This window comes from Oncorhynchus clarkii, chromosome 20 (genome assembly GCF_045791955.1).
Source record: "Oncorhynchus clarkii lewisi isolate Uvic-CL-2024 chromosome 20, UVic_Ocla_1.0, whole genome shotgun sequence".
NCBI classification, from domain to species: Eukaryota; Metazoa; Chordata; class Actinopteri; order Salmoniformes; family Salmonidae; genus Oncorhynchus; species Oncorhynchus clarkii.
The window spans coordinates 32110676-32182437 of NC_092166.1; the positions used below are offsets into that span (position 1 = coordinate 32110676).

Below are 71762 nucleotides of genomic sequence, written 5' to 3' on the forward strand. Positions count from 1 at the left end.
AAGGTAGTAGTTTTGGAATTGTTAGGTTAGATTGCTCGTTGGTTATTTATTACTGCATTGTTGGAACTAGAAGCACAAGCATTTCGCTACACTCGCATTAACATCTGCTAACCATGTGTATGTGACAAATACATTTGATTTGAAATGTTTAGTTATAGATTTCCTAAATTAAAATCATTTTGAGGTGAATTCCTATTGATTTTAGTAATACATGTCCAAAAAGCTTTTTGGGGCTCAGAAACTTTTGGGAGGCCAAGTGCAGCCAGTTGATGATACCTGCACTATGTGAACAGTATTTAGAGCACTATTACCACTCTCTTTTAAGGTAACATTCTGTTTGTAACAGCTGAGAATGTTAGGCTGATAGATGTCAGAATGTGTAAAAATGTCAAGCTCAGGTTCAAAGTGTTTTGTTTATCATACTGCACTGTCCTGACACTCACACTTCTTCTCTGGTGTTTCCTCAGTCTGTCCCGCCGGCTGGAAACCAGGAAGTGACACCATCAAGCCCGACATCCAGAAGAGCAAAGACTTCTTCTCCAAGCAGCACTAAGACGATGAGTGTCTGCAGCCTGTTGTAGGACAACTAGAATTACAGTACATTTCAATAGAACAATAGGCTACTGCGCTTCACTATCGATGTGCCTGGGAACTGTAGAACAATGCCATCAGCATCCCATTATCTGTCATTATCATTATTATGTGTTTAGATAGAAATTATGACCAAAGAATCTAGATTAGATTGTGTTGGAGAGGTTTTAGTGTCATTAACCAGGTTCCATCCAACCTTTTTTATGCGAGTAAAGTACGTCGGTTGAAAAATGTCACGACAGATCTGATGGAAACTGTGAATTTGTCGGTAAACTTTCCAAATGACGACAAAACAATATACGCTAGACATGGTGGTATCGTTTTTGTCTGTAAAATGTATTTTGAGAGAAATGGCAGTGGAAAGGCTTTTATGCGCAAATTTCAATATAATATATGTATTTTAATTATTGTCACCATCCTATCAAAGTCAACTTGGGAGTCATGTGATGACATGTGTGGTCCTCCCACCACGACTCGGGGAAGCATGCAGTTTATTAGGCTACAGATGAAATAAGTTATGAACTTCACAGGGTGGTGAATATGCCAGTTGGTGAGCTTGATGATCCTTTCCAATAAATATTGAGGGTCTTATTCTGGTGACATGTTGATCGATGTTTGGCTGCCGTTTGACAAATTAAAATAATCTCGCTCTTTTGTCCATACTAACCTCATGTGTAGGCTATACCAGCACTGTATCTGCAAGCTGTTGGCTGTAGCGCACGTGCCAATACCAGAGTGGGCACATTCGCTACATAAGGCAACATTCTTTGTTACAAAACCATCAGTAGAGTTGGAAACACATTTAACTTGTATTTTTTATTTGGTACATGGGAATAGAATTGCTAAAGTATTTTATGTGCACTACGTCATCTTGCACAGATTTTTATCCGCGACAAGTCAATGTGATGGAAACACATCTCTGGTGAGAAAAGGTGCATATTTTATTCATGCAGATTTTAGAATATTCACATGAAAATCTGTCGCCAGTTAGATGGAAGCCTAGCTAATGATGTCACCCTATTGTTTTCTGTTGTATCATTTTGGTAACATAGTTTTTATCTTTAGGCCACAGTCTGAAATGAGGAAAAGCAGCTTTACTGGAAAAAAGTGGAGAAAACTTTTGTTTTTTTTACAGTGAAAAACAAACTACTCAAATGTCCTTTCATCTTCTAAATAAAAACTTACAGAGCAAACAGTTTTTTTTCCTTGACAGATTATCAGAAAAACAAACTTAACATGTTTGTTAATGACTTTTTGTATGACTTACAATGAAATTGAAATCTGGGTTAATTGACCAATTTAGTTTGCAATTCTGTTTTGTTTTATGGTGAATTTAGCTACAATGCAGCTAGACATGATACACTGCATTACCAAAAGTATGTGGACAACTGTTTATCAAACATCTCATTCCAAAATCATGGACATTAATATGTACTTGGTCCACCCTTTGCTTCTATAACAGCCTCCACTCCTATGGGAAGGGTTTCCACTAGATGTTGGAATATTGCTGTGGGGACTTGCTTCCATTCAGCCACGAGCATTAGTGAAGTCGGGCACTGATGTTGGGCGATTAGGCCTGGCTCACAGTCGGCGTTCCAATTCATCCCAAAGGTGATTGATGAGGTTGAGGTCAGGTCTCTTTGCAGTTCTTCCACACCAATCTCAACAAACCATTTCTGTACGGACCTCGCTTTGTCATGCTGAAACAGGCAAGGGCCTTCCCCAAACTGTTGCCACAGTTGGAAGCACAGAATCTTCTAGAATGCCATTGTATGCTGTAGCGTTAAAGATTTCTCTGCACTGGAACTAAGGGGCCTATCCTGAACCATGAATAACAGCCCAAGACCATTATTCCTCCTCCAAAGTGGAGGAGGTAGCGTTCTTCTGGCATCTGCCAAACCCAGTTTTGTTCGTTGGACTGCCAGATGGTGAAGCTTGATTCATCACTCCAGAGAATTTGTTCCACAGTCCAATGGCGGCGAGCTTTACACCACTCCAGCCGACGCTCGCGCTTTGCGGCTGAGCCGTTGTTGCTCCTAGACATTTCCACATCACAATAATAGCACTTACAGTTGACCGGGGCAGCAATTTGATACACTGACTTGTTGGAAAGGTGGCATCCTATGACGGTGCCACATTGAAAGTCACTGAGCTCTTCAGTAAGGCCATTCTACTGCCAATGTGTGTCTATGGAGACACATTTTCATTTTTATATACGCAGCAACGGGTGTGGCTGAAATAGACAAATCCACTAATTTGAAGAGGTGTCCACATACTTTTGTATATACTGGTTGACCAATAGAATAGCATCATCTTAGGCTCCCTCTTAAACCAGCTTAAATTAAATGAATGTGCCAAAACTTTGCAACTGCAAAAAAAGGCAGCAAAAGCAAAGGACAAGGTAGCATAACCAAAAATTGCAGGCAAAGATGGAAGCATTTCATCGCAATCACGCAATCATTGAAAACATGTTTCACCCCAAAAAATTGGGGGGCATTCATATATATATTTTTTGCATTAATTTACAATTAATTTGTTCTTGCCTTTCAATATTATTTATTCTGCTCTCAATACTATTGGGTTAATGTTTTGCTTTCAATATCATCATTTTTCGTGTAACACTAAGAAATTTGTTCTCGAATTCAAAAGGTTTGCTTGAAATTAAAGGCACAAAAGTAATTCCAAAGAACCCTCTCGCTTTGCCTCTTCCTCTTTGTTTTTTTTCAACAAAATCCATTGATGTGCATTTCTTAGAGTATCGCCAGCTACTGTTCAATTGATTGTTGATTAATGGGCGAGGTTAATTGACTGCAGATGGTTGTTATCATATAGTCTACCCCACAAGAGGTTGGTGGCACCTTATTTGGGGAGGACGGGCTTGTGGTAATGGCTGGAGCGGAATGGTGTCAAATAAAGCAAACACATGGTTTGATGCCATTCCATTTGCGCCGTTCCAGCCATTATTATGAGCCGTCCTCCCTCAGCAGCCTCCACTGGTCTACCCATATTGGACGCCAAGTCAATATATTCCTTGCAGAAGAGACCAAGTGCTACTGATCTAATTCCACGCACGCAGGTAAAGTCACAGCGTTCACGGTTTGCGCACGTGTAATCCTGGTGCAGCTCCTCCGTAATTGTCAGCAAATTGATTGACTGAATTAACAAGATAACAATCTGCTGGTGCACAAGCACATTTCTAAATTGCACCTGGTATATTTGACTATTCTTACTCTCAAAGTCTTACTCTAGTAACTAAGTTGAGACCACGACAGTGTGCCACCCCCCAGGAGCCCCAAGTGACCGCTTATGCCTGGAGCCGGCCCCGATTGCACTATATACAACCTGAAAATCCATTCAATTCGATGTCATTTAATATTCATGGTATGACACACAAAATGACAATTATTTGTTCAAATTTGACATCCTCATTTAACAACGCTTACCTTCCTATAAAGCCCTTGAAGCATATCAAGTGATTATGTCATTTTGTTGAGATTAGTAAAAATTCCAGGCAAATTGCCATTCTAATATGGCATCCCTTTTTTGAGCTCTGTAATTTCCTAAATAAACATCAAGATGAAAAAAACAAAACAATTGGAAGTTCTTGAGTTGTTAGTAGTAGGGTGAAATAATTGTTAAACATGTTTTTCAAGAAGACACAGTTAGGGTACCTGTACAACGCTGAGGAAAACACTGAACAACATGTTCTTACATTCTTACATTGGCAAATTTACATTGATGTTTTTGATGTATTTTGAGGTTACCGAGAACCGTGAAACTTTTACCACACTGCACACAACTAAATGGCTTTTGTCCACTGTGAAATCGCTCATGTCTTTGGCAGTTGTCCTGCCTTGCAAACATCTTGCCACAGAGTCTGCAACTGAAAGGTCTCTCACCCGTGTGAACACTCTGATGGGACTTAAGTCTGGTTTTCTGCGTAAAACTTTTCCCACACTCAAGACATCTATATGGTTTGACTCCAGCATGAGAGTGCTGGTGTGCTTCAAGTTGACAGTGGCGGTGGAAGCTCTTTCCACACAATGAGCATATGAACACTTTTTGGTTTGGTACAGCTCTCCAAACGTTGACCATTCTTTTTGTTTTCAATCTGTTCTTATTAAGAATATGCTCATTGCTGTGTGAGTTTGACTCAGATGTGTTCTCAGTTGCTCTCATGAGCCCTTGTGAAGAAGGTCCTGGCTGCTGCAGTCTAGGCTGTAAAATCAAGCCCTCCATCAAAACAGGGTGCAGAGTATCTCTGTACTGCCCCTGGTCAGCTTGAAAGGACTCAGACATGGCATCGCCATGATAAAGAGGATGCCACTCGGGCTCCACTTTCACTGGGACAGTGCTGAAAATGTCATTAAGTGGTTTCTCTGCAGAAGACAAAGAGTTGCAGGAAGCAGGATGGGATGTGATGGGAACGGGATATTGATCTGCCTGAGAGGAAAACATCTGTAAGCATCTCTCTGTAGTGTAAGACCCATCTGGATGAGTGGAATCATTCCCACTTAGTCCTTGTGTAACAGAGAACCACAGCTGACTATCTCTCTCATCCATTCTAAAGTCCAAACTGCCTGTGATTCCTGGGTCCTGTACAGTTCCCTGGGCTACATGTTTTTCCACCTGCTCTGCTTTCACCAGCAACTCCAGTCCACCCCTCGCCTCCACAAGGTGTCCTGAGCTCTGCAGCTCATTGAACTTCTCCGGGTCCTCTACAGGCGTGGCTTTGGATTTCTGGTCCTCTTCATTACCTGGAAGTAGAGTAGACGGTTTATGTAATTGTTAGAAATGTGTCAAATAAGCGATAAAGCAAAATCCTGTACAGTGCAATTAACCTGACTTGAGGGCAGGGCCGTAACTACATATGAGGACACCGGGGTCTGGACTTTGGTAATTTTTTCTAATTTAAAAAATAATAAAAGTATATACACTCAGCAAAAACAGAAACGTCCTCTCACTGTCAACGGATTATTTTCAGCAAACTTAACACGTGTAAGTATTTGCATGAACATAACAAGATTCAACAACTGAGACATAAACTGAACAAGTTCCACAGACATGTGACTAACAGGCTGACCACACCACTCGCGTCGCCTGCGAGCGTTGCAAAATAAATGTTGAAATCTATGTTATTCAATTATTGCACCCACTGCTCACGCGCTCCAACAAGCATCTGTGTTGCCAAGGGCTAAAGTAGAAGTCATTCCTATTTCTGACACAGATCGAGCTGCAAGTCCTGCCTCTCTCATCACCTCATTGGTTTATAGAAGCAGATACCCACGTGGGTGACTGAAAGACGAACGAGGTCAGTGGCAGTAATGCACATAATTTATGAAAGTTGCCAATCGCAAAATAAAGTCATAAAAGAAAAAGCCTGGAAGGAAGAGAGATGGACTAGAAACGATTCGGTTGACCGTTTTATGTGTGGATTAATTGGCGGAGTAAAGGACCTTGTGCATTTCAGGTAAAATAACTCAATGTTAATATCCCAGGACAAATTAGCTAGCAACAGCAAGCTAGCTAAATAGGACAAGTTAGCTAGCAAGTGCAAGCTAACTAGCTAAACCGCCATAAATGTTTAATGCTTTTCGACCTCTCCCCAAATTAATATAATTGGTTCAGAGTTTGTTTGGATATTTTAACCTGTGTGTCGTGATCGCTTTTGGTGTGGGGGGACAAAATACATTTATGCACGATGGCGCACAAGCGCAGCTGGTTTGGGTTCCGTGTAAAATAAATGGAATAATGTGTCCCTGAACAAAGGGGGGGGGGTCAAAATCAAAAGTAACAGTATCTGGTGTGGCCACCAGCTGCATTAAGTACTGCAGTGCATCTCCTCCTCATATACTGCACCAGATTTGCCAGTTCTTGCTGTGAGATGTTACCCCACTCTTCCACCAAGGCACCTGCAAGTTCCCAGACATTTCTGGGGGGAATGGCCCTAGCCCCAAACCTCTGATCCAACAAGTCCCAGACGTGCTCAATGGGATTGAGATCCGGGCTCTTCGCTGGCCATGGCAGAACACTGACATTCCTGTCTTGCAGGAAATAATGCACAGAACGAGCAGTATGGCTGGTGGTATTGTCATGCTGGATGGTCATGTCAGGATGAGCCTGCAGGAAGGGTACCACATGAGGGAGGAGCATGTCTTCCCTGTAACGCACAGCTTTGAGATTGCCTGCAATGACAACAAGCTCAGTCCGATGATGCTGTGACACACCGCCCCAGACCATTACGGACCCTCCACCTCCAAATCGATCCAGCTCCAGAGTACAGGCCTTGGTGTAACGCTCATTCCTTCAACGATACACGCAAATCCGACCATCACCCTTGGTGAGACAAAAACGCGACTCGTCAGTGAAGAGCACTTTTTGCCCGTCCTGTCTGGTCCAGCGACAATGGGTTTGTGCCCATAGCTAACGTTGTTGCCGGTGATGTCTGGTGAGGACCTGCCTTACAACAGGCCTACAAGCCCTCAGTTCAGCCTCTCTCAGCCTATTGCGGACAGTCTGAGCACTGATGGAGGGATTGTGCATTCATGGTGTAACTCGGGCAGTTGTTGTTGCCATCCTGCACCTGTTCCGCAGATGTGATGTTCGGATGTACCGTTGGAGTTACACGTGGTCTGCCACGGCGAGGATGATCAGCTGTCCGTCCTGTCTCCCTGTCTTAGGCGTCTCACAGTATGGACATTACAATTTATTGCCCTAGCCACATCTGCAGTCCTCATGCCTCCTTGCAGCATGCCTAAGGCACGTTCACGCAGATGAACAGGGACCCGTGGCATCTTTCTTTTGGTGCTTTTCACAGTCAGTAGAAAGGCCTCTTTAGTGTCCTAAGTTTTCATAACTGTGACCTTAATTGCCTACCGTCTGTAAGCTGTTAGTGTCTTAACGACCATTCCACAGGTGCATGTTCATTAAATGTTTATGGTTAATTGAACAAGCATGGGAAACAGTGTTTAAACCCTTTACAATGAAGATCTGTGAAGTTATTTAGATTTTTCGAATTATCTTTGAAAGACAAGGTCCTGAAAAAGGGACCTTTCTTTTTTTGCAGAGTTTATTTTGAACATAATAAAGTAAATCAATTATGGGTCAACATCTAAATATTGCTCCCAGTGTTGACCAAAGCTCTGTGCGCTTATATTCTTGATCTAATTGAGTTCTAATCGCTCCAGCCTCTTTGCGAATGAACAGTGGTTTGAACAGTGAACAGTGGTTTGTTTATGTTTACCTGCATCCCCCAGATTTGCCTTTTTAGCAGCAACCACTCTCTCAAAGGGCTAACCCTGCTTTCTCTTTCTCGCGGCACATGCCCGAGGGCCTGAGACGTAAAACAACATGGCAGGAGTCACTTTTACTTTCTTCTCCAACAGCTTTTTTGCATTATTTAAACCAAATTGAACGTTTCATTATTTATTTGAGACTAAATTGATTTTATTTATGTATTATATTAAGTTAAAATAAAAGTGTTCAATCAGTATTATTGTAATTGTCATTATTACAAATATATATATAAAAATCGGCATGGGCTTTTTTTGGTCCTGCAAAAATCGGTATCGGCGTTGAAAAATCATAATCGGTCGACCTCTAGTTGTTAGTCTCATCTCGATCGCCCACTGGCATTTATAATTTACCCATTACCCACCTTTTTCTTACCCCTACATCACTGATATTAATACAGAATCGTAAGTAATATTTTAATAATTAATGTGAATGTGATAGTACAATCATCTGTCTGCTTCATTGATGTCTGTTTATGCGGAGCTTGACTGTTAGTCGTTCCGGATACAAGTGTCTGCTAAAAGGCATATATTAGCAGGGGTAAAAGTAAGGTGGTACGGTGTCCCGGACCAAAAATTGTAGGAGTATGCTTTACCGATAAAACATTAGCCTATCACAATAATTAAAACAAATGATGACTGGTTGTGTTTATGCCACAATAAAAAGTAATACATTTTAAAAGTTAAATTACAAATCTTAATGGCTAGGCCCACAGAGATCCTATTGAATTAATAGGGATTCTGCATGTAGTTCTATGATTAGGCCCATAAAACATTTGAGCTCCTGCACCATGAAGAAATAAACTCTACTTTCACTCCTGTATATTAGTAATGCCTAGGACTACAAATGCAAAAGCTATGTAATTTGAGAAAAGAGATATCCATGTAAATAACTGATGATTTTATGCAATTCATCATTACAACTGACAGAATAACGTTACCTGATGCTACATGTTAGTGTGAATCAGTTCTCATATTTCCCCCCTTTTATGGGTATAACATTACAATTGTATAGCTAATAGTGTGTTTGCAGATGACCGAGGTGAATGAACCTACAGCAGCAACGGTGATAATGACCGGGGTCATTTTTGCTGTTCTCCAAATAGCATTTTAATAGCGGTCGGGCGCCTTCCGGTCCTCATTACAACTCAAATCCTGGTTACACAACTGAAGTACATTGCCCGAGGTATAAGAAGCTAAGTTAATCGTTAGAACCATAGGTATATGGTACGATAGGATCCTATGGGTCTAACGATGAACGTAGCCTTAAGATGCTTTAAACCGGGCCCTGTTTGACAGCACTAAACTAAGGGTGAGCTCTCACCTTTTTGTGAGGTCCCACTCCCAAGCTGAATTCCTTCAGCATGTTGCCTGTCATTTGTCCCTCGTGCTGCTGCTTCTCTTTGAGCTTTCCTCAGTTCTCTTTCCATCAGCTGTAAACTATTTTTAAGGCCTTCTATCTCATTTTCTTTCCGACACATTTCCAGCCGTAGAACGACAGTACCCTCGTCTACAAATTTGGTTATTTCTGCAACAGCTGCCTTTGCTAGCACATCCATGATTGCACCTATTTGTGTACTTAAAGAAACGGTGTTAGACATTGCTCATCAAATAAAATCACTGTTGTTACACAGAAACAAATGTGCAGTGCGAGTGCCTCTGTAAAATGTTTATAACATAATCGTTTCTTCTATTGTACAGCTTCTCGAAGCTAGCAAACAGCAACGTTTGTGGAAGGGGAAAAAAAACTTCCGGAAATATGGATAACGGAAATGACGACAGAAAGTAGCAAACGCTTTCAAATAAATGCACTTATATGGGATATTTATTTGAAATCAGTAATAAACGCCTAACTACCTGTTTTTGTCTGCTAGCTACTAGTGAAATTATTTTTGAAAATACAAATACGACGGACACTTTTCTTTGCAGAATACGTTTATTTACAAAAACAAATAAAACAGAAAATTCATTGTTTTATGGAATTGACACAAATGATAACACATTGCCCTTAACACATTGCCCTCATTAACTCCTAAGAAGTTATTACATTTGCTTTCTCACCATTTGCTTGCTCACTCTTAACAATACCCATTGTGGTTATGCATGAGATGTGATACCTGAGATTTCCATCCTTGGTGTACATTGACAGCTCTTTGCTGATTGATTAAAACCAAGCAGTTAAAATGGTAAGTTACATTAATAGGTTAAAACCAGCAACAAAAAGTGGGACATTTACAGAGGGAGAGAGAGAGAGTGCGAAGGATCCGTTTTCGGAGTTGCCCTGAGTCTGAGTGGGCCGGTTCTAGGTCCAGGCTGAATTATACAGGGAGTATAATAAAAATTAAAAATAAATGTTTAATGTATTTATATATTGTATATAAATGATCAGTTGTATACTAACCGTCCAGACAGAGTCGATGACTACAACATTTATTGGCGTCTTTGTCCACATCTTTCTCTTTATTGTACTTTCTGTTTCTCCCTCTCACTGCCCTCTTCCTCGCTCCCGCTCTTGATTTCCATTTCAACAGCTTCATCAAAACACATACTTATTTGACTGTTTTTCATCATGTCTCTCATTCCCCCCTCTTCCACATCTCTCCTCCTCTCCCCTCCCCACTGTGCCTGCCACTCCCTTTAGCCTCTCCCCTCATCCTCCCCTTTCTCATTCCACTGTTGTTCTGTCTCACAGACTTTGTCATGCTCTGGCTTTCCTTCCATCTTTCTCTCTTTGTCCTTATCTTGCTGTCCCAAAGCCCTGTGGACCTTTCCCTTCCCCCTGGCTCGGTCTGCCTCTCTCCTCTCCGTCTGCTGCTCTTGTCTGAGGTTCAGTGCAGTTATTCGGCAGTGATGTGGCTTGGATGGTACCATTGGCACTGATCTTGCTTGAAACACTTTAGGGGGTGTTTTTTGTTTAGACCTGACCAGCACTCTCCCCACCCCTTTTTCAGACCCCACTTTACTACCTCTCCCTTCCTTCTGTCCTTCATTCAATTCTTCGATGTAAATCTGGACCTCTTTCAGTTCTTCCTCGCTTTCCTCTATTATTGTTGGTATCTGTAGTTGGTATTTTGTCTCTCCTTCATTCTCCCTCTCTTGGTTCTCCTTATTTGGCCCTGTTGATTCACATTCCTCTGTCTCCTGTTGGACCACATGTATACTATCTCCTTCTTCATCCCTGATTACACCTCCCACTTCCATCCCTTTATCTCCCTCCTCTTCTCCATCTCCCACAACATCCTTCATCAGATCTATAGCTCTTTCTCTTCTCTCTAAAACACGCTGTGCCTCTAGGTCCTGTTTATGCTCCTCATTATCAATCAACATATTTTCCATCCCCTCTTCAGCTGCCTCTTCCTCAGTCTCTCCCATGGTATCCACTCCTTCCACCTCTCGCTTCGTCTCTTCTTTTGCACTCATCTCTTCACTTGCCCTACTCTCTCCTTCCTTATCTATCTCTTTCTGCTGTACTCTGATACTCTCTCCCTCTTTGGTTTCTATCACCTCCTCCATAACTTTACATTCCTCAGTCTCCCCTTCCCTATCCTTCCTATCTCCACTTTCCATCATGTCATCCCTGGCTAATACGCTCATTATCTCACAAATGTCTTCTTCTCCTACTTCCCCTTCCTCACCTGCTATCCTTTCCTCTTCTTCAATCATTCCTTTTTGCTCCCTCGCCCCAAAGTCCTCCCCTTCTGTTTCTTCCAACTCCTTTAATACCGCTCTCTCCTCAGTCTCAATTCTTGTTACCTCTCCTTCTTGTTTGTTAAATTCTCCCCCATTTCCATCTTCTCTTTCCTCCATCTCTTCCTCTACATCTTCCTTCTTTCCCTCGCTATCCCTCTCAGCACTATTTTCAGGCTGCTCCATTGCGCCCTCAGCTGAAACTACCTCCGACCGCTCATTGAGTATGTCCTTTGGCTCTTCAGCACAGGAAACTATACGACAGGCAGTGAGTAAATGCTCTTGTGAATCTTCTTTCTCGGCTTCGCTCACGGTATCGCCATTGTAACCCTCTGAAATCACACCTTCACCACAGTGACTCTTCAGGTCCTCCTCGTCTCTGAGCTGCAGGTGAACTCCAGTGTCCTCTTCCTCTGCAGTGGTCTGCAGTGAGGCCTCCTCAAAGTCAGTTGAAGAGGATGCTGAAGCGAGGCCCCTCTCAATGTCACCTGGTGTTTCCTCTTCCTTCATCATGCTCGTTTCAACCGAGTGACAACATTCTTGTATCTCAGTGCTGTAAAGTGAAGAGTAAGACATCAGCTCTATGATGACAGGTAACATTTATCATGTACATTTATCCTGATATACTGTTCTTGACTTTGATTCGCTTCCTAACCCACCTCGGCTTACCTTTCTGTGCATGTATTCGTCAGTGTGTCTGCCTGGTCTTTCTCCTGGTTGTCTGGATCCTGCCTTGTATCCTCCAACAGGTCTATCGCTTCCAGTCTATTCTCTTCTTCAGCCTTGCTATGCCTAAAGACCTCTTCTGATGGGTTACAGCAATCAGGGGAATCAATGTCCAAGTGCCCAGGAGGCATTCTGGCCTCAGAACTCTGTGATAGACCAATTCCTATGGACCTGTCATCAGAAGCACTGTCCAATTGTTGTGAGGGCTTAGCAGGGAGGGACAAACCATTCTCCATGTCAGTCTGAGGCCCACTCCATGTCAGTCTATTGAACACCAAACTAGATGGTAGACTTTTACAGAACATGTCATCATCGTCCTCCTCATCTTCTCTGTCGTAATCAGCATCTTCGTCGTCATTATCCTCTTCTTCAGAGGAAGAGCAGCGAGCAGGCAGGAAGGGCCTGGATATGTAAGGTAGACTCATTGACTTGTTGGCTCGTCCATATTGATCAAAGCTTAGAGGTCTGTGTGTGGGAGTTTGTGTCTGCCTCAGTGTGTGTGTCTCTGTTTGGCAGCCTGTCTGTATTTGTGTCTGTGTGTCTACAGGTGGCTGTGTGACAGAGTCTGGTTTGTCATGTGAGAGTCCAGGGGATCTCTGCTCCACTTCGTCCTCATACTCATCTTCCGCATGATGAGGCTCTACTGAGAACGCCTGGAACATCTAGGAGAAAAGAGGTTAGGATCATGACTAAATGATGAAACACACACACACACACACACACACACGTGCACACGCACACACCTTGGTGGAAGCACTGCTGTCCATGAGGTCCAGGAATCCAAAAGTATCCTGAAAGTCTAGTGGACAGTCCTGGACTTGTGCATCGTCCTCCTCCATCGTCGTGACATAATTTGGGGCATCCAGGGCAGTCTGCACAGAGTCTTTGATTTCTGACAATTATATGTAGATTTGACAGATTAAAACAAAAGTCCTATCCAATTTAGATTGTTAATTGCCAATTGACAATTGGCAATTAACAATCTAAATTGGATAGTAATAAAATTTTCACAAGTGTCAAAAACTCACTCCAAACCGGATCAATCACAGTTTCATTTCCCTTATTGCACAAATGTGTTATGATTGTTAAAATATATGAATGATCAGACATACCCATGTGTTCTCCCTCTTCATCCTCCTCTTCATTGTTTTCATGGTTTACTTTATCCTCTCCTCCACTCTCACCCTCTTCACCCCTCTCCTCTGATGGCTTAGATGCACAGTCCCCATTCAGTTCCTCCTCCTTTCCTCTGTCTTCTTTTCCTTCAACTTTATCATCCATATCTCTCCTCTCCTCCGATACCTCTTGATCTCTTCTCTTGACACCGTCAGTCTCGTCCTCCCCCACAACTGCCACTCGAATGTGCCTTTCCCCTTCCCCTCCCTCCTGTCTCACACCCTCCCCCTTATCTCCGCTCCCCTCTCCTCCGCTATGGTTTCGCCTTTCTGCACCACCCCCCTGCAGCACCCCAAAGGCCAGGCCTGATGTGATGTGAAGGGGGACGGTGACTGAGAAAGGTCCGGAGATGTGTATCCCTGCCCGCCGGTCCGCTTTGCTGGAGATTCCTGGGGATCTGGATGGGGGTTGCAGAGCCTCAGTACTGTTGCCCCCACTACAGTGACTGCCCAGTCGACTGTATGTGCCCTTGGTTCCCCCGCCCCCGCTCACTACACTCACACTAGCCCCCTGACCCCTCCGGAAGGTCACAGCATACCCGCTGCCCACATCACTACCATTAGTGGATGCCCCTCCATCCGCACCACCTTTGGGACAGGGAGAGGGCTGAGCCAGGGGGGATATGACAGTGGAAGAGGCTTGTTGTCTGGAACCTGTGAGGTATGGTAAACAGTCACATTAGTCTACAGATGAAACTGTCATAAGTGTAAGCCTATAGTACTACTGAACACAGAAATTTAAGTATGCTTTAGCAGCATGCATGGATTACTCTACAAACATGTTCACCAATATCTATACACTATAGATGAGGAGTGGGTAAACAAGGAAGAATGTGCACCTTCATGCGAATAGGGCATTGAGCTCAGGGAATCCATGCTCTTGGCTGGCCTTAAGACAGTTCTCTCTTTTTCTACAGAGAAATGGAGAGATGATTTTACAACTCAAAATGAATCATTATTACCATTGCAAAGCTATGCATTGTATTGAACGATAACAACATCAGTGTGGCACTGATTCTTATGGGAGAGGGCGCATACCTTTGGTTGAGTTCTTGTTCCTTCCTCTCGGGTCTTGGAGTCTGCCTCCTAAATTGAAGATGGACTTCCACTTCCTGCTCTTGAGAGATCCCTTCCTCCTGTAGAGAATGTTACTACTGTTACTGGGGCCAGGAGTTTTTCTTCACCACGTGAACTGTGCATGGAAGAAGAACTATCCCCTTCTAGTACTAGTCTACATTTTACGATTGCGACCACTAAATCTCTACCTATCTCAACCACTATACTGTTACTCCCTGCTACTACATTGTCATAAATTTGACATTTTTGGGTTCTTTGGTTAATTTGCTTACTTGTCTGTGCCGTCGATGATGGCGTGATAGGAGCGCATGGCCGGGGGGCCGTCCCCTGGGCTGATGTTGCCTAACTGGAGTGGAATGGCTGGGAATAAACGTTTCTCTGGATTGTGTATAGAGGGAGATGGGAATGACTTAAGACACTCCAGACCAATACCTTTATAAGGAGATGAACAAGAAAGAGAGGAAATATGAGAGATTATGAGGGAGTGCACAGTGCATTCGGAAAGTGTTCAGACCCATTGACTTTTTCCACATTTTGTTACGTTACAGCCTTATTCTAAAATGGATAAAACAGTTTTTTTTTCCGCTGATCAATCTACACACCCCATAATGACAAAACAAAAACAAGTTTTTTTAAAATTATTTTACAAAATTATTTAAAAAATAAGAAACTGAAATATCATATTTACGTAAGTATTCAGAGCCTTTACTCAATACTTTGTTGAAGCATCTTTGGCAGCGATTACAGCCTCAAGCTTTATTGGCTATGACGCTACAAGCTTTGTACACTTGTATTTGGGGAGTTCCTCCCATTCTTCTCTGCAGATCCTCTCAAGCTCTGTCAGGTTGGATGGAGAGTGTAGCTGCACGGCTATTTTCAGGTCTCTTCAGAGATGTTTGATCGGGTTCAAGTCTGGGCTCTGGCTGGGCCACTCAAGTGCATTCAGAGACTTGTCCTGAAGCCACTCCTGAGTTGTCTTGGCTGTGTGCTTAGGGTCGTTGTCCTGTTGGAAGGCGAACCTTCGCCCCCAGTTTAAGGTTCTGAGCACTCTGGAGCTGATTTTCATCAAAGACCTCTCTGTACTTTGCTCCGTTCATCATTGCTCCAAATCATGTCCAATCAATTGAATTTACCACAGCTGGACTCCAATCAAGTTGTAGAAACATCTCAAGGTTGTACAATGGAAACAGGATGCACCTGAGCTCCATTTCTAATCTCATAGCAAAGGGTACTGAATACTTATGTAAATAAGGTATGGAATTATTTGTTTATATACATTTGCAAAAAAATCTAAAAACCCATTTTTGCTTTGTCATTATGGGGTATTGTGTGTAGATCGATGAGGAATATTTTTTAATTCATCCATTTTAGCATAAGGCTGTAATGTAAAAAAAATGTGGAAACAGTACACTGTATATTCTCAGAGAGAGCGAGAGAGAGAGAGCAAGAAAGAGGTGATGTACCTGAACCAGGAAACAGCTGGGGCACGTGGGTGAGGATGAATTCCACTACGATGGACTGGACCCTCACCTCCATGAAGGCTGCAGTACCGTTAAACCCTGATGCCTCAATGTCTTTTGACCTGCAAACAGCGGGTTAAACAACATTGAACAATGCAAACACACTGTTTAAACTATCTCTATCTAGTTCATGTCTTTCTCTCTCATGTAGATACACACACCTGAGAAGGTTTGGAGCCCAAACAATGGCGAGGTTCCGGGCATGCATGTTGGTGTGTGAGGAATAAGAAGCCATCTTTACAAGGTGACGCATCAGGAACTCTAGAGTTCTGAGAAACCAGGGGGCGGGAGAAGGGACAAAAAGAGAGGGAAGTGGTTTAATTCTATAGTTAGTTTGAAAACAGTTGAAACTATTGAAGAAAAACTACACATAGCAAAATGTACAGTCCCCATAGTTACAAACAGATGGTTCCAGCAATGTTACACATATGTAACAGTATTCCTTCCGTCCCTGTCCTTGCCCCAACTTGGGCTCGAACCAGAGACCCTCTGAACACATTAACAACTGCCTCCCACGAAGCATCATTACTTAATGCTTCCTCAAAAGCCACGGCTCTTGCAGAGCAAGGAAAACAAGTTCTTCGAGGTCTCAGAGCGAGTGGCATCACTGATTGAAATGCTACTATTGCGCACCACTAACTAGCTAGCCATTTCACACCAGTTACTCTCGCCCCCCCTTTTGAACTCCTCCTCCTCTGCAGCAACCCCATCAGCTGGGCAAAGCCCAACTGAGTGATCTGGGTCACGGCACCAATGCAACAGTGCTGCTTCCGTCCCTCTCCTTGCCCCAACCTGGGCTCGAACCAGGTACCCTCTGAACACAACAACTGCCTCCCACGAAGCATCGTTACCTATCGCTCCAAAGGAGCAAAGGAAACAACTACTTCCAAGGTGACTTCTTCGATTGAAACGCTACTAGCATGCACCGCAAACTAGCCATTTCACGTCGGTTACACATAGCAAACATTTACTCTTTCTCTATGAAAAACATCTGAATAGGTAGAGGTTTACCTGTAATGGGGAGCGGGTAATTCCTTCAGCACGTCCTTGATCTTCACCAGCCTCTCGTCCTCCAGCTGAATTGCCACAGCTTCCTGGGGTTAAGTGGTGTGTGAGGTTGATACATAAAGCCATATGCCATCTTAAAGATGCATTATAAAAGGTTTTGTATAATGTCAGCCAGTAGTTTTAAAAGTAGCGCTCACAAGCCAAACACGGGTCCCAAAAATGTTTTAACAATTTAGTACAATGTATGATATGTTACGTCCTGCAATTTAAAAAAAACAAAAAACTTTTATCTTTCCTGCATTTCGTGTGACATGAATTCCAATTCATACAATATGGCACGAATTTGTAAGTGAGTCCCGTTCAATCTCTTTAATGCTGGGAGAAAATGGGAGAAAACATTTTGAACATACCTGAACATGTCCAATAGAAACACTTCATTTTCCGTGTCACAATGCTTTCTCCTTTTCGCTCCAACTGAAAGCAACCCTGGTGTCCATGTATCTGAATTACTATCAAGTAAGACAGGTACTCACAGCATATTTGTCATAGAGCTGGTATGTGAGGAGAGGATTGGGCAACTCTCTGAAGTAGGCCTTGCAGAGAGAGCTGACACAGTGAATGTCCTGCAGGTACACATCCTTATTGAGATCTGGGGTTCCCTCACTGTCAAACTCACCCCTGTTTGGAGACAAGCACATTACATTTCACTGCTGTACTTGACCACATAGAAACGCACGGACTCACGCAAGCACGCAGGAGCGTTCACACACACACACACACATACGAGGCACAAACACACACACGCTTACCGAAGTTTCTGCGTGTTGGATGACACCCCAGATAGCCTGTAGATGCCATCTACAACCCCATGCTTCTCAATGAATTCACTGCAGCTTCGCAGCACCTGAGGAACTGAGAGGCAGACAAGATGATAATACTACGGAACTGACAGGGATGAACAACAGGATGCTAATATTTAACTTATTCAGATACAACATATTCTAACAAGACTGAGGGAACATGGGACTTACTCTCCTGACAGCTTGTAGCCAGGTGGTCCAACAGGTGACAGCCAAACACCTTCTCATTGTTCCCTCCTTTTCTCCGGAGTCTCCGCATCTCTTCTTTTCTCCTGCCTCAACCTCTCACATTCAGCCCTGTTGTCAACTGGGTGTGTGCGTGATTGTCTAATATATGTATTTTCTGTATGAATTGGTCAATGGTAACGTGGATTTCATATACATTTACAATGTGCTGTTAATATTATAGGCGGTGTTGTTTTCTTCATTGGATTTTATTGTGCTTTATGTTTAACTGGGTGAAGTGCATTACTTTACTGTGCTATACTGAGCTGTGTTAAGCTATTCAGCTGGGTCATGCGGTATGTCGTTGTGTTTGTGGCACTCTGTAAAGTAAGAAACCATCAAAATCATATGTATACACCAACACAACACTTAATGTGGTCACTTAAAATCAAACTGAGCATCGCTCACAATCTACAGCATACATAACTCTTCACTTTCCCCCAATATATTTTGTTCACAAAATAAACAAGCCACACCCTTCACTCCAATACTCCCAGTCGCCCACTCAGTGCTGTGATCTGGGGACACTTCAAATTCAATCAAGCCTCTCTATGCTGATGGGACACCCTGACACCCCAAACCAAGTCTTTGGCTGTTCTGTGACCCTCTCTTCCCGGACTCTCGTGGCAATTGTGGCCCTCTCACTACAGCTGAAGTCCATTTAACTGTACATTGTGACTGCAGGCCTTGTTGTAGAACATAAAGCCTCTGAGCCTGACCCCACCTCTCCATCCCCCTGACCCCTACCATCCCACATCTAACACAATGTCACTGCTACTCTTGTCCAGTTTCGGGGTGACTTAGAGGTAAAAACAAGAATAAGAAAGAGTAAGAGAGTTAAGACTGTTCCTACCTTTACTCTGCACAGGCACAACCAAGCAGCAACAAGCAATGACGCAAGAAACCACTAAACTTCCCCTGTTGACTTCCTGAGTCTCTCCTTTTCTCTCACATTCTCTTTCTGTACATCTCCACCATTATCTCCGCCTCTGTTGACTGGCAAATCAATGAACCAGTAAATCATTCAAACTAACAATCATATCAATTTCTCTAATCTATTTAGATATCTACAGTATCTAATGACCTTCGATTCAGATTACCATCTTCATACAGTACTGGTGTAGTGTCAGATTAAACAATGTACACAGTAAAAGTGTAGTTTCCAGATGTAACATGTGAAGCTTATTGAACATGTATAATCAATTATACTTAAATATTTGATTGACTAGGTTTGAGTTGACAAATAACTTAAAGCTGCAATATGTAACTCTGGGCGACCCGACAAATCTCACATACAAATGTGAGTTATAGATATGTCATTCTCATTTAACGCAAGTCTAAGAAGCGGTATATCTGTTCTATGTGCGCTACTTCTATGAGTATCGTTCATAAGTTCTATTTTTGTGTCTTTTACTTTCGGTTTTGTACACCAGCTTCAAAACTGCTGAAAATACAAGATTTTTGGTTATGGAAAAGATATTTCATAGCGGTTTAGATTGTACAGTCATGGCCAAAAGTTTTGAGAATGACGCAAATATTAATTTACACAAAGTTTGCTGCTTCAGTGTCTTTAGATATTTTTGTCAAATGTTACTATGGAATACTGAAGTATAATTACAAGCATTTCATAAGTGTCAAAGGCTTTTATTGACAATTACATGAAGTTGATGCAAAGAGTCAATATTTGCAGTGTTGACCCTTCTTTTTCAAGACCTCTGCAATCCACCCTGGCATGCTGTCAATTAACTTCTGGGCCACATCCTGACTGATGGCAGCCCATTCTTGCATAATCAATGCTTGGAGTTTGTCAGAATTTGTGGGGTTTTGTTTGTCTACCCGCCTCTTGATGATTGACCACAAGTTCTCAATGGGATTAAGGTCTGGGGAGTTTCCCGGCCATGGACCCAAAATATTGATATTTTGTTCCCCGAGCCACTTAGTTATCACTTTTGCCTTAAGGCAAGGTGCTCCATCATGCTGGAAAAGGCATTGTTCGTCACCAAACTGTTCCTGGAAGGTTGGGAGAAGTTACTCTCGGAGGATGTGTTGGTACCATTCTTTATTCATGGCTGTGTTCTTAGGCACAATTGTGAGTGAGCCCACTCCCTTGGCTAAGAAGCAAACCCACACATGAATGGTCTCAGGATGCTTTACTGTTGGCACGACACAGGACTGATGGTAGCGCTCACCTTGTCTTCTCCGGACAAGCTTTTTTCCAGATGCCCCAAACAATTGGAAAGGGGATTCATCAGAGAAAATGACTTTACCCCAGTCCTCAGCAGTCCAATCCTTGTACCTTTTGCAGAATATCAGTCTGTCCCTGAGGCTTTTCCTGGAGAGAAGTGGCTTCTTTGCTGCCATTCTTGACACCAGGCCATCCTCCAAAAGTCTTCACCTCACTGTGCGTGCAGATGCACTCACACCTGCCTTATGCCATTCCTGAGCAGACTCTGTACTGGTGGTGTCCCGATCCCGCAGCTGAATCAACTTTAGAAGACGGTCCTGGTGCTTGCTGGACTTTCTTGGGCTCCCTGAAGCCTTCTTCACAACAATTGAACCACATTCCTTGAAGTTCATGAGGATCCGATAAATGGTTGATTTAGTTGCAATCTTACTGGCAGCAATATCCTTGCCTGTGAAGCCCTTTTTGTGCAAAGCAATGATGACAGCACGTGTTTCCTTGCAGGTAACCATGGTTGAGAGGAAGAACAATGATTCCAAGCACCACCCTCCTTCTGAAGCTTCCAGTCTGTTATTCAAACTCAATCAGCATGACAGAGTGATCTCCAGTCTTGTCCTCGTCAACACTCACACCTGTGTTAACGAGAGAATCACTGACATGATGTCAACTGTTCCTTTTGTGGCAGGGCTGAAATGAAGTGGAAATGTTTTCTGGGGATTCAGTTCATTTGCATGGCAAAGAGGGACTTTGCAATTAATTGCAATTCATCTGATGACTCTTCATAACATTCTGGAGTATATGCAAATTGCCATCCATCATACAAACTGAGGCAGCAAACTTTGTGAAAATTAATATTTTTGTCATTCTCAAAACTTTTGGCCACGACTGTACAATGATTCTCTACACTATACTTGCTTGTTTTGTCACCAACTGAAATTAGGCACAACATTATAATTTTCGCAACCAGGAAATGGCGGAGCGATTTCTGTATAGTGCACCTTTAACATTTTAAGGCAGCAACAGAGTCAGGTGAAAATATAACTTGAGAAATCAAGTTGAGTTAACCTGACCTGATATGAGACTGTACCCTTGTGGCAAGTGACATCCCAGAAAGACAAACACGAACTAGACAATACATCCTAAATGGCTCCTAAATGACTCTAATATATATTATTTTTAATTGAATATAAACATGTTTTTTATGATTTTGTGGTACAAATACACAATGTTACCAGTTGTAAATAGGTTGTTAAAATGAAAGTGAGGTGCAGTCAACAGTCAAAAAAATATATAGAGAGAGGAAAAGCTTGTCAAAATGTCTCAAAAAAACTTCTGCCTACATTTTCACATAGAAAATGTTCCCAAAAAATGATACAATTATGTTACTATTTGTTCCATCTGGTCTGAGACAACATTAAACTTGTGTGTGGATCCCCAGGGTATGCAGGTACCACATTTTGAGACACTGGACTCTCTCCTATGTGAGTTCTCTGATGTGACTTCATACTGGAGCGCCGAGTGAAGCATTTCCCACACTGTGTGCACTCGTAGGGCTTCTCCCCGCTGTGGACCACAGCATGTCTGATCAGGTTGCACTGCTTGGTGAAACTCCTGCCACACTGTTCGCAGGTGTACGGTTTCTCTCCGGTGTGACTCCGGAGGTGTTCTTTGAGCTGGCTGAAACGCTGGAAGCTCTTCCCACAGAAGGTGCAGCTGAAACGCCTCTCAGTGGTGCCGCCCGACCTCCACTGAGTCCTCATTCTCTTCACCATGTTAAAACTACTGCGACTCAGGCTGTATCCAGAGAAGGTGGAGGTGGTGGCCATGTTTGACCCTGTCATGCACTCACTCATTCTCACTGTTGCTTCTGAAGCCCTGTGCTGATGCTGCCTTGGCTGTAGAGCTAAACTACTTTCATCATTATTAGAGTTCAGTGTCTCGCTGCTCTGTCCTTCTGGCATCTGTTGTCTAGTCTCATCAGCCAATGTCCTGACATGTTTTTTCTGTGCTGCTGTACTGAACATGTTAGCATGTGATTTCCCTCTAGAGTGAAGCGATGGTCCTACATCATCTGTCATAGTAGGTAGGGTTTGGAGCCCACTATGAGATGGGAAAATTGAGATATTCTGAGAGTACTCTTCTGCGCCATGAAAGGAGAAATCTGGGTGGCCATCAGGGTCAGTGTCTCTGCCTGGATCCACAGAGGTCCACAGCTGCCCATCAGTCTCATCCATGACAAACTGGTCAAGTCCTGCCAGGGCCGTGGTCTGTTCCAGCTCCTCCTCTTTCTCCTCCTTTACCATCACTAGCTCTAGTGAGTCCTCATCTGGCCCGTGCTGCTCTGTGCTAAACACCTCTGTAGATGTGAGCCGGGGTGTGCCTGGTTCCTCTGGACCATCAGAATTGGGGCAATGTTCCACTGAGTCTTCAGAAGATATGTTGGGTTGTGAAATGAAGTCCTCATCACAGCGCTGTTGCTCAAAGGATTGTGGTTGCCCAGCCTTGGAACTAGAATCTAAATATTTGGGAATAAACCAAAAATAAACATTACAAAAGACCCTTAACGGTTGCAAAACATGGATGCTTTAGAATTGGCTGAGTGTGTACGTGCACTCCATTTGCCAGAACATAAAACACTCAACACCAATGTAGCAATTTGGAACGTGCACAGGGGCGTCAGTTGGGTATGGCAGTCACTATGTCCTAGGTCAAGACTAAAATTGTAAAAGTAGGCTACCAAAAAGTAGACTTAATCATTCCAATGGCGATTAAAAAGCAACAGCTGTTTATCACATAGATTGGCTGGCTTTAGGACCATGCGAAGCTTCCCTCAGAGAGAAGCTGCCAGCCTGCCCATCAGCGTGTGCAGCAAATAGCCTACCAAATAGCTGATTGTTATGTTGCAGCGGTCAGTGAAAAGCAGTTTAATAGAAATATGCCTATCACAATATTTCAAAATACAAAATCGTAGGAAAAACATAATTTAGAAAGCAAATGGCTATCGCTGAAAAGAGAAGACAAAGAAAAGAGGCTAACCTGTCTCTAGTTATCAAAATTCTCAACTCCCAATTGAGCGAACAGTCTCTTCTCTTATTGGCACCAGCAGAGGGCATCGGCCCTCAGTACCACTAAAGTTTTTTGGGGGTAAAAAATAGTGTCCTCTTACAGGCTAGATGGACATCATATTCTACAGTTTGTGTCTCCCACTTTCTTCGGCCTAGATTAGATGGTTGCATTCAAGACATGGTCATTTTTACTGATCCGTTTGTCAGTCAGCAGATTAGGCTATTTTAATTGTATTTTTAAAATGTTTAATTTAACCTTTATTTAACTAGGCAAGTCAGTCAAGAATAAATGATTATTTATTATTTTTTCTTGACTACTAATGTGCCATATTAAAACATGATGTTGCTTATGTCTCCAGTCATGTAAAGTGTAGTAGAATTGCATGAAATGAGTTTATAAAAGACCACATTTTTCCTCTGCAAAGAAATGTCTCTGATTAGACCTACTCTATGTCACTACGTGCTCAGGCATACATTGTTCAGAACGGTCTGATTTGCTAACAGTGATTGAGTTACATAAAATGATGACTGTGCAATCAACTCAAGCTACTATTCCTAATGTGATATCTTACATTAGTCTGCAAATGCAAAGATAGATGCATGCAATCCTTTATTATAAAAGGTGCAATTTTATGCTGAAAAAATAGCTTTCCAAACTTAAAACTCATGCGCCACCTACGGATGTCAGCATTTGAAGTCGCTGTCTGCATTTTGCATCTATTTCATGTTGCACTGTGTGCGCCGTTCCACAAGTAAATTAGTCACTTAATGATGAGGATGAGTTGTGGTTGATATTGTACAGTATATGCCATTTCACAGACCTTTAAACCTAATATTGAGGTGATAATTAATGGCTAGGGTCATTTTTGTTTGTTTTTGCTGTCCTTCAAGTAGCATTTTAGAGTTTTTAAATTGTGTAGAAATGCAATAAATGAGTTTAGACTTCCACAAAAATCGTTGGAATTCCAACTCGGCAACTCGGGCCTCTTTCTAGAGCTACTACTATCCGACCTGAATTATACTGACGTCATGGTTTGACCTCGTATTTTTCAGAGTTCCCAGTTGTCTTGAAAGCACCAAACAACTCATGGTACCCTTCGCCAGCTCATATCTGTGTGAAGCTGGATTCAGCGCTCTCGTCCAGGTTGGATGTGACAGCAGAGACAAGTTGCGCACTGTCGACCACGCCCCCTGACTTTGAGAAGCTCTGACACGACATGCATCAAGAACACCCATCTCATTAGTGGTGGTGAGATACACTAATTTGCAATTGACGGTCATAGCCCCACATTAAACATATGTGATGATGAGTTGAGAAGACAATCAGAAATATTGTTAGAATGTTTTTCAATTGACTCCTATAGCCCCAAATTAAAAAAAGTAAACATTGGCTGTTAATTACATAATTTTTTCCACATGGTTGGGTTCACAAGAGTTTTCAGTGATCAAAAATGTTTGGGAACCGCTGCCCCTGCCCTAGGTTAAGCTGAACTGACGCCAGTGAACACGCATACCACCACACCCACAGTCTTCCATAGACAGAGAGGTACCCCTTATGGTCACACCCACCCTCTCCAGTGATCCTGAGCTCTTCCTGAGGGTCCGTTTTCCACACATCCTCTGCCATCTCCTCATCTTTGATCAGTATGGGTTCAGTCTCTGCTCTCTGCTCCACATCTGTAGGCTGTAACAGGGGACTGAGGTTATCATTCTGGACACACCATATCTAACCCTTTTCATACCCATGAATCACACAAAAGCTGTAAATTCTCCTGATATTCCAATAACAGAATTGATCCAAGAGGTCAGGTCTCTGTAATTGTAAAAGGTGATGTATCACACCTGGGGTTGAGAGTCCTCTTCAACAGCCATTTCTCCATCTCTCCACTGTGAGTTACTCCTTTGCTTGTTCAAAACAATATTGACTGGATATGATGATCTCTCTGATGCCATGGGTAAAAAAAAATAATAATAATTGTATTCAGTCAGATATTCACACACAATATTTCATGAATAACACATCTACTACCTTTTCTCCTGACTCGTGTCTTCTTCAGCTCGCTTTCCATAATTTGACACTTCCTTTTCAGAACATCAATATCTTGCTGGCTTTGGGTCATTTCCAACCGTATAACTGCACAGCTGTCATCAACACATTTGTTTATTTCTGCTACAGCTGCTTTAGCTAATACCTCCATAATGGATAACAACTGCGACTGAAAATTGCAGCTGGCCATCTTGTCTAGTCCAAATTACAGATTTATTTTCTCTGTGTGAAGTAAATAGTCTACAATTTACAAGCTAATGTGCAATATCAATACGTTATGTTGATAAATGGCAATCTCAATACGATCCTCCTCGCGTCCTCTCTTCTGGTCTCCTTCTCAAAACCCATTGAATGAAAAAGCCAGAGGTCCCGCCCCTCTGACCTTCTGATCCAATGGGGTTTGAGAAGGAGACTACCAGAGGCACCAATTGAGATGTTCCCAATGTTTTAAGGCGGAAGATCCGTGCGCAATAGCAAACTCACTTCGGCTCAAATCGTGACGTAATATTTATTACCGTAAATATGAGACTGCAACAGCCCTTTGAAATTGGTAGAATTAGCACTGGCAAGACATACAATGGTCGGTCTAGTCTGCATGTAGGGTACCCATATATTGCCCAAAAAAAGAAGACGTTTACGTTTTTATTTTAGTTTTTAGTAGAAGGTGGAGTGGAATGCAGTGCAAGTTATTAACATGGATACCATATTAAATGACTATAGCGGGCTATTTCATTAACTCTAAAATAGCAGCCATTTTGGTATGGTAGAAATCCAAACCAGCCTAATTGGAATGAATGGCAGTAGAGGCATAATTTACTTATGCAGGACAATAAAAAGTAAGGGATGTAATATACGTATATCAGAAATTGTGTAATAAAATGATTGTCAACCTAAAATTAGAAATACAGTTTACACTGGTTTTATACCAATTTGCTGTATAAATAGCCCCTAAAATATATGTAAACAGACCAATGTCTAAATTCTTGTTTTCTTGAGAAAGCTGTGAGTGCTATTTAAGCAATAAGCCCCGAGGAGGTGTGGTATTTGGCCAATATACCATGGCTAAGGGCTGTTCTTATGCACGACGCAACCACAAACCCCTGAGGTTCCTTATTTCTATTATAAACTGGTTACCAATGTAATTAGAACAGTGAGAACAGTAACCCATGCCAATGGTATACAGTCAGATATACCACAGCTTTCAACCAATCAGCATTCAGTACTCAAACCACCCAGTTTATAATATCCTGTCATGAACTGATTTCAGCCAGTGTATGGCTGTGGATTGATTCCATTGTTTGAATGGAATGTTGGCATAATTTCAAATTCATTACTTTACACAATATCTTATCACAGCACTGTCAAACCATAGTCTCAGTCGGTATTCACATAATAATAAGAAATTCCCCTCGACCATGCTTACAAATTGGTGAAAACTAACATTCTTTCTTATTGACCCCCATTGTAAAAGAGGCAACTTCGTCGTAGATTTTTTTGTTACACAGAAATAACAAATCATGCCGAAAAGCTGCTTTGTTGTTCAATGTACATGTAGCCAGGTCAAAAATCCTGACCTACGGTTTGCAATGCTACATAGGGAAATAGAGCCTGTGACAAGAGCCCTATGGCTTCAAGCTATTAGGTGTGGGAAAGTGGGAAACTTGTTTAGTACAGACCATTTGTAACTTAATTCACTACATGTGACTGTAAAGTCCGTTTGTTTGTTTGTGTTGTTGGTCTTGGCTAGCTTCACGTTCGGGTCGGTAGCTAGCTAGCTAGCTACTCACTCAAGTGGCTGCTAGGATCATTATCAGTCCTTTATGACTGGAACAAACTACAAAAATCTCTGAAACTGGAAACACTTATCTCCCTCACTAGCTTTAAGCACCAGCTGTCAGAGCAGCTCACAAATTACTGCACCTGTACATAGCCCATCTATAATTTCGCCCAAACAACTACCTCTCCCCCTACTGTATTTATTTATTTTGCTCTTTTGCACCTCATTATTTCTATCTCTACTTTGCACATTCTTCCACTGCAAATCTACCATTCCAGTGTTTTACTTGCTATATTGTATTTACTTCGCAACCATGGCCTTTTTTTTCCACCTTTACCTCCCTTATCTCACCTCATTTGCTCACATTGTATATAGACTTATTTTTCTACAGTATTATTGACTGTATGTTTGTTTTACTCCACGTGTAACTCTGTGTTGTTGTATGTGTCGAACTGCTTTGCTTTATCTTGGCCAGGTCGCAATTGTAAATGAGAACTTGTTCTTAACTTGCCTACCTGGTTAAATAAAGAATGAAAAGGGGCAGTAGTGAGAATGCTAGGGAGCAGACAATGTTGAAAAGTATTCTTTAGGCATGTTGTACTTTTCTTAAATGTAGTTTTGTAATTGACTAAAACAAGCAGACAAGAAAATAGCGTTTGAAAAAGGTTACGTTTTTGCTGTGTGCCAATGGGGTAACCTAGGTAACCACAGGCAGGGTCTCGACATTCTGTCTAATACCACTAGGTCTATGATTGGCCAATTCCAATTCCTTGACCAAAATGGCTGATCTTTAGACCATCAAAAGAAGGTGCATGTCCCTTCTAATATTCTCATTCCTAATTCTACGTGGTTATTAATACATAAAATGCTATAGATGCATAATGCACGACGCACTGCGGTAAAATGTAAAATACAACGTTCTTCAACCATTCTTAACAACTCATGGTTTATGATCAAATATCGTCATTAATATTGTAATCTCCATTCTCATCGACACAACCTAATGAAACCATTCTGAAAATGTGGTATGGTATTTATTAAAAGATAGTAAAAGGTATATAACTTGTTTGACACACAGCTGGGGAGCAAAGACGATAAACTGGTTTCATGTAAACTTCAAATAAACTTAATTTCACGATATATTTCAAGTATGGGAGACGGGGGGGGGGGGGGGGGGGCAATTTTAACAGGGGGCAATTGTAACACCTTGAATTTCTACAAACATATACAAGCTAGAGTGATGAAACTCACACAGTATATGCCCATATAGGTTGTCTCCCTGCTTGAAAAGTTACAGCCAAATATCTCACTAGTTTCTTTTAACCACTGGCTGTATTTTCATATACTGCCCTGAGTATTAATGTCCAATAGTTCAAACTAGCATAATTTTCATCAGCCATGCAAGCTCCATTGTGCCTTCAGAAAGAACCTTTTCTACATTCCACATTCAGCCTGAATTTCATATTGATTAAATATAATTTTTTTGCCACAGGCCTACACATAGTACTGCATAATGTCAAAGTGGAATTATTATTATTATTATTATTATTATTTTTTAAATGAATTAAAACTGAAAAGCTGAAATGTCAATAAATCATTAAGCATTGTATCCCTTTATCTGTAAGGTCCCTCAGTTGAGCAGGGAATTTCAAACAAAGGTTCAACCACAAAGACAACAAAAGTGTTCCAATGCCTCGCAAAGAAGGGCACCTATACATAGTTGGGAAAAAACATTTGGATTTTGGAATCGCCTTTTGAGCATGGTGAAGTTATTAATTACTATTTGGATGATGTACAGTATGTATTCAAAAGAATATGGACACCTCTTCAAATTAGTGGATTCGGCTATTTCAGCCACACCCATTGCTGACAGGTGTATAAAATCAAGCACACAGCCATGCAGGCTCCATAGACAAACATTGGCAGTAGAATGACCTTATTGAAGAGCTCAGTGACTTTCAACGTGGCACCGTCATAGGATGCCACCTTTCCAACAAGTCAGTTTGTCAAATTTCTGCCCTTCTAAAGCTGCACCGATCAACTGTAAGTGCTGTTATTGTGAAGTGAAAACGTCTAGGAGCAACAATGGCTCAGCTGCGAAGTGGTAGGCCGCACAAGCTCACAGAATGGGACCACTGAGTGCTGATGGGCGTAAAAATCGCCTGTTCTCATTTGCAACACTCACTTCCGAGTTCCAAACTGCCTCTGGAAGCAACATCAGCACAAGAACTGTTCACAGGGAGCTTCTTGAAATGGGTTTCCATGGCCGAGCAGCCAGTTACAAGCCTAAGAACACCTGGCACAATGCTAAGTGTCGGCTAGAGTGGTGTAAAACTCTTCACCATTGGACTCTGGAGCAGTGGAAACTTGTTCTCTGGAGTGATGAATCATGCTTCACCATCTGGCAATCCGACGGACAAATCTGGGTTCGGCGGATGCCAGGAGAACGCTACCTGCCCCAATGCATAGTGACAACTGTAAAGTTTGGTGGAGGTGGAATAATGGTCTGGGGCTATGGTTTGTGCTAGGCCCCTTAGTTCCAGCGAAGGGAAATCTTAACGCTACAGCATACAATGACATTCGAGACTATTCTGTGCTTCCAACTTTGTGGCAACAGTTTGGGGAAGGCCCTTTCCTGTTTCAGCATAACAATGCCCCTGTGCACAAAGCGAGGTCCATGCAGAAATGGTTTGTCAATATCAATGTGGAAGAACTTGACTGGCCTGCACAGAGCCCTGACCTCAACTCCATCAAACACATGGGATTAATTGTAACGCCGACTACGAGCCAGGCCTAATCACCCAACATCAGTGCCGACCTCACGAATGCTTGTGGTTGAATGGAAGCAAGTCCATGCAGAAATGTTTCAACATCAAGTGGAAAGCTTTCCCAGAAGAGTGGAGGCTGTTATTGCAGCAAAGGGGGGACCAACTCCATATTGATGTTTATGATATTGGAATGAGATGTTCGACGAGCAGGTGTCCACTGTTCACATACTTTGGTCATGTAGTGTATCAAACCACCTAGTCACTACAAAGATACAGGCATCCTTCCTAACTCAGTTGCTGGAGAGAAAGGAAACCGCTTAGGGATTTCACCATGAGGCCAATGGTGACTTTAAAATAGTTACAGAGTTTAATTGATGTGATAGGAGAAAACTGAGGATGGATCAACAACATTGTAGTTACTCCACAATATTAACCTAATTGACAGAGTGAAAAGAAGGAAGCATGTATAGAATACAAATATTCAAAACATTAATCCTGTTTGCATCAAGGCACTAAATTAATACTGCAAAAAAATGTGGTGAAGCACATGGGTCAGTCTGCTTTCCACCAGACACAGGAAGATGAATTCACCTTTCAGCGGGACAATAACCTAAAACACAAGGACAAATCTACACTGGAGTTGCTAACCAAGAAGACAGTGAATGTTCCTCAGAGATCAAGTTACAGTCAAGTTACAGTTTTGGCTTAAAAATGGTTGTCTAGCAATGATCAACAACCAATTTCAAGCTTGAAGAAATTTGAAAATAATAAATAGGCAAATGTTGCACAATCCAGGTGTGGAAAGCTCTTAGATACTTACCCAGAAATACTCACAGCTTTAATCACTGCCAAAAGTGCTTCGACAAAATATTGACTCAGGGGTGTGAATACTTAGATGAGATATTTCTGTATTTCAATAAAGTATTAAAACATTTCTAAAAATATGTTTTCTCTTTGTTGTTATGGGGAATTGTGTGTATGTAGATGGAGGAGGGAAAAACATTGACATGAATGACGTGTCACTTGTTGTCTCTTACTAGGCACATGAGGTTTTGTCATGACTGCTGGGTTGGGTGCAATGGTAATGCAGTGTTAAAATTACCCTGAGCCAAGCAGCCGAATGAAACAAGTGATTTTAACTTTAAGATTGTATGAATTATACATGACTTACACAAATTCAACTTTTTAAATAGACTTTGGGTCCTGTAGAGTGCTAAATAAGTTGTAAACAGATATGATCTGGGCACCATAAGACTATTCTGGGCCCGGTTTCCCAAAAGCATTTTAAGGCTAAGTTCATATTTCTAATGATGAACTTAGCCTTAAGATACTTTTGGAAAACCGGGCACAGATGATGTCGAGAGGAACCGAACAGTCATGCACAAACATGGGTGTTACCGTAATTATTGTCTATCATAATATAATTCAAAAACATGAATATTTTTTAAGTTAAGTGGATTTTTTTTTTTTTGAGGTGTTACGTTTGGCTCCCGCTACTGTTACAATTGCCTCTGGCACAGGGGCAAATGTAATGTCTGGACATTTCTGATTAAAATCAATATTGTGATCCGACCATCTTATGTACAGTACAGACAAATAAACGGTATGAATGATTAGGAGACCGATGTAAGTTAATAAATAAAAAGATTACTGGCCTAGTTAAAGTGATCGCTGAGCAATAGATTAAAAGACAAAACTGTAACAATTGCCCCCAGTCTCCCCTAACTATTGCATAGCACATGCATTATAGCTGATTTACACACAGGTGGCAAAATATCTCTATTTTCATGTCATCCTACCAAAGCACCGGTTCCACTCCAAATGCCAGTGCCATTTTGCAAACTCCAGGCATTTACATTTGTTGGATGACATGCAAATAGAATACACAAGCAGAAAACAACACCATACTGTACAATATGGTGATGAATCTTTGAAGTTATGGAGCTATTTTGCTTCCACTGGTCCTGAGGCCCTTGTTAAGGTGCACGGCATCATGAACTTTACCCAGTCAAGGTTGTGAGGACTCTCTGGAGGAAATAATAAAATACAATTAATAATCAAAAAACAAGCATGGAAATTGGAAGATTGCATTATCAAAGAAAATACAGTATACAGACACAAACTCACCAGACTGTTTGGACCTCAAACAAAGCCAGTTATCCAGTCACTATGACAGCGTGGCAGACGTAGATAAATGCACACACCTGAGAAGGTTTGGAGCCCAAACTATTTATTTATTTAACTAGGCAAGTCAGTTAAGCACAAATTCTTATTTACAATGACAGCCTTGTTCAGGGGCAGAACAACAGATTTTTACCTTGTCAGCTCGGGAATTCGTTCTAGCAACCTTTCAGTTACTGGCCCAACGCTCTAACCACTAGGCTACCTGCCGCGAGGTTCCAGGCATGCATATTGATGTTTGAGGAATAAGAAGCTATCTTGTCAAGGTGATGCTTCAGGAATTCTAGAGTTCTGAGAAACCATAGGGAGGGGAAAGGAACAGAAAAAGAGGGAAGTAGGTTTTATTCTGTAGAGAGTGTTTGAAAACAGTTGAAACTATTGGAGAAAAACTATAAAATGGCAAAATGTACAGCCCCAAGGCAACAGTAAACATGTCTTCCCCTACGAATGATGCAGACAAGACGCATCATTTTTTGTCGAAAATGTTTTCTTCAAAATCGAGCCAGTGCTGTCTGAGATATCGCATGTGACTAATTTACAGACACAGAGTCACAGTCCCCTCCCCGATTTTATTGTGGGAGACAACGATAGGCTGGGCAGCACCACCTATGGGATATTTTTGGTTGAGAAGGAGACGTGAATCCAACATATCAATTATTAATTTGTAAACAACTTGGAATTAAAGCCAGACTAGGTCTGGCAACTATGTGTGTGTTCTCTATACCTGTTCGCTCCTCTCCTTGTAGGTGTTACAGACGCTCCCCACCACTTGGCTGCAACCCTTTTGGGCTCCAGAGTGGCGCAGCAGTCTAAGGCACTGCATCTCAGTGCTAGAGGCATCACTACAGACCCTGGTTCGATCCCAGGCTGTATCACAACCGCCCATAATCGGGAGTCCCATAGGGCGGCGCACAATTGGCACAGCGTCATCTGGGTTAAGGGAGAGTTTGGCTGGGGTAGGCCGTGATTGTAAAATAAGAATTTGTTCATAACTGACTTGCCTAATTGAATAAATAAATACAAATGTATCATTTAGTGTACCCTGTATGCACAACCCATGTGGAATTACCGTTCCCTGGCAGCGTTTGTAACTGTCAATCTGTGGTCAAGAATGACAAGTTCATCTCAGTCTATGCTGCCTTTCAGTCGCGTGACTTTTGGCCCTGATAGAGAACGAATCACGCCAGAGAACACTGCTATTCCAGCTGCTCTCTCTTCATCTGACTTCGCTTTCTCTCATAATCCGAGAGCATTTGGTCGTCGCAGGGATGGAACAGGGCTACTCTTTTCACCTCTTTCCTCTCACACTCACCTGTCCATCTCCTCATTTGAATTCCGTGCTGTCACTGTCACTTGTCCACTCAAGCTTAATATTTTTGTCCTATATCGCTCCTCAAGTGCCCTTAGAGAGTTCCTCAATGAGCTTGACACCTTGATAAGCTAATTTCTTCCTGATGACGGCTCACCGCTCTCCATACTTGGCGACTTTAACCTCCCGATGTCTGCCTTCAATTTATTTCTTTCCAACTCTCTCTTTCCCCTCCTTGCCTCTTTGGACCTCACCCTTTCCCAATCCACTCCCATGGCAGGCAATACACTTGACCTCATCTTTACTAGAGGCTGTTCGCCTACTTATCTCACTACAACCCCCTCCAGGTCTCTGATCACTACTTTTTTTTCCTTTTGTGTCTCCCTCTCCTCCAACACTAGCAACTCAGCCCCTACCTAGATGGACATGCACTGTCGCAATCGTCGCTCGCTCTCCCACTAGTCTCCCCTCTTCTACCCTATCATCTCTCCCTTTTGCTAAATCTTTCTCCCTCCTGTCTATTTGACCCTACTCTCCTCCCTTTCCGCATCATTTGACTCGCATTGTCCCCTTTCCTCGGCTGGCTCGGCTATTCACTCCTGCTCCGTGGCTGAGTGACTCATTGCGACCTTACAGAACAGGGCTGCAGGCAGCTGAGCGAAAATGGAGGAAAACGAAACTTCCAGAGAACCTTTCATCCTTTTACTCCATCCTCTCTATCTATGCATCCGCTTCTAAAGCTACTTTCTATCACTCTAAATTTCAAGCCTCTAACCCTAGGAAACCATTTTGAATCTTCTCCTCCCTCAATCCTCCACCCCATTCCCCCTCCCTCTCTGTGGATGACTTTGTCAACCCCTTTGAAAAGAAGGTTGACGACATCCGCTCCTCATTCACTCAGCTAGTCTCACTCATACAGAACTACCCTACGCCTTGAACTCTTTCTCCCTTCTCTCTCCAGCTGAAATACTGTGGCTAGTGAGGTCTGGCCGCCCAACAACCTGCCTACTTGACCCCATACCCTTCTCCAGACCTTCTCCCATTCCTCACTTCCCTCATCCCTGATCATTGGTTGCGTCCCCTCTGACTTCAAAATGGCCCAAGGCGCTCCGCTCATCAAGAAACTAACACTTGACTCCTCTGATGTCAAAAATTACAGACCGATATCCCTTCTTTCTTTTCTTTCCAAAACACTTGAGCATTCTGTCTCTGACCAACTCTCTCGCTATCTCTCTCAGGATGGTCTTCTTGACCCTAAACAGTCAGGCTTCAAGACGGGTCACTCAACCAAAACTGCTCTTCTCCACACTCCCAAAGCTGACTCTCTCGCCTCCTGTATTTGGGTGTGTTGACAACCAAACACAATTCAATATCACTTTTGAAATACAATAAATAGCCTATTAACTTGTTGATAAGTTAACAAATGATATGTTGGATTCACATCTCAAACAAAAATAAAAGTTAAAGAATGGAGTTAAGCCAGTGGCTCAGATGGAACTATCCAAGCAGGTATAGTACATATCCTTTAAATGTTTCTATTTGGTTGTCTTGTCAACCAAACGCAATTCAAATGTTGCTTTTGTAATACAGTAAATAGCCTAAAGTTAAGGCTATCTTACAAACTAATGTAACATTTAACCTTAAAACTTATGCTATCCCAAGTTTTACTGTTTAAAGAATATCTCGTGTTATATGCTGCTGTGTTTTCTAACCTGATACAAACTTGTCTTTGTGGGACTTAAGGCTGGGCATATAGCTAAGGTCCCTTTGGTTGCGAACGAAGCATGTGACATCCCATGGGATTACTATCTACAGAAAGTCACATGTATGGAAACTTGCAGAAAGGAGCACATTATAGTGTTTGCTGTTGTGAATGCAGTTTGATGGTTGAGCCCTCAGGCTATCAACCTCATGCCATCTTAAATCTGTAAATACAACTAATTGCCTTTTACACACTATCTGCTGACTGCTACATATACAAAAAGGATGTGCTTCTCTATAAAAGCTGAGAACCGACACTGTTCATTGAGCTTTCAACTATGCATGGTTGATTCTCAATTTTTTGCATATCTTATAAAAGTGGTGTTTAAAAGAATCTGCAGTTTCTCTCTTCCTATAGAATTGCTACCACAATTTGGCGACGAGGATGGGATGCTAACTCCGCTTGCTGATTGCTCCTGAGGAGACTGAAGTTAACTGCACAAGGGAGCTCACACTCCGACTAACGGAGCAGGTGGGACCCTCCTCGGACCTGCCGGGAGTGTCAGTGAGTGGATACGCCATTCCTAATAGACAAAATAAATTCAGGGTGAGACTGATTTTCTTTTAAACATCATAGAAAATCATGTTCTAAGAACAGGTTGTGCCCATTATGTCATTGTTGTAGCAAAGGCATTCCCAGTTAGAAACTTTGTTGTAGCAGAGTTATTTCTGAATAGGGGAAGTCCAAGAAGTAATTTTAGGGCAAACATCCTGTTGAAGCAGGGTGATCTCCAATTGGAATAATTATGTTGAAGCTGACGTATCCTGGTTAGAGACAGGGGTTGTGATTCTCTGTTGAAGCAGCTATGGGTATGATATGACACGGTTATGAGTTATGTGATTCCAGGGCACAATCCTGAGATAGAAAAAATGTAATATTCCTGCAGGTAAATATATATATATAAATAAAAAATTAAGAAATAAAGAAACAAAACATTTAAATAAATAAATATTGTAAAAGAAAATGTATTAGTCAGTGTACTGGTAAAATAGTTGGTTATGACTGGGAAACCAGCTATAAATTTAAACACTACAACATTTTAAATTACATAGAGTAATTAAAAGTTATTTTTACTATTTTCAAATTATAAAAAAGTAAGACGTTCCTAACCAGTGTTTGTTTTGTGTGTTTGTTTTTGTTTCCTGAGTGTGTGTATTGACAAGAGATTAATATTATGGATGGGCAATGGACCCTATCAGCCCAACAGGCTGCACTGTGCGATTGAATAAATTAACACATTCTCCAGGGGCATCATTTATAAAATGGACTTACGATCAATTTTGATCTTAACTATGACTTACGCAGAAAAACACGTATAAGAAGTTATTTATAAAACCTTACTTTGACGTGTTAATTTTTAATTTTTTCCCTTGCAGTTTAAGGTCAGACCATTTCTTTTTCACATCAGCCACAGTTCTGTCTTGCTGCCCCACCTCGTTCACTGCAGCGGCAACACACTCTCAAGCTACCTGTTTGGCTTTGTTTGTCAACCCACTATTTAGTCCACTGAATAATATGTGTTGCCTGTCTTCAATCTCCTCTACCATTGCCGTGACCTTGTCTTCCAAAAAGTTAGCTTTTCTCTTTTGGTCCATGGCTATTCCTGACTGAACCCGCATTCTATAAAGGGAAATCACTGATTGTAAGGCACGTTCAGGTACCGTCAATTTGAAGTTAATTTGAGATTTATAGATCACAGTTGCGTAAGTTACAAATGGGCTTCTTAGAACCTGCGTAATAAAGTTTTTTTTATGCTCAGTATCTTTTATGAATCAAATGTAAGCACACCATCAGAAATTATCTTACAACTAAGTTCAAGTATAAATCTAAGAACATTTTTATAAATGAGGCCCCAGTAGTATATTCAGACGTTGCAGTATTGGTTCAAAACCGTTACCAATTAAAAGGCACAAATACCATAAAGAAGAGAAGAGGACTGGCCACCCCTCATAGCCTGGTTCCTCTCTAGGTTTCTTCCTAGGTTTTGGCCTTTCTAGGGAGTTTTTCCTAGCCACCGTGCTTCTACACCTGCATTGCTTGCTGTTTGGGGTTTTAGGCTGGGTTTCTGTACAGCACTTTGAGATATCAGCTGATGTCCGAAGGGCTATATAAATAAATTTGATATAAATAAATTTGATTAATAGAAAATGACTTACAAGCATTTTCATTAAACTAGCATTAACATGAGGAAAAAGAGGGTAGAGGAAAGACTCTTACACATGTTACATTACAATTGTAAGCGACCTCTGTTTTAACTAGAAGTCGACCAATTAATCGGAATGGACGATTAATTAGGGCCGATTTCAAGTTTTCATAGAAATCGGAAATCGGTATTTTTGAACACCGATTTGGACGAATTTATTTATTTTATTTTTGTACACCTTTATTTATCCTTTATTTAACGAGGCAAGTCAGTTAAGAACACATTCTTATTTTCAATGACGGCCTAGGAACGGTGGGTTAACTGCCTTGTTCAGGGGCAGAACGATAGATTTTTACCTTGTCAGCTCAGGGATTCAATCTTGCAACCTTACGGTTAACTAGTCCAACGCTCTAACCACCTGTCTTACATTGCACTCCATGAGGAGCCTGCTTGTTACACGAATGCAGTAAGAAGCCAAGGTAAGTTGCTAGCTAGCATTAAACGTATCTTATAAAAACAATCAATTAATCATAATCATTAGTTAACTACACATGGTTGATGATATTACTAGTTTATCTAGCGTGTCCTGCGTTGCATATAATCGATGCGGTGCGTATTCGCGAAAAAGGACTGTCTTTGCTCCAACATGTATCTAACCATAAACATCAATGCCTTTCTTAAAATCAATACACAAGTATATATTTTTAAACCTACATATTTAGTTAATATTGCCTGCTAACCTGGCTTGTTGCGAACTCTGTGAAAATGGTTTCTTCCTAACAAAGACAGCCAACTTCGCCAAACGTGGGATGATTTAACAAAAGTGCATTTGCGAAAAAAGCACAATGGTTGCAAGACTGTGCCTAACCATAAACATCAATGCCTTTCTTAAAATCAATACACAGAAGTATGTATTTTTAAACCTGCATATTTTGCCAAAAGAAATCCAGGTTAGCAGGCAATAATAACCAGGTGAAATTGTGTCACTTCTCTTGCGATCATTGCACGCAGAGTCAGTGTATATGCAACAGTTTGGGTTGCCTAATTGCCAGAATTTTACGTAATTATGACATAACATTGAAGGTTGTGCAATGTAACAGGAATATTTAGACTTATGGATGCCACCCGTTAGATAAAATACGGAACAGTTCCGTATTTCACTGAAAGAATAAACGTCTTGTTTTCGAGATGATAGTTTCCGGATTCGACCATATTAATGACCTAATGTTTGTATTTCTGTGTGTTATTATGTTATAATTAAGTCTATGATTTGATAAAGCAGTCTGACTGAGCGATGGTAGGCACCAGCAGGCTCGTAATTATTCATTCAAACAGCACTTTTGTGCGTTTTGCCAGCAGTTTGTCCCTGTGCTTCAAGCATTGAGCTGTTAATGACTTCAAGCCTATCAACTCCCGAGATTAGGCTGGTGTAACCGATGTGAAATGGCTAGCTAGTTAGCGGGGTGCACGCTAATAGCGTTTCAAACGTCACTCGCTCTGAGACTTGGAATGGTTGTTCCCCTTTCGTGGAGCGATGGGTAACGCTGCTTCGAGGGTGGCTGTTGTCGATGTGGTCTTGGTTCGAGCCCAGGTAGGGGCGAGGAGAGGGACGGAAGCTATACTGTTACACTGGCAACACTAAAGTGCCTATAAGAACATCCAATAGTCAAAGGTATATGAAATACAAATCGTATAGAGAGAAATTGTCCTATATATCCTATAATAACTACAACCTAAAACTTCTTCCTGTTAAAAGGAACCACCAGCTTTCATATGTTCTCATGTTCTGAGCAAGGAACTTAAACATTAGCTTTTTTACATGGCACATATTGCACTTTTACTTTCTTCTCCAACACTTTGTTTTTGCATTATTTAAACCAAATTGAACATGTTTCATTTTATTTGAGGCTAAATTGATTTTATTGATGTATTATATTAAGTTAAAATAAGTGTTCATTCAGTATTGTTGTAATTGTCATTATTACAAAAAAAATAATAATAATAATTTAAAGAAAATTGGCCGATTATCTGCTTTTTTGGTCCTCCAATAATCGGTATCAGCGCTGAAAAATCCTAATCGGTCGACCTCAAGTTTCAACCCTTCACATTAGGGATGCACGATATATCGGTGAACATATCGGAATCAACCGATATTAGCTAAAAATGCCAAAATCAGTATTGGCCCGATGTCTAGTTTAACACCGATGTTAAAAACCGATGTCAGCTACCATGCATACCTATATAATGTAGTTACTTGACGTAATAACGGCACGTAAAATGTTGCGCTACACGTGCAACACAGCATTCCTAACCTAGCCCACACAATGTCTGCTGTGTAGATCGAACAGTCAACAAGTCATTTGGACAGTAATTTGAAAGGTTAAGACAATTTGAGCGACACAACTCAAAGGCGAAATCCATTAAAGCTAAAATAATGGAATTCATTGCCCTTGACAATCAACTGTTCTCTGTTGTGGGTGATGTTGGCTTTTGCCGACTGGTCGAGCACCGGTACATACTACCAAGTGCGCTATTTTTCAGATGTTGCCCCCTGTTACACAGTAATAGCGTCACTGCTATTTGCTTCACAACATACATACCATGGAATGTCGTTTGGGCCTTTGTGTGTCAAAGATACAGTAGCACTGTCAAAGCTGTACAAAATAGTCTGCAAACAAGCAAACACTGCCACCAACGATGTGTTTACAATACCGCGTTGGTAATAAAGCGCCATTGTTCGACCACAACTCCTGGGGTAGCTAGCTTTAGGTTGGTACCTAGCTAGCACCAATACAACCTGCCTGAAAATAATGATAAATAAATCATTTCATTATTCTTAGAAATTATTTAGGAATCCTTGTGAGTAAGTATTACCTAGGTTGCCACTTGTTGTTCGCCTATTGAAATTGAACTTCAGTTCATGAAAAAAAATAGCTAGCCAGCTACTTAACCTTGTTGCCCAAAGCAAACAATCAGCCAGCCAGCTTCATCTGGCTAGTGATACTCGACCGGACATGGTTATGTGTTGTGAAGCTAGCCACAATAAGAATTAGGCACAACAGTGGAATTTGCGGTTTCTTTCAAAATAAGTGTCATTGACAGTGATACAAATGAATACAAATAGTAGAATTATGCCATACTTTATTTTGAAGGCTAACCGCAAAGTCCACTATTGTGGCTAATCCTTATTGTGGCTAGCTTCATATAGATGGGTGCGACCACCATTAATCAAATAAGAACTGTCTTATAAATTAGAGTTATTTTAGATGACACCTAGCTATATAGTTAGCTAGCCAACTATAGCTACTGAAACAGATTGTCGTGCTATTTGACATGTATCTTTTTTGACATGCAAAGGTCCAAACGGCGTTCCATAGAAATCCTGGTTGAGAATGCAACGACTGAACAAATGAACAACGAAACAACACAGCAAGTAAGTGAAAGAAATAGGTTTTGATTAGTGTGGTGTGTGTGTAACCTTTATTTAACTAGGCAAGTCAGTTAAGAACAAATTCTTATTTACAATGACGGCCCGGATGACGCTAGGCAAATTGTGAGCCGCCCTATGGTATTCCCAATCACGGCCAGATGAGATACAGCCTGGATTCGAACCAGGGACTGTAGTGACGCCTCTTGCACTGAGATGCGGTGCCATAGGCCGCTGCGTCCGTGTGTGTGTATGTTAACTATTTAACTGTATTAGAATGCTTAAGGCCGCTAAAATTTTAAACAACGGGTAACGGAATTAAGTCTTGTCCATGTTCCTACCAGTACAAGAGCAGCATGAAATACGTTTTGACCGGATCTCTCTCCATGCGGACTCATGTCGCACTCCTGAGAGACAAAGCATGAGAGAAAAGGCAGTTGATAGCTTCGACTGGATGCTGTGTACAGGTTGCTAAGAAGCACAAGGTCGGAAGTGAACGCCATTTCTTCAGCCGGTTAGGGTGGTTAAGGTTCACACTGTTCTTGACTATCAATTTATCCCTTCCATGCATCTAAAAACCATCTGTGGTCAACTTCGCCATGACCTCTAAAGAGGACAAACTAAAACAAAAGTTAAGCCATTTTTTATTCAGAAAACTACCGTATGACAAATGATAACCTTCCCAATTTTCTTAATACAACATTCCTAAAACAAATGTCAAAGAGAATAAGAATACACAGTCTAAACCATTTTCCCCAAATTGGCTAATACTAACCTTATCATCTTGGCGATCTCACTGAAAGTTACAGGGTCAGACAGTCAGAGGGACAATCCTTAGGGAGACATTCTGACAATACAGCAGACGCAATCTGATGAGATTTTCTATGGAAGCAAGGCAACAACAATACACTTCTTCATATTAAACTAGAGGTGGGAAAAAATGTTCTTCCTTTCATAGGCAGACATGTGAAGAAACACATTTGCATATTTACCAAAGGCTACCTGTTAAATCAAAAATTAACAAATTAAAATAACAAATCAAATTTGAATTTTAACTCTTCATAACTCCATAAGGAAATAATTGTATCCTATAAGGTAATGGTAAAATAGACTAGAGACAGGTGTCCCTCATTCAGGGCAGCACTTTCTCGTGTTCCGAATCACACATAGGACTATTGCTAAATGATAAACTTCTGCCTAATTATTAGTGTTTACATAGCCAATTTAAATCTCACCCAATGTCTTCAGTCTTTCTAGTGGGGGTGATCAGGCCTCACCAAGAAGTCAGAACAAAGGTCATAGGTCAATCAGCCCTATTAAGTATTTTCTTTCCCTGTTCTTCCAAACCCATTTAAAACATTTCAAATAGTTCCATCATTCTGCTTACCTGGTTTCCATCATTCTGCTTACCTGGTTTTACAGGTAAAAAAGACCCCACATAATAAATCAAACAGGGTACTAACACCACTTAACATATTCATAACGGGTGAGTTGTGTGTGTGTGTGTGTGGTGAAAGGAAGAGCAAAAACAAAGAACCCAATGGCCAGGTCTTACTTATTTAGGAGCTCTCTTTACGGCCAATTATGTATACCTTTATACTTATAAAACTGCAGAATTTCACTAACTGTTCTCCCAAGGCAATAGCCTTGGGAAACCTTTCAAAGGGAGAGAAAATTAACATTTCGTTAGTTTTCACTTAGCTCAATCTCAATCAGTCCAAACAATTACATTTTGAAATTCTTACTTTCCAATTAACTTCCCATTTCCTTTTGTTACCTTCACTAGTCTACATCTGTTTCCTTTAACTCAGAAGCCCTCTCAATCACCATCATACTCTACCTCTGTCTTTCCGTCTAACGTTTACTTTACCAGGTGAATAAAACGTTTTAAATTACAGTCAAAACAAACATGATAACTTCTGTTCACAGGAAGGCCACTTTACTTACTCGTGACCCATCATCCCTTTCGTCAATTCTATGCACCTACTTCAGAATAAAACGGAATAAAGTGTCTTACGAGATTAAAACCCCTAGGGTTTTCCTGAGTCTACGAGGAGTGTTTGGTCGTGCCAAAGAATGCATAGTTCCTACTCAATCACGTGTAATGTACTTCGTGACATCAAAACCACCAAGTATGTTATCTCTTGTTTCACTGGTTGTACCATATGATTGATGCCTTGTGACCCTGCTCTATCAAATAGTGATGTCTGGCATGAGTTTCTTTGTCTTTTTACACCAATAACAAGTCACTACATACTGTATCAACACAGAACCCTCAAATGTACACCCTTTAGTGATTGTTTAACTTCTTCGGGATCGGTGGGTCCTCCAAGTGACGGTTGAGCTAACGTAGGCTAATGCGATTAGCATGAGGTTGTAAGTAACAAGAATATTTCCCAGGACATAGACATATCTGATATCAGCAGAAAGCTTAAATGCTTGTTAAAGAAATGTCTCGTTATATGCTAGTTTTTTCTAACCTGATACAAACTTGTCTTTGTGGGACTTAAGACCAAAGGTCAGTTTGGGTGCGACTGCAGCATGTGACATCATGTGGGTTTACTATCTACAGAAAGTCACATGTATGGAAACTTGCAGAAAGGAGCACATTATAGTGTTTGCTGTTGTGAATGCAGTTAGCACAAGGTTGATAGCCGGACGGCTCAACCATCTATCTTAAAGCTGCACAGACAACTAATGGCCTTTTACACACTATCTGCTGACTGCCATGCATGCAAAAAAAGTACTTCTCCATAAAAGCTGAGAACCGACACTGTTCATTGAGCTTTCAACTATGCACTGTTGAGTGGATGGTTGATTTAAATTTTTTGCAAATCTTATAATAAAGTGTTGTTTCAAAGAATCTGCAGTTTCTCTCTTCCTATAGAATTGCTACCACAACATCCATGGCCACATGTTAAGGTTACTGTAATTATACATTTATTCTAATGTAATCACAAAGCATGCATGTTCAAGATAGCATGCATATGTCATAGTAGGTCTGTGGAGAACTTCAACATTGCTGTAATAATCTGTGCAGAATCTCAAACAGCATTGATCACTTGCATCATGTACTTTTAATGTAATCCAGGTGATTTAGTTCTGCTATTAATGAAGCACCATGATAACACTCTGTTGTATAAATAAACAATATCGGACGTTGTGTTCCAATTTGAACATTGCTGTGCTTTTAAAATGGTTGAAAGCGCATTGATAGACATTTGGGTAAGAACTAAACCAAAAATCAGACATAGTTTTTCCATTGGAATTTGGATGTGCTTTTAGAAAGTTGAAAGCATAGTGATAACACAACACTTTTTTGAGTGGGTGAATATAGGTTGAATTCTCATTGATCAATGTCTCTATCCACACCTGGATTCTGCACATTACAGAATTATGAAAATAATAAACTGTTGTTTATTGCTGTCGTTGTTGATTATTGCTAGACAACCATTTTCAGGTCTTGGTATTGATTTTCATGTACATTTAAGTCAAAACTATAACTCGGCCACTCAGGAACATTCATTGGCTTCTTGGTTAGCACTTACTTTAGTGCCTTGTTACAAACAGGATGCATGTTTTGGAACATTGTTTATCTGTACAGGTTCCTTGTTATCCCACTGTCAATTAGGTTAGTATTGTGGAGTAACTACAATGTTGTTGATCCATCCTCAGTTCTCTCTTATCACAGACATTTTAAAGTCACTATTGGCCTCATGGTGAAATCCCAGACAGGTTTCCTTCCTCTGCGGCAACTAAGTCAGGAAGGACGCCTGTATCTTTGTTGTGACTCGGGTGTATTGGTACACCATTCAAAGTGTAATTTAATAACTTCACCATGCTCAAAATTATATTCAATGTCTGCTTTGTTTTACCCATCTACCAATAGGTGCCCTTCTCTGCAAGGCATTAGAAAACCTCCCTGGTCTGTTGTTCAATCTGTGTTTGAAATTCACTGACTGTACACCACACAAAACTACCTGTGGGGTACAGAGATGAGGTTGTTTTTTAATGACCATGTTAAACACTTATTGCACACAGTGAGTCCATGCAACTTGTTAAGAAAATGTTTACTCTTGAACTTATTTAGGCTTGCCCTAACAAAGGGGTTGAATACTTACTGACTCAAGACATTTCAGCTTTGAATTTTTAATTAATTTGTATACATTTCTAAAACATAAGATTCCACTTTGACATTAAGGGGATTATGTGAAAGGCAAGTGACAACAAATATTAATTTAATCCATTTTAAATTCAAGCTGTAAAAAGTCAAGGGGTATGAATACTTTCTGAAGGCACTGTACATAACATGTAAACTGTTGAACTAAAACATTTTATTGCCTTGCAATATAACTTTCAAAAAATATAATTCAAGAAATAAAGTTGAGTTATTAACCTGACTTGATACGAGACTGTCCCTTGTAGCAAGAAATTGTTCAACATAGTGTTTTTAAGTAGACAACACATACTAAAATGGCTACTATACGTTTTCTTTATCTAAATGCGCAGGGTTGACTATTTCTTTCTACATTTGATTAAATAACATTTGACTGATTAAGTTGTAAATAGGTTGTTCAAATAAAACTGTGGAGCTGTCAACAGTCAAACATGAAAACCATTTCACAAATCAATTAGGAGGAAAAGCATGTCAAAATGTCTCAAAACACCTGCTGTACCACATTTTCACAGAAAGTTTTAGACAAGCTATGCCATGTTTTATTTGTTCCATCTCGTCTGAGACAACATTAAACTTGCGTGTGGATCCCCAGGGTATGGGGGTACCCCATATTGAGACACCGAACTCTCTCCTATATGAGTTCTCTGATGTGACTTCATACTGGAGCGCTGGGTGAAGCATTTCCCACACTGTGAGCACTTGTAGGGCTTCTCCCCGCTGTGGACCACAGCATGTCTGATCAGGTTGTACTGCTTGGGGAAACTCCTGCCACACTGTTCGCAGGTGTACGGTTTCTCTCCTGTGGTGCCGCCCGACCTCCACTGAGTCCTCATTCTCTTCACCATGTTAAAACTACTGCGACTGAGGCTGTATCCAGAGAAGGTGGAGGTGGTGGCCATGTTTGACCCTGTCATGCACTCACTCATTCTCACTGTTGCTTCTGAAGCCCTGTGCTGATGCTGCCTTGGCTGTAGAGCTAAACTACTTCCATCATTATTAGAGTTCAGTGTCTCGCTGCTCTGTCCTTCTGGCATCTGTTGTCTAGTCTCATCAGCCAATGTCCTGACATGTTTTTTCATGTGTGCTGCTGCACTGAACATGTTAGCATGTGGTTTCCCTATAGAGTGAAGGGATGGCCCTCCATCATCTATCATAGTAGGTAGGGATGGCAGCCCACTATGAGATGGGAAAATTGAGATATTCTGAGAGTACTCCTCTATGGCATGAAAGGAGAAATCTGGGTGACCATCAGGGTCAGTGTCTCTATCTGGATCCACAGAGGTCCACAGCTGCCCATCAGTCTCATCCATGACAAACTGGTCAGGTCCTGCCAGGGCCGTGGTCTGATCCAGCTCCCTTTTCTCATCCTTCACCATCACTTGCTCTAGCGAGTCCTCATCCTCGGCTGGCTGGTGCTGCTCTGTGTTAAACACCTCTGTAGACGTGCCTGGTTCCTTTGGACCATCAGAATTGGGGTAATGTTCCACTGAGTCTTCAGGAGATATGTTGGGTTGTGTGATGAAGTCCTCATCAAAGTGCCGTTTCTCAAAGGATGATGGTTTCCCAGGCTTGGAACCAGCCTCTAAAGATTTGGGATAAACATAAAATAAACATTACAAAAGACCCTTAACAGTTGCAAAACATGGATGCTTTAGAATTGACTGAGTATGTACGTGCACTCCATATGCCAGAACATAAAACACCAATGTAGCAACTTGGAACGGGCATACCGCCATATCCACACTTTCACAGACAGAGCAGTATCACTTATGGTTGCACCCACCCTCTCCAGTGATCATGAGCTCTTCCTGAGGGTCAGTCTTCCACACATCCTCTGCTGTCTCTTCATCTTTGATCAGTATGGGTTCAGTCTCTGCTCGCTGCTCTACATCTGTAGGCTGTAACAAGGGACTGAGGTTATCATTCTGGACACACCATATTTAACACTTCTCATTCCCATGAATCACACAAAAGCTGATATTCCAAAAACAGAATTGATCCAAGAGGTCAGGTCTCTGTAACTGTAAAAGGTGATGCGTCACACCTGGGGTTGAGAGTCCTCTTCAACAGCCATCTCTCCATCTCTCCACTGTGATTTACTCTTCTGCTTGTTCAAAACAATCTTGACTGGATATGAAGATCCCTCTGATGCCATGGGGTAAAGAACTGCAAAATAATTGTATTCAGTCAAATATTATGGCTATTCACACACACACACACACACTTGGGTTTTGCATGTGCAACGAATTTATCATGAATTAATTGCCAGAAGATTCCGACCCTACGTTACGCTTGTTTACACCGAGCGCACTGGGGTCAGACAGCATAACTGTGTAGATCAAGACACTGCGGGGCCAGTACGAGACATGGCTCAGAAAACTTACCTCAATCCAGGAATGAGAAATTAGTTTAGGGCTGACCCCATTCATAAAACTGGTCGATTGTTTGGTCGACAGGCTGCTGTTAGACCAAGCCATCTTTAGTCGAACAGTAGCAACAAATATATAAATAATCATGGGTTTCTTTATTTGTACTATTTTCTACATGGTAGAATAATAGTGAAGACATCAAAATGATGAAATAACACATATGGAATCATTTAGCAACGAAAAGTGTTAAATGAAAATATATTTAATATGAGATTCTTCAAAGTAGCCGCTCTGCCAAGATGACAGCTTTGCACACTCTTGGAATTCTCTCAACTACCTTCATGAGGTAGTCGCCTGGAATGCTTTTCCAACAGTCTTGAAGGAGTTCCCATATGCTGAGCACTCGTTGGCTCCTTTCTCTTCACTCTGTGGTACAACTCATCCTAAAACCTCTCAATTGTGTTGAGGTCGGGTGAATGTGGAGGCCAGGTCATCTGATGCAGCACTCCATCCCTCTCCTTCTTGGTCAATTAGCCCTTACACAGCCTGTGTTGGTTCACTGTCCTGTCATTGTCCCGTTTGCGCATAGTGAGACAGGCTTATCGCTGCAGAATGCTGTGGTAGCCATGCTGGTTAAGTGTGCCTTGAATTCTAAATAAATCACTGACATTATCACCAGCAAAGCACCCCCACACCACCTCCATGCTTCACGGTGGGAACCACACATGCAGAGATCAGACATTCACCTACTCTGTGTCTCACAAAGACACGGCGGTTGGAACCAAAAATCTCAAATTTGGACTCATCAGGCCAAAAGACAGACTTCCACAGGGTCTAACGTCCATTGCTCATGTTTCTTGGCCCAAGCAAGTCTCTTCATCTTATTGGTGTCCTGTTGAGATGTGTATGTTACTTGAACTCTGAGGCATTTATTTGGCCTGCAATCTGAGGTGCAGACAATTGCCCATTTCTGAGGCTGGAAACTCAGATGAACTTTTCCTCTGCAGCAGATGCAACTATGGGTCTTCCATTCTTGTGACATGGGTGCCTCGTCGACTGTGCTTCGCACGGATTCTGGTGGGCGGACCGAAGGGGTGCCGTCGACGCGGCGGGACGAGGAATCTGGGGCTCAGGATATAAACAAACATGGCGGCGCCCAGTTCCCGGCTGCGTCCGTATCTGTTAAGACCCCGAAGTATTCCGGTAAGGCGGATTTTCAGGCTCAGTTTGAACTGTTAGCTCATTTTAGGGGGTGGTCGAATGAGGATAGGGCACTGCAGTTGGCTTTATGCCTCACTGATGATACTCTGGCCTGTTTGATATTGATTAGCCCCGAGGACAGACGTTATTATGGTGCTTTAGTGGGAGCACTGAGGAGGCGCTATGGACAGTGTGTACAGCCCGGGCTACTGCGCTCCGGACTGAGTAATAGACGCAGGAGGAGCCCACTGGCAGACGGGGAAGCAAGGCTCTACTTCCCCCAAAAGCAGACGAGGGCAAGCGGACGGAGCCCGTTGTTGTGCTGGGCCGGACCTGTGTTGGGGACTTTTGTCATGTTCCTGTCACTGTGGAGGGGGTGCCCTGCTCCGCCCTGGTGGACACTGGTTCCACAGTAACCCTGGTGAGGCCAGATATTTGTGCCAGGTTGGACTCAGTGTGAGCCCACAACTGTGCAGCTCTGCACAGTCACAGGTGTGCTGGCACCCATGAAAGGGAAGGGAATAATGACTGACAGTAGGGGGCAGGACTGTGCGTCATCCTGTGTGGGTGGCGGCTGTGCAGGACCCTTGTATCCTGGGGTTGGACTTTCTTAGGAGCACAGGCTGCCAATTAGACTTAAATGGGGGCACACTGAGCTTCCAGGGAGTGCCGGCAGTCACCATGCCCCCCCCCCACACCCACACACACACACACACGTCTGTGTGTGACATTTGCCCAGCCCCCCTGTCACATTCCCCCTGCTACCTCCACGACACAGCCCTCTGTGAGCCGAGTGAGGAAGAGGTGGGTCAGACTCATCTGGTGCAGCATGAGATCGACACAGGTGATGCTCGACCCATCCCCGCCGTATCCCGCTGGCACGCCAGGAGGCAACAGACAAGGCTGTGTTGGATATGCAGCGGGCAGACTTCATCGAGCCCTCAGACAGCCCCTGGGCGGCGCCAGGCGGCATTCTTAAATGGAAGAAGTTTGGAACCACCAAGACTTCCTAGAGCTGGCTTCCCGGCCAAACTGAGCAATCGGGGGACATGGGCCTTGGTCAGAGAGGTGACCAAGAACCCAATGGTCACTCAGCCAGCTCAAGTTATTCTGTGGAGATGGGAGAACCTTCCAGAAGGACAACCATATTTGCCGTGCTCCACCAATCAAGCCTTTAATTAAGGTAGTGGCTAGACGGAAGCCATTCTTCAGTTAAATGCATGACCGCCTGCTTGGAGTTTGCCAAAAGGCACCTAAAGACTCTCAGACCATGAGAAACTGCATTATCTGGTTTGATGAAACCAAGATTGAACTCTTTGGCCTGAATGCCAAGCGTCACATCTGGAGGACACCTGGCACCATCTCTACAGTGAAGCATGGTGGTGGCGGCACCTTGCTGTGGGGATGTTTTTCCAGTGGCAGGGACTGAGGGAAAGATGAACGGAGGAAAGTAGAGGAGGATCCTTGACAAAAACCTGCTCCAGGGCGCTCAGGATTTCAGACTGGGGCGACGGTTCACCTTCCAACAGGACAAGAACCTTAAGCACACAAGTCTCAATGTCCTTCAGTGGCCCAGCCAGAGCCCAGACTTGAACCCGATCGAAAATCTCTGAAGAGACATTAAAATAGCTGTGCAGCAACGCTCCCCATACAACCTAAAAGAGCTTGAGAAGATCTGCAGAGAAATGCGAGAAACCCCCCAAAATACAGGTGTGCCAAGCTTGTAGCGTCATACCCAAGACTCGAGGCTGTAATCGCTTCAAGGTGCTGAGTAAAGGGTCTGAATACATATGTAAATGTGATTTTTATTTCTAATATATTTGCAAAATTCCTAAACCTGTTTTTGCTTTGCCATTATTATGGGGTATTGTGTAGATTGAGGGGGGAAAAAACTAATTCATTTTGGAATAAGGCTGTAATATCTACAGAAATAAGACTGCGTCTGCTTGTGTTGCCTGTGAGTTTGTTTAATAGCCTACTGATTCCGTGAACACCAAGCCTCAGACAACCACGTCAGAAACAATTTCACAAATTCGTCTGTTTGTTAATATTTGCTATGCTGTAAAGGCTTTAGAATTTTTCATTAGAACAGCCTCTGGTATTACTTACTTAGTGTTTACACTGTTCCAACTGGTCAGAAATGTGTATTTATAATAAACCCTCTTTCTTTACCTCATTGTTTATTACTACTATCATTAAGTAGTGCCATTGGTAGGCTTAGTATGTATATAAGCCTTGTATAACCACCAAGCTGTAGGCCTAAGAGCACATCCTGTTTAGTCCTAATACTAACTTACTTAGGCCTATCAATGCTTATATAGGCTACAGTATCAATCAATAATTTGTTCATGTCATTCCTTAGTTGAAACGCAAATCAACCATTTAAGTTTTAAAATAAAGCGACCCTTGAATAATAAACCGTTCCATGTCTACAATTGCATGTCGACTGTTTTAGTCTTTGCTGTAACAAAGGGCCAAAAATGGTTACTCTGGTATGCTTGATTTATATAGTATTGTTCCAAATGGTCAGAAATATATTTTAATCTAACAGCACCCGTTTGGCACACATAATACGCACGCGGAGCTTGCTCCTTACCTTTTTCTTGATCTCCAGTATTTTCCACAACTAGTCATTTATTTCACACATGACTTAGCTCCACTTTACCTCCTGAGCAACCAAACATTCCCCAATTGGAGTTTATCACACCATCTGCATCCATTTTGCTGTTACGTATCAGTGTCAGAGTTATAACCAATTTACTGATAATTATGATATGCTGTAGGTCAGGCCCTATTGGTCAAGTGCATGTGATACATACCTGTGTCACGTAAAGAGAACAAGGGTTGGGGGAATAGGGGTTGTTTCTCCAAAACACAGCACCCGGCATAATCAAATATGGTCAGACCCCATCTAGTCTTTTGTCTTAAATATTTTGTCAAACAGTGCGCTTAAATCATCACAAGTTCAGTGCATATACAGTTGAAGTCGGAGGTTTACATACACTTAACCAAATACATTTAAACTCGGTTTTTCACAATTCCTGACATTTAATCCTAGTAAAAATTCCATGTTTAGGTCAGTTAGGATCACCACTTTATTTTAAGAATGTGAAATGTCAGAATAGTAGAGAATTATTTATTTCAGCTTTTATTTTTCATCACATTCCCAGTGGGTCAGAAGTTTTCACACACTCAAATTAGTATTTGGTAGCATTGCCTTTACATTTTTTTTTTAACTTGGGTCAAACGTTTTGGGTAGCCTTCCACAAGCTTCCCACAATAAATTTGGTGAGTTTTGGCCCATTCCTCCTGACAGAGCTGGTGTAACTGAGTCAGGTTTGTAGGCCTCCTTGCTCACACACGCCTTTTCAGTTTCAAGCCCACAGATTTTCCATGGGATTGAGGTCAGGGCATTGTGATGGCCACACCAATACCTTGACTTTGAAAGTATGATTATGGGTCATTGTCCATTTGGAAGACACATTTGCAACCAAGCTTTAACTTCCTGACTGATGTCTTGAGATGTTGCTTCAGTATATCCACATAATTTTCCTACCTCATGATTCCATCTATTTTGTGAAGTGCACCAGTCCCTCCTGCAGCAAAGCACCCCCACAACATGATGCTGCCACACCCATGCGTCACGGTTGGGATGGTGTTCTTCGGCTTGCAAGCCTCCCCCTTTTTCCTCCAAACATAACAATGGTCATTATGGCCAAACAGTTCTATTTTTGTTTCATCAGACCAGAGGACATTTCTCAAAAAAGTACAATCTTTGTCCCCATGTGTAGTTGCAAACCGTAGTCTGCCTTTTTTATGGCGGTTTTGGAGCAGTGGCTTCTTCCTTGCTGAGCGGTCTTTCAGGTTATGTCGATACAGGACTCGTTTTACTGTGTATATAGATACTTTGTACCGGTTTCCTCCAGCATCTTCACAAGGTTCTTTGCTGTTCTGGGATTCATTTGCACTTTTTGCACCAAAATACCTTCAACTCTAGGAGACAGAACGCATCTCTTCCCCGAGCGGTATGACGGCTGCGTGGTCCCATGGTGTTTATACTTGCGTACTATTGTTTGTACAGATGAACGTGGTACCTTCAGGCATTTTGAAATTGCTCCCAAGGATGAACCAGACGTGTGGAGGTCTACAATTTTTTTTCTGATTTTGGCTGATTTCTTTTGATTTTCCCATAATATCAAGCAAAGAGGCATTGAGTTTGAAGGTAGGTCTTGAAATACATCCACAGGTCCACCTCCAATTGACTCAGGCTAATTGACATAATTTATCAGAAGCTTCAAATGGCATGACATTTTCTGGAATTTTCCAAGCTATTTAAAGGCACAGTCAACCAAGTGTATGTAAACTTCTGACCCACTGGAATTGCGATAGTGAAATAATGTCTGTAAATAATTGTTGGGAAAATTATTTGTGTCATACTTTGTGCATATGTCCTAACCGACTTGTCAAAACTATAGTTTGTTAACAAGAAATTTGTAGTTGACTTGACTAAAACATAAGATGTCTAAATATGGTAAAATACACATTTAAAATGACCAATTAATTATTGTACTTCAGAGGAGCATCCATAGTTTGGGGATTTTTTGATTAAGTGATAATGCACGAGAAGCCGGTCTTTGGAGGAGAAATTGGTATGGGTGTTAGGCCAAAGATGAAGTCTATGGCCACCAATAATCTTCCAAACACAGACACCATTTGGAGTACAACACATTTCTCATCTCTGGATTTACATGATTTCCGAGATGTATCTTGTGCTGGCCCCAAAGTGTCTTGCTCTACACAAACATGCTGTCCAACCCCAGTGCAGCTCAGTGTAAACAAGGGTAATGGTAGGGTTGCAATTTTAAGTCAACACGAATAAAGCTATAGGCTTGCTTCCCAACCAAAACAGTTCGGTAGAGTTCGTACATCTTATGACATTGACTTTGTTTGTTTTGCACTTCGATGAAGTTTTTTTTCGGCTGTTCGTGCGCACATTTTTTTCCGGGGGCAAGCTAAAGTTCGGAGCCGATGTCTACGCCCCTTCGTCGTTGATTGGTCAACCGTAGGGATTCGTCAAAGTATGTCATTCAACGACAGAAGACTCGATTTCATGTCTTTTCAGGGTCTTTTACTCAGTTATAAGGAATTCTTATCACTTTACAAGGTCCATGTAACACCTAAAGATTTTGCAATTGTCTTAAATGCCATTCCCTCAGGTGTTGCTTTATTACTCAGGAAGGTGTCAAGACCTGACCCTCAGAGCCTACCTTCCATTAACCCTGTTGACTCATAAGTAGGAAAGATTTGTTTCTCTTTTGGTCCATTCAACAACAGAGCGATACAAACCTTGTTTCAGCAGGATGTTGTATCTATCTATACCTTATGCAATGCCTTATTGGAAAGTTTTTATTGATAATATTTGTTGGAAAAAAGTGTGGATGTTGCCACACACATACCTACTTGTTCACTAAATTAAGGAAGTTTCCTTTAAAACATTTCATAAATAATATCCTGCCAACCACTATGTGAAGAAGTTTAAGGAAAACAAACTCAAATTGTACCTTTTGTATTGACCACCCAGAAACAGTGTTGCATCTTTTTTGGCATTGTGTTCGTAAGGAAACTGTGGCAAGACATCAGTAGATTTATAATTGAACACATTTATGAAGATTTTACACTATTATGGAGAGATGTACTGCTTGGATATTTTACCAACAATATAAATAAGTTGAAACAATTTTATGTAACTCATTTCATTATTCTTTTGGCCAAATTTTATATTCACAAATGCAAATTTACAAAAACCACATTCTTACCTTACAGTTACATTTATTTTTGTATTTTAAGACAATTAAATACTCTAACAAAAAAGCTTTAACAAAAAATAAATTATAAGTGTATGTATGGCCCTAAGGTCCTTGTGCAATGTGATATTGTAACCCCTAGCCCAATTGTCCTTCGTATATATATATATATATATATATATATATATATATATATATATATATATATATATATATATATATATATATATATATATATACACACACACACACACACACACACACGTGTTTCCACATGTACTTCCTGTATTGATTCGTTAATTTAAAAAACTCATGTAAAAAAAAAATTAAATAGAAAAATACTGCCAACATCTTAGATGTAAAATTGCGCGACAGAACTTTGGCAAAAACGTCAATATTGATTACATTTCTTCTTAGATTCATTCGGACTATTTTGAGAAAGTGTATACTGACTACGGCGCCCAAAATGGACAAACGGTACTATTGCCACTTCTTGTTTTTCAAGCGAAGGTCTTATGGGAAAACGTGAGCGCACTCGTTCGACTAGCCGAGTTTTCGAACTGAAGCATAAAATTATCATACACATCTACCTTTTTTCCTGACTTGTCCTCGTGTCTTCTTCAGCTCGCTCTCCATCATTTGACACTTCCTTTTCAGTACATCAATATCTCGCTGGCTTTGGGTAATTTCCAAACGTATAACTGCACAGCTATCATCAACACGTTTGTTAATTTCTGCTACAGCTGCTTTAGCTAAAACCTCCATAATGGATACCAACTGCGCCATGTTGTCCAGCCCAAATTACAGTTTTGTATTCTCTGTGTGACGAAAAGTATACAATTTCGATGCGAATGTGCACTAAATCTGTAGATACTTATAACTAGTAACAACGTAAGTGGTAGCGCTATGTGCGTCCTCAATTCCACTTCCTGTCAACGCCTGACGTACTTCTTCGATGGGGTTTAACAGCGGTTGGCATTCAATGTTAATGTTGCATTACCGCCACCAGCTGGACGGGGTATTGAATAAGATACTAAAAAAACATTGCGGTGAAGTTGGAAAACGACATCATTCAAAATACAAAATGAACTAGTTCACACAGATTCCGGATTTTTTAATGTTAAAAGGCCAAAACTAGTTCACACAGATCCTAGATATTTAACGCTAAATTACCAAACCCAGGGCATACCTGGCTAGCACATTTAAAATAATTATAATTGGAATTCACATGTTAATGTGGCACACACGAGACTGGCCTTTTCTATCAGGAGTTTGAAGCACATAATCAGTTTCACTTAATTTATTTTCAATGAAATAAGGACAAGAGAAACGAGCTGACAGAGAAGATCCTGGAACAGGCAATAACACCAATACTTGGTCACCTGGCTGTAGTGGACAAGAAAAAGCCTGTTTATCATTGTGTCTTTTCATACTCCACTGTGAGGAAGACAGAGCTTCCTTTGCGAGAGCACAGGCTTGATGTAGGCGCTCACGAAAGCAACTAACGTAATCCAACACATTCTCATTTCCCGCACACAACTCTTGGGACAAAAACGGTTCTTTAAGGACTTTCATTGGTCCTCTCACTGTGTGACCAAACACTAGTTCAGCCGGGCAGAACCCTAGGGTCTCCTGTACAGTTTCACGAGCAGCAAACAGAACTAGAGGAACTCCTTCATCCCAATCTTTCTCAGATTCCAAACAATATTTACGTAGCATAGACTTCAGTGTCTGATGCCAATGTTCAAGCGCACCCTGAGACTCTGGGTGCAGCACAGCCTCACAGCCTCAATTCGCGCAAACATTTCTGTATATTCATAACGTTGAATTAGCCATTAAGAAGACAAAATGAAATATACACTATCGCGTCTAAATGGTTGTTGCAAAGGCTTGTGTGTAACCTACTGGTTAAATTAGTGTATTTTCGCACGAATTCTGAAAAACGCACGAAATTTGCTGAAATGCATTTTGTACATATATGCACGAATTGATTGTGAGACTGTTTGCAGCTGGAGAATCTCACCGGAGAAACGCTTGGACCTTTAATTAAGGCTATTTTCTGGGAATTGTGTCGTTATTATGTGCCTGATTTTACGACTACAAACAATTGTAAATTGGGTTATTTCCTTCTTCGTCATTTCAATAGCATTTGGTCTATGGTATTGACTAAAGTCGGGGTTTCTGATTGTAATTCAACTATATGTATGTTTTGCCTGGACAGATACGGCCTCAAGTGTTTGCTTCAGATATAAACTGAACGTTTTAACAGCTTGCTTAGTTCAAATTGAAAGACTAATTTATTCAACATAAATAGTGAGGCGATTTCAGCTTTTATTTCTTTCATCACATTCCCAGTGGGTGAGAAGTTTACATACACTCAGGGCCGCCTTGCTCGCACACGATTTTTCAGTTCCGACCACACATTTTCTATAGGATTGAGGTCAGGGCTTTGTGATGGCCACTCCAATAAATTGACTTTGTTGTCCTTATTAAGCCATTTTGCCACAACTTTGGAAGTATGCTTGGGGTCATTGTCCATTTGGAAGACCCATTTGCGACCAAGCTTTAAATGATGTCTTGAGATGTTGCTTCAATATATCCACGTACTTTTCCTTCCTCATGTTGCCATCTATTTTGTTAAGTGCAGCAAAGCACCCCCACAACATGATGCTGCCACACCCGTGCGTCACGGTTGGGATGGTGTTCTTCGGCTTGCAAGCCTCCCCCTTTTTCCTCCAAACCATAACGATGGTCATTATGGCCAAACAGTTCTATTGTTGTTTTATCAGACCAGAAAACATTTCTCCAAAAAGTACAATCTTTGTCCTCATGTGCAGTTGCAAACCAGTCTGCCTTTTTTTATGGCGGTTTTGGAGCAGTGGCCTCTTCCTTGCTGAGCGGTCTTTCAGGTTATGTCGATATAGGACTCGTTTTACTGTGGATATAGATACTATTGTACCGGTTTCCTCCAGCATCTTCACAAAGGTCCTTTGCTGTTGTTCTGGGATTGATTTGCACTGTTCGCACCGAAATCCGTTCATCTCTAGGAGACAGAACGCATCTCCTTCCTGAGCAGTATGACGTGGTCCCATGGTGTTTATACTTGCATACTATTGTTTGTACAGATGAATGTGGTACTTTCAGGCATTTTGAAATTGCTCCCAAGGATCAACCAGACTTGTGGAAGTCTACAATTATTTTCTGAGGCCTTGACTGATTTCTTTTGATTTTCCAATGATGTCAAGCAAAGAGGCACTGCGTTTGAAGGTAGGCCTTGAAATACATCCGCAGGTACACCTCCAATTGACTCAAATTATGTCAATTAGCCTATCAGAAGCTTCTAACGCCATGACATTTTCTGGAATTTTCCAAGCTGTTTAAAGGCACAGTCAACTTAGTGTATGTGAACTTCTGACTAGAGGTCGCCCGATTAATCGGAATGGCCAATTAATTAGGGTCGATTTCCAATTGTCATGAAAACTTGGTCTTTTTTTTTTACACCTTTATTTAACTAGGCAAGTCAGTTAAGAACACATTCTTATTTTCAATGACGGCCTAGGAACGGTGGGTTAACTGCTTTGTTCAGGGGCAGAACGACAGATTTTTATCTTGTCAGCTCAGGGATTCAATCTTGCAACCTTACAGTTAACTAGTCCAACGCTCTAACCACCTGTCTTACATTGCACTCCATGAGGAGCCTGCCTGTAACGCGAATGCAGTAAGAAGCCAAGGTAAGTTGCTAGCTAGCTTAAACTTATCTTATAAAAAACAATCAATCATAATCACAGTTGATGATATTACTAGTTTATCTAGTGTGTCCTGCGTTGCATTTAATCAATGTGGTGTGCATTCGCGAAAAAGGACTGTCTTTGCTCCAACGTGTACCTAACCATAAACATCAATACCTTTCTCAAAATCAATACACAAGTATATATTTTTAAACCTGCATATTTAGTTAATATTGCCAGTTAACATAAATTTATTTTAACTAGTCTCTTGCAACAGAGTCAGGGTATATGCAGCAGTTTGGGCCGCCTGGCTCGTTGCGAACTGTGGGAAGACTTTCTTCCTTACAAAGACAGCCAACTTCGCCAAACGGGGGATAATTTAACAAATGCGCATTTGCGAAAAAAGCACAATTGTTGCACAGCTGTACCTAACCATAAACATCAATGCCTTTCTTAAAATCAATACACATAAGTATATACTTTTAAACCTGCATATTTAGCTAAAAGAAATCCAGGATAGCAGGCAATATTAACCAGGTGAAATGGTCACTTCTCTTGCGTTCATTGCACGCAGAGTCAGGGTATATGCAACAATTTGGGCTGCTTGGCTCGTTGCGAACTCATTTGCCAGAATTTTACGTAATTATGACATAACATTGAAGGTTGTACAATGTAACAAATAGCAATATTTAGATTTAGGGATGCCACCCGTTAGATAAAATACGTAACGGTTCGAAATTATAGTTTCCGGATTCGACCATATTAATGACCAAAGGCTCGTATTTCTGTGTGTTTTTATGTTATAATTAAGGCTGTGATTTGATAGAGCAGTTTGACTGTTCTAAAGTGTTATAGGCACTTTAGTATTGCTAATGTAACAGTATAGCTTCCGTCCCTCTCCTCTCCTCGCCTCGAACCAGGAACACATCGACAACAGCCACCCTCGAAGCATCGTTACACATCGCTCCACAAAAGCCGCAGCCCTTGCAGAGCAAGCGGAAAACTACTCCAAGTCTCAGAGTGAGTGACGTCACCGATTGAAACGCTATTAGCGCGCAACCCACTAGCCATTTCACATCGGTTATACCAGCCTAGCTAGCCATTTCACATCGGTTACACCAGCCTAATCTCGGGAGTTGATAGGCTTAAATCATCAACAGCTCAATTGGCTAGCGGGTTGCGCGCTAATAGCGTTTCAATCGGTGACGTCACTCACTCTGAGACTTGGAGTAGTTGTCCCCCTTGCTCTGCAAGGGCTGCAGCTTTTGTGGAGCGATGGGTAACGATGCTTCGAGGGTGGCTGTTGTCGATGTGTTCCTGGTTCGGGGCGAGGAGAGTGACGGAAGCTATACCGTTACACTAGCAATACTAAAGTGCCTATAACACTTTAGAATAGTCAAAGGTATATGAAATACAAATGGTATAGAGAGAAATAGTCCTATAATTTCTATAATAACTACAACCTAAAACTTCTTACCTGGGAAAATTGAAGACTCATGTTAAAAGGAACCACCAGCTTTCATATGTTCTCATGTTCTGAGCAAGGAACTTAAACGTTAGCCTTTTTTACATGGCACATATTGCACTTTTACTTTATTCTCCAACACTTTGTTTTTGCATTATTTAAACCAAATTGAACATGTTTCATTATTTATTTGAGGCTAAATTGATTTGATTGATGTCTTATTTTAGGTTAAAATAAGTGTTAATTCAGTATTGTTGTAATTGTCATTATTACAAATAAATAAATAAAAGTCGTCCGATTAATCTGTATCGGCTTTTTTTGGTCCTCCAATAATCGGTATCGGCGTTGAAAAATAATAATCGGTCGACCTCTACTTCTGACCCACTGGAATTGTGATACAGTGAATTATAAGTGAAATAATCTGTCTGTAAACAATTGTTGGAAAAATCTGTTGGAAAAATGTCCTAACCGACTTGGCAAATCTATAGTTTGTTAACAAGAAATTTGAGGAGTGGTTGAAAAACGAGTTTTAATGACTCCAACCTAAGTGGATGTAAACTTCCGACTTCAACTGTAGTATTCGTTGACTGAATGTTTTGTACAAATACTGGAGTAATGTAATGAGTGGTGTGATCGTTAATTTGACAAAATGTGAAACATTTTTTAGTTACTTGGTCTATGTGTATAGGCTACAAGTATACTGAAATTATGTTATTTGCATGTCGTTAAAACGACCTGAAAAATACGTATTTTCAACTTTCAAACGAAACGAGCCGTAGACGTCTTTTTATAGGTGTCTTTTCAGCGACATGAAAAATACGTATTTTCAACCAAAACCAAAGTTATATTAGAAGTCGGGCATAGTCGTCTTTTCAACATAATGACAAAGCAAAAACAGGTTTATAATTATTTTTTTTACCCCCCGCCCCTACATAAGTATTCAAACCCTTTGTTTGTTCAGTACATTGTTGAAGCACATTTGGCAGCGATTCAAGTCCAGGCTCTGGCTGGGCCGGGCCACTCAAGGACATTCAGAAACGTATCCCGAAGTCACTCGTGCGTTGTCTTTGCTGTGTGCTTATGGTCATTGTCCTGTTGGAAGGTGAATCTTAGACGCAGTCTGAGGTCCTGAGCAGGTTTTCATCAAGGATCTCTCTGTACTTTGCTCCTTTCATTTTTCCCTTGATCCTGACCAGTCTCCCAGTCTTTGCCACTGAAAAACATTCCCACAGCATGATGCTGTCACCACCATTCTTCACTGAAGGGATGGTGCCAGGCAAACTCGAAGCGTTCTGTCATGTGCATTTTACTGAGGAGTGGCTTCTGTCTGGCCACTCTACCATAAAGGCCTGATTTGGTGGAGTGCTGCAGAGATGGTCATCCTTCTGGAAAGTTCTCCCATCTCCCCAGAGAAACTCTAGAGCTCTGCCAGAGTGACCATCGGGTTCTTGGTCACCTCCCTGGCCAAGGCCGTTCTCCGCCAATTGCTCAGTTTGGCCGGGCGGCCAGCTCTAGGAATAGTCTTGGTGGTTCCAAACTTCTTCCATTTAAGAATGAATGGAGGTCACTGTGTTCTTAGGGACCTTCAATACTGGGGCGGCAGGTAGCCTAGCGGGTAGAGCGTTGAACTAGTAACCGAAAGGTTGCAAGATCGAATCCCCGAGCTGACAAGGTAAAAATATGTTGTTCTGTTCCTGAACAAGGCTGTTAATCAGAGAGTCAACAAAGAGGCCGAAGATAATACTGAAGGAACTGCGAAGTTCCACAGCAGAGATTGGAGTATCTGTCCATAGGACCACTTTAAGCTGTACACTCCACAGAGCTGGGCTTTACGGAAGAGAGGGCAGAAAAAAACAAGCAAACATGTTTGGTGTTCTCCAAAAGGCATGTGGGAGACTCCCCAAACATATGGAAGAAGGTATTCTGGTCAGATGATACTAAAATTGAGCTTTTTGGCCATCAAGGAAATGCTATGTCTGGCACAAACCCAACACCTCTCATCACCCAAAAAACACCATCCCCACAGTGAAGCATGGTGGTGGCAGCATCGTGAAAGGGTGATGTTTTTCCATCGGCAGGGACCGGGAAATTGGTCAGAATGGAAGGAATGATGGATGGTGCTAAATACAGGGAAATTCTTGAGGGAAACCTGTTACAGTCTTCCAGAGATTTGAGACTGGGACGGAGGTTCACCTTCCAATGACACTAAGCATTCTGCTAAAGCAACACTTGTGTGGTTTAAGGGGAAACATTAAAATGTCTTGGAATGGCCTAGTCAAAGCCCAGACCTCAATCCAATTGAGAATCTAGGGTATGATTTAAAGATTGCTGTACACCAGCAGAACCCATCCAACTTGAAGGAGCTGTGTGGCTAGATGTGCCAAATTTACAGAGACATATCCCAAGAGACTTGCAGCTGTAATTGCTGCAAAGGGTGGCTCGACAAAGTATTGACTTTGGGGGGTGAATAGTTCTGTTTTTTTTCTTATTTCTTGTTTGTTTCACAATAAAAAATATTTTGCATCTTCAAAGTGGTAGGCATGTTTTGTAAATGAAATTATACAAACCCCCAAATCTATTTTAATTCCAGGTGGTAAGGCAACAAAATAGTAAAAATGCCAAGGGGGGTGAATACTTTCGTAGGCCTGAATCACTTACCATACATTTATATGGATACATGATACATCCGTTTTTAATGTCTATGGATACAGCCAATGGGCTAATGATGCGCAATTTCGCCTGGCATTGAAAATGCACTCTCTCGTTGGGACACTGCTCAGAGGAGCTAGCCAACTACACAGCTAACACAATCACTTAAACTGAAGCTGGAAAGAAGGCAAACTAGATGCATTTCGTTTGACCGGTTTTTCTATTTACATTTCTTTGTAAATAATCCTTAAAAATGATGCAGATTGTCTGAGAAACCTATCGCCACGTTCAGAACATCTGGGGAAAAAACGAGCTTCAACTGGGATTTTTTTCCTTGTTGAACGGTCATCCAACTCGGAATTATAGGCATCTTCCTAGAGCTCTGACTTTCTGACATAAAGATCACCGAAGTCATGATTTGACCCAGTTGTCTTGAAAGCGCCATATCTCGTCCTGACACGTTAATCCTCAATGGGACATTGTTTTAATAAAAACAATTCTCTCAATGTTGCAAAGGCCAGAGAGATGGACAGCAACAAATCTCTGCCATTGAAAACCAAATGCTAGTCTAAAAGAAAGGGGAGAAAAATGCTTTTTTACAGTGAGGATCAAGTTTATAAATTGCTCGGTTGGGCAGATGAGACGGTGGATTGCAGTGAACAGTAAATCGTTTTTTTTTTTTTTTTTACCCCTTTTTTCTCCCCAATTTCGTGGTATCCAATTGTTGTAGTAGCTACTATCTTGTCTCATTGCTACAACTCCCGTACGGGCTCGGGAGAGACGAAGGCTGAATGTCATGCGTCCTCCGATACAACCCAACCAGCCGTACTGCTTCTTAACACAGCGCGCATCCAACCCGGAAGCCAGCCGCACAAATGTAATGTTGTATGAACATACAGTACCAGTCAAAAGTGGACACACCTACTCATTCAAGGTTTTAAAAAATATTTTTTACATTGTAGAATAATAGTGAAGACATGGAATCATGTAGCAACCAAAGAAAAGTGTTGAATCAAAACATACATTTTAGATTCTTCAAAGTAGCCACCCTTTGCTAAGATGACAGCTTTGCACATTCTCTCAACCAGCTTCTTGAAATAGTCACCTGAAATGCTTTTCAATTAACAGGTGTGCCTTGTTAAAGTTAATTTGTGGAATTTCTTTCCTTCTTAATGCGTTTGAGCCAATCAGTTGTGTTGTGACAAGGTATGGGTGGTATACAGAAGATAGCCCTATTTGGTAAAAGACCAAGTCTATTTCTCTTTGCTCAAATAAGCAAAGATAAATGACAGTCCATCATTACTTTAAAGACATGAAGGTCAGTCAATACGGAAAATTAAGAACTTTGAAAGTTTCTTCAAGTGCAGTTGCAAAATCCATCAAGAGCTATGATCAAACTAGCTCTCATGAGGACCGCCACAGGAAAGGAAAACCCAGAGTTACCTCTGATGTAGAGGATAAGTTCATTAGAGTTACCAGCCTCAGAAATTGCAGCCCAAATAAATGCTTCACAGAGTTCAAGTAACATACACATCTCAACACATCTCAACATCAACTGTTCAGAGGAGACTGCGTGAGTCAGGCCTTCATGGTTGAATTGCTGCAAAGAAATCACTACTAAAGGACAAGTCTTGCTTGGGCCAAGAAACACGAGCAAAGGACATTAGACCGGTGGAAATCTGTATTTTGGTCTGATGAGTCCAAATTTTAGATTTTTTGTTCCAACCTCCGTGTCTTTGTGAGAGGCCGAGTAGGTGAACAGATGATCTCCACGTGTGGTTCCCACCGTGAAGCATGGAGGAGGAGGTGAGATGGTGCTTTGCTGGTGACACTGTCTGTGATTTATTTAGAATTCAAGGAACACTTAACCAGCATGGCTACCACAACATTCTGCAGCGATGCGTCATCCCATCTGGTTTGCGCTTAGTGGGACTATCATTTGTTTTTCAACAGGACATTGACCCAAAACACACCTCCAGGCTGTGTAAGGGCTATTTTACCCAGAAGGAGAGTGATGGCGTGCTGCATCAGATGACCTGACCTCCACAATCACCCGACCTCAACCCAATTGAGATGGTTAGTGATGAGTTGGACCACAGAGTGGAGGAAAAGCAGCCAACAAGTGCTCTGCATGTGGGAACTCCTTCAAGACTGTTGGAAAAGCATTTCAGGTGAAGCTGGTTGAGAGAATGCCAAGCGTGTGCAAAGCTGTCAAGGCAAAATATATTTGGATTCAACACTTTTTTTGGTTACTACATGATTTCATGTGTTATTTCATAATTTTGATGACTATTATTCTACAATGTAGTAAAAGTAAATAAAAAACTCTTGAAATGAGCAGGTGTCCAAAATATTGACTGGTACTGTACATGTAAGACGTAAGCTATTACACTGAAACTTATTTGATTGCCTAGCTGAGATGATATAATGTAAGATTTTAAGGCAGCAGAGTAACTTCAAACTATAACTCAGGAAATCAAGTTAAAGTATTAACCTGACTTGATATGAGACTGTCCCATGTGGCAAGAAATTACATCCCGGATAGACAAACACTAACAAGTCAACACATACGAAAATGGCTCCTATATACAGTATGTTCTTTATCTAAAAGCGCTGATTGACCGTCTTTAAATACATTCCATATAACATGTTTATGATATATTTGAATGTTTTTTTATGATTGATGTTACCAGTAGTAAATCAATTGTTTGTTAAAATGAAAGTGAGGAGCCGTCAACAGTCAAACATGAAAACCATTTCACAAATCAGTTTGGAGGAAAAGCGTGTAAAAATGTCTCAACTTCTTCCCACATTATCACATAGAAAATGTTACCAAAAAACTATACAATTATGTTTTATTTGCTCCATTTCGTCTGAGACAACATTAAACTTGTGTGTGGATCCCCAGGGTATGCAGGTACCACATGTTGAGTCACTGGACTCTCTCCTATGTGAGTTCTCTGATGTGACTTCATACTGGAGCGCTGGGTGAAGCATTTCCCACACTGTGTGCACTCATAGGGCTTCTCCCCGCTGTGGACCACAGCATGTCTGATCAGGTTGCACTGCTTGGTGAAACTCCTGCCACACTGTTCGCAGGTGTACGGTTTCTCTCCGGTGTGACTCCGGAGGTGTACTTTGAGCTGGCTGAAACGCTGGAAGCTCTTCCCACAGAAGGTGCAGCTGAAACGCCTCTCAGTGGTGCCGCCCGACCTCCACTGAGTCCTCATTCTCTTCACCATGTTAAAACTACTGCGACTCAGGCTGTATCCAGAGAAGGTGGAGGTGGTGGCCATGTTTGACCCTGTCATGCACTCACTCATTCTCACTGTTGCTTCTGAAGCCCTGTGCTGATGCTGCCTTGGCTGTAGAGCTAAACTATTTCCATCATTATTTGAGTTCAGCATCTCACTGCTCTGTCCTTCTGGCATCTGTTGTCTAGTCTCATCAGCCAATGTCCTGACATGTCTTTTCATGTGTGCTGCTGCACTGAGCATGTCAGCATGTGGTTTCCCTATAGAAGAGGGAAGCAATGGCCATGCATCATCTGTCATAGTAGGAACAGATGGCAGCACACTTTGAGATGGGAAAATAGATATATTCTGAGAGTACTCCTCTGTGGCATGAAAGGAGAAATCTGGGTGGCCATCAGTGTGTCTGCCTGGATCCACAGAGGTCCACAGCTGCCCATCAGTCTCATCCATGACAAACTGGTCAAGTCCTGCCAGGGCCGTGGTCTGACCCAGCTCCTCCTTTTTCTCATCCTTCACCATCACTAGCTCTAGTGAGTCCTCGTCCTCGGCTGACCGGTGCTGCTCTGTGCTAAACACCTCTGTAGACGTGAGCCGGGATGTGCCTGGTTCCTCTGGACCATCAGAATTGGGGTAATGTTCCACTGACTCTTCAGGAGATATGTTGGGTTGTGTGATGAAGTCCTCATCAAAGTGCCGTTGCTCAAAGGATGGTGGTTTCCCAGGCTTGGAACCAGACTCTAAAGATTTGGGATAAACATAAAAGAAACATTACAGAAGACCTGTAGCCCTTTCCACTCAGCCCCTATATGGGTTGAAAATGGCAGATTTTGACATTGATAAGCAACTAAATTGGAATGCAGTGGCTGTAAAGTAAGAGTTCAGAGTTCAGATTCTCCACTTCACAGCGAGGTACGGTTTTTGACCAGGGGTTGGAACCGAAATGATTTTCCAATCTTTTCGTTCTGAACGGAACCATTCTTTTTTTTGTTCTGTTTCACTATTGCAACCTGCAAAATAAAAGTTCTGAACCGGTTCAAACTCCCAAAAAGTACCAGTTTATATCGTTTTTTTCTAAAACATCTGAAATCTACATCTTTTACATTAGCTCAACATTAAATTACTTTACCAATCAGAGCAGCTAGAGTCACTTGCTATGGAGTGGGCAAACTATTGTTTACATCTGCAATGGACAGACAAGTGTAGGGCATGAGATGCGACTGAAATTATGCAGGTAGGAAGAGCGCGAGAGAGGGTGGAGGAGGAGGCTTGGCTTGAAGCGCTGGGCCTAATTGGAGTAAACTAATGTACAATACTTAGGCTTCTACATACAAAGATGACCTAATGTAAAATGTTTGTTTGTTTTTAGTCCCATCCTTCAGCTACCCTCAACCCCTCCCATCTATCTCTGAAGATCATTTGACTTCTAATTGCCATATATCTTTCAACTGTGCTGTGATGTTTCACAAAAGTTCTGAACCTTTTGTTCTCATAGTTTCTACAGATTGTAAATAAAAATATATATTTTTGCCATGAGTATTATATTTTTCAATTGACTACGACTTTTCAAATCACATAGCAGTGCTATTTGCAGAGTTAGCCCCAGGTAAATGTTGCAATTTTTCAGCCATTCCTGAACCTGCTACCAAAAACAAGCTACATATGTGCAATACCAAAACAAGTGAGCTAATGAAAAATCCGCAGAGCTGGGACGGTCAAGGGGTCTGAATACTTTCCGAAGGCACTGTGTGCATGTCAAAAGTTTGGACACCTACTCATTCAAGGGTTTATTTATTTTTTACTATTTTCTACATTGTAGAATATTTTATATTTGAGATTCTTTAAAGTAGCCAATCTTTGCCTTGATGACAGCTTTGCACACTCTTGGCATTCTCTCAACCAGCTTCACGAGGTAGTCACCAGGAATGCATTTCAATTAACAGGTGTGCCTTGTTAAAAGTTAATTTGTGGAATATATTTTTCTTAATGTGTTTGAGCCAATCAGTTGTGTTGTGACAAGGTGGGGGTGGTATACAGAAGATAGCCCTATTTGGTAAAAGACCAAGTCCATATTATGACAAGAACGGCTCAAATAAGCAAAGCGATACGACAGTCCATCATTACTTTAAGACATGAAGGTCAGTCAATGCGGAAAATTAAGAACTGAAAGTTTCTTCAAGTGCAGAAACCATCAAGTGCCATGATGAAACTAAGGCTCTCATGAGGACTGCCACAAGAAAGGAAGACCCAGAGTTACCTCTGCTGCAGAGGATAAGTTCATTTATTACCAGCCTCAGAAATTGGCAATTAACTGCACCTCAGATTGCAGCCCAAATAAATGCTTCAGAGTTCAAGTAACATACACATCACCTGTTCAGAGGAGACTGCGTGAATAAGGACTTCATGGTCACATTGCTGCAAAGAAAGCACTACTAAAGGACACCAATAAGAAGAAGAGACTTGCTTGAGCCAAGAAACACTAGCAATGGACATTAGACCGGTGGAAATCTGTCCTTTGGTCTGACGAGTCCAAAATGTAGATTTTTGGTTCCAACCACCGTGTCTTTGTGAGACGCAGAGTAGGTGAACGGATCATCTCTGCATGTGTGGTTACCACCATGAAGCATAGAGGAGGAGGTGTGATGGTGCTTTTCTGGTGACACTGTCAGCAATCTATTTAGAATTCAAGGAGCACTTAACCAGCATGGCTACCACATCAATCTGCAGCGAGATGCCATCCCATTTGGTTTGCCCTTAGCGGGACTATCATTTTTTTTTAACAGGACAATGACCCAAAACACACCTGTAAGGGCTATTTGACCAAGAAGAAGAGGGATGGAGTGCTGCGTCAGATGACCTGACCACAATCACCTGACCTCAACCCAATTGAGATGGTTTGGGATGAGTTGGACAGCAGAGTGAAGGAAAAGCGGCCAACAAGTGCTCAGCATTTGTGGGAATTCCTTCAAGACTGTTGGAAAAGCATTCCAGGTGACTACATCATGAAGGTGGTTGAGAGAATGCCAAGAGTGTGCAAAGCTGTCATCAAGGCAAAGAGTTGCTACTTTGAAGAATCTGAAATATAAAATATATTTTGATTTGTTTAACACTTTTCTGGTTACTATAGAATTCCATGTGTTATTTCATAGTTTTGATGTCTTCACTATGATTCTACAATGAAGAAAATAGTAAAAAGTAAATGAGCCAGTTTGTTCTATTGTGAAGAACATTAGCCACGGAACATGCACTTGAATGCACTCATGACTCCATTCTATGCACACCAAAATTACAATCTGTTTGTCTGAAGTGCCTTTTGAAAGCCTAACATTAAGAACGTATTTTATAACTTAGCTAGACATTTTGGCAATAGAATAAGCTTTCAAATGATGTCACCTGACCCAGATTGCGATTTCTAAACAAAACTACAAGTGTGCATGCTTCAGTTCCTCGATGGCAAAGCCAGGAAACCGCAAAAAAGCACCTTATAGTTGAAGGCTCTTTCCTTGAGTCATTAAAGTGCATTGAAATTACTTAGGAACTATGCACAGTTTGGAGAGGTGTGGTCACTTAAGACCTCTCACTCAAACCCTTGTAATTATTTTGTCTTATCTTGTACCTTTTGTTACTGAATGTATCCAGAGTATTTTCAGATTTCGTTATTGACAAATGCTGTGAAAAGTACAGTAAATGTAAAATGTCAGAGTAATCTTCGGATTCAGTCTTGAGTCAGGTGAACTGTTGTGTCCTCAAATTTGGTCTGATCATTTCCCCATGATCTCCAAAGTGTTCTCTTTCAATTGCTACCATGGTCATGCATGCTTTTTTAAAAGTTATTCTGTTCGAAACATTTACATTTGGCCCTATCCATATAGGCCATTTTCCATAAAGGCTGAGTGCAAGGGGTTAACAGTTGCAAAACATGACTGTTTTAGAACCGACTATGTGTGTACATAAAACACTCAACACCAATGTAGCAATTTGGAATGTGCATACAACCACAGTCCATAGACAGACAGAGCAGTACCCCTTATGGTCGCACCCACCCTCTCCAGTGATCCTGAGCTCTTCCTGAAGGTCAGTCTTCCACACATCCTCTGCTGTCTCTTCATCTTTGATCAGTATGGGTTCAGTCTCTGCTCTTTGCTCCACATCTGTAGGCTGTAACATGGGACTGAGATTATTACTCTGGACACACCATATCTAACACTTTTCATACTCATGAAATCACCCAAAAGCGGTAAATTCTCCTGATATTCCAATAACCATAGTCCCTGTGCCCAAGAACGCCAAGGTAACCTGTCTAAAAGACTATCGCCCTGTAGCACTCACATCTGTAGCCATGAAATGCTTTGAAAGGCTGGTCATGGGTCACATCAACACCATCTAAAGACACCCTGGACCGACTCCAATTAGCATACCGCCCCAACAGATCCCTAGATGATGCAATCTCTATTGTACTCCACACTGCGTTTTCCCACTTGGACAAAAGGAAACATATGCGAGAATGCTGTTCAATTAACTACAGCTCAGCGTTCAACATCATAGTGCACTCCAAGCTCATCAGTAAGCTAAGGACCCTGGGACTGAACACCTCGTATCCCTTTTTCCCTTTGCAACTGGATCCTGGACTTCCTGACAGACGCCCCAAGTGGTGAAGGTAGGCAACACCACATCCGCCACGCTGACCCTCAACAATGGGGCCCCTCAGGGGTGCGAGCTTAGTCCCCTCCTGTACTCTGTTCACCCATAATTGCATGGCTGTGCACAACGGCAATATTAAGTTTTCCAGACGACACAATGGTGGTAGGCCTGATCACTATGACGAGAACCTATAGGGACGAGATCAGAAACCTGGCAGTGTGGTGCCAGGATAACAATCTATCCCTCAAGGTCAGCAAGACAAAGGAGCTGATTGTGGACTACAGGAAATGGAGGGCTGAGCACTCCCCTACTCAGATCGATGGGGCTGAAGTGGAGCAGATCAAGAGCTTCAAGTTCAAGCCCACATCACAAAGGATCTATCATGATCCAAACACACCAACAGTTGTGAAGAGGGCACGACAACGCCTCTTCCCCATCAAATCCTAAAAAAAAAACATTGAGAGCATCTTGACTGGCTGCATCACCACTTGGTATAGAAACGGCTTGGCAACGGGCTACAGAGGGTAGTGCATACGGCCCAGTAAATCACTGGGGCCGAGCTTCCTGCCATCCAGGACCTCTATACCAGGCGGTGTCAGAGGAAGGCCCTAAAAATGGTCTAAGACTCCAGCCACCCTAGTCATAGACTGTTCTCTCTGCTACCACACGGCAAGCGGTACCGGAGCACCAAGTCTAGGTCCAAGAGGCTTCAGATTAAACCCCCAAGCCATAAGACTCCTGAACATCTAGTCAAATGGCTACCCAGACTATTTGCATGAACAGGAGGGCTTCTTAAAGAAAAACTAACAGGTCTGTGAGAGCCGGAATTCTTACTGGTTGGTAGGTGATCAAATAATTATGTCATGCAATAAAATGCAAATGAATTACTTAAAAATCATACAATGTGATTTTCTGGATTTTTGTTTTAGATTCCATCTCTCACAGTTGAAGTGTACCTATGATACAAATTACAGACCTCTACATGCTTTGTAAGTAGGAAAACCTGCAAAATCGGCAGTGTATCAAATACTTGTTCTCCCCACTGTAGGCGCTAACCTTTTGCGACAGTATGCCTTTTCCTTTTGGACACAACATATAAGAATATTCACAGTTATGAAAACTGGTTGTTTTGCAAATGTTGAACTTATAATACAGCTACTAATACTTGGAAAGCTAAATCAAAGTCCAGATATACAGATTTGACAATATTCTTGCAGAAAAATGGAATATGAATGCAAATGTCTCATTCATGATTTGGCCAAATGTACCTGGGGACTTGGCACTAAAAGTCTTGTTGTTCACTCATTCTTCAAGTTATCCTTACTGCTGCTCTTTAATTACTTGTCACTTTTATCTGTATTTTTTTTAAACTGCACGGTTGGTTAGGGGCTCCTAAGTAAGCCTTTCACTGTAAGGTCAACTACACCTGTTGTATTTGGCCCATGTGACTAATAACATTTGATTCATTGTTACTATGATTTTACATTGTTACTGATTGTGTATCTATTATTACATGTATAAAAACAAATATTATTTCTATATTTTCTTTCATTTCTGTGTTAGTCCACGCCTATTTACAAAGCATGACGAATAAAATTTGATTTGAACATAACTGATCCGAGAAGCCAGGTCTAATTGTGAAAGGTGATGTATCAC

The 71762-nt window shown here is 41.6% G+C and overlaps 5 protein-coding genes and 1 pseudogene across 5 annotated transcripts in view; 1 reads left to right on the forward strand and 5 right to left on the reverse strand.

The window, feature by feature from the left end:
• LOC139376237 (peroxiredoxin-1-like) overlaps window positions 1-1784 on the forward strand; it is a 7809-nt gene extending 6025 nt beyond the window's left edge. The window contains exon 6 of the mRNA XM_071118551.1: window positions 468-1784. Within this exon, the coding sequence (XP_070974652.1) occupies window positions 468-553 (86 nt within the window). The 3' untranslated portion in view covers window positions 554-1784. The remainder of the gene's footprint in view (window positions 1-467) is intronic.
• A 2160-nt stretch (window positions 1785-3944) lies between these two features.
• LOC139376233 (uncharacterized) lies at window positions 3945-9607 on the reverse strand. Its single transcript, XM_071118548.1, has 2 exons — window positions 9208-9607; window positions 3945-5348 (listed from the first exon to the last, which is right to left on the reverse strand). Exons 1-2 carry the CDS (start codon window positions 9482-9484, stop codon window positions 4300-4302), a joined length of 1326 nt encoding a protein of 441 aa, XP_070974649.1. The 5' UTR covers window positions 9485-9607; the 3' UTR covers window positions 3945-4299.
• A 277-nt stretch (window positions 9608-9884) lies between these two features.
• On the reverse strand, window positions 9885-19070 carry LOC139376223 (uncharacterized). The gene is made up of 14 exons (XM_071118535.1): window positions 19015-19070; window positions 18108-18481; window positions 17886-17988; window positions 17610-17754; window positions 17080-17162; window positions 16230-16337; window positions 16012-16130; window positions 14821-14980; window positions 14510-14607; window positions 14311-14382; window positions 13409-14125; window positions 13040-13188; window positions 12240-12958; window positions 9885-12123 (listed from the first exon to the last, which is right to left on the reverse strand). The coding sequence occupies exons 2-14, from the start codon at window positions 18193-18195 to the stop codon at window positions 10521-10523; spliced, it is 4164 nt and encodes a 1387-aa protein (XP_070974636.1). The 5' UTR covers window positions 18196-18481; window positions 19015-19070; the 3' UTR covers window positions 9885-10520.
• Window positions 19071-20664: 1594 nt separating this feature from the next.
• LOC139376228 (uncharacterized) lies at window positions 20665-25736 on the reverse strand (annotated as a pseudogene).
• A 16864-nt stretch (window positions 25737-42600) lies between these two features.
• LOC139376231 (zinc finger protein 286A-like) lies at window positions 42601-55318 on the reverse strand. Its single transcript, XM_071118546.1, has 4 exons — window positions 54963-55318; window positions 47044-47165; window positions 46783-46897; window positions 42601-46581 (listed from the first exon to the last, which is right to left on the reverse strand). Exons 1-4 carry the CDS (start codon window positions 55156-55158, stop codon window positions 45539-45541), a joined length of 1476 nt encoding a protein of 491 aa, XP_070974647.1. The 5' UTR covers window positions 55159-55318; the 3' UTR covers window positions 42601-45538.
• An 8895-nt stretch (window positions 55319-64213) lies between these two features.
• Window positions 64214-71762, reverse strand: part of LOC139376230 (zinc finger protein 286A-like) — an 8108-nt gene continuing 559 nt past the window's right edge. Inside the window, exons 3-4 of the mRNA XM_071118545.1 lie at window positions 69509-69623; window positions 64214-66205 (exon numbers count right to left, since the gene is read on the reverse strand). Coding sequence (XP_070974646.1) covers window positions 65070-66205; window positions 69509-69623 — 1251 coding nt within the window. The 3' untranslated portion in view covers window positions 64214-65069. The remainder of the gene's footprint in view (window positions 66206-69508; window positions 69624-71762) is intronic.

What these genes read in the sequence shown, in the direction of transcription:
- LOC139376233 (XM_071118548.1), bottom strand. Translation starts at nt 9,484, where the DNA reads ATGTCTAACACCGTTTCTTTAAGTACACAAATAGGTGCAATCATGGAT. An exon ending in GAGTGGGACCTCACAAAAAG is followed by an intron (nt 5,349 to 9,207) that starts GTGAGAGCTCAC and finishes CTCTACTTCCAG; the next exon opens with GTAATGAAGAGGACCAGAAA.
- LOC139376231 (XM_071118546.1), bottom strand. Translation starts at nt 55,158, where the DNA reads ATGGCGCAGTTGGTATCCATTATGGAGGTTTTAGCTAAAGCAGCTGTA. An exon ending in AGGACAAGTCAGGAAAAAAG is followed by an intron (nt 47,166 to 54,962) that starts GTAGATGTGTAT and finishes ATTATTTTGCAG; the next exon opens with TTCTTTACCCCATGGCATCA. An exon ending in GCTCATGATCACTGGAGAGG is followed by an intron (nt 46,582 to 46,782) that starts GTGGGTGCAACC and finishes CCAAATCTTTAG; the next exon opens with AGGCTGGTTCCAAGCCTGGG.
- LOC139376223 (XM_071118535.1), bottom strand. Translation starts at nt 18,195, where the DNA reads ATGCGGAGACTCCGGAGAAAAGGAGGGAACAATGAGAAGGTGTTTGGC. An exon ending in TCCAACACGCAGAAACTTCG is followed by an intron (nt 17,755 to 17,885) that starts GTAAGCGTGTGT and finishes GTCTCCAAACAG; the next exon opens with GGGTGAGTTTGACAGTGAGG. An exon ending in GAACAAGAACTCAACCAAAG is followed by an intron (nt 14,383 to 14,509) that starts GTATGCGCCCTC and finishes ATTTCTCTGTAG; the next exon opens with AAAAAGAGAGAACTGTCTTA.